The sequence below is a fragment of the Populus trichocarpa genome, chromosome 4 (genome assembly GCF_000002775.5).
Source record: "Populus trichocarpa isolate Nisqually-1 chromosome 4, P.trichocarpa_v4.1, whole genome shotgun sequence".
Taxonomy (NCBI): domain Eukaryota; kingdom Viridiplantae; phylum Streptophyta; class Magnoliopsida; order Malpighiales; family Salicaceae; genus Populus; species Populus trichocarpa.
In genome coordinates this window covers 18344703-18405698 of record NC_037288.2, presented here as the reverse complement: position 1 = coordinate 18405698, position 60996 = coordinate 18344703, and the positions used below count along the sequence as shown (strand labels likewise).

The window sequence follows — 60996 nt, the reverse complement described above, 5'->3', positions numbered from 1 at the left end:
TTTATAGCCCTTGAGGTCTCCTTCTTCATGGAAGGAAAAATAGTTCACATATCAGCAAAATATCTATCTTATTAAGATAAAATATCTCTGATTTCTCAGGATAAAATATCTCTAATTTACGGTCTCACCATGAAGCCCATGATACTTTTAAAGTTAAAAAGAGCACAAGCTCAGCGCGGCTCACTGACGTCTGAACTCAGCGCTTGGTTAAACTCATGAAAGATGATGAGTCTGACATCTTCTTAGTCCCACATACGTATAGGTTTAGAACTTGGATGAGCCCAAAGATGATAGGTCACAACCCCCTCTATAGTTATCCTTTTAAAGGGTTGTTCCAAATAAAAAACAAAACCGTTAATCCATCAACTTCTATCGCATTTTCCATCGATAAAATGAAATAGAATATTGCTAGATCTATTTTTGTCTTTTTAATCAAATATGTTTTTGTTTCCACTATTTTCATTTTTTTTTAATTTCAAGATACTAATTAGACGTTATTCATGAAGGCATATAAAATAGTTAAAATTATGATTATTATTTTTTTCCAAACTTCAAATAGCATGTTATGAACCATATGAATTGGAGATAGCATTCATTTAGTTTCTAAATCTTCACTTTTTGGGGTTTTAACGGTCCAAGTCTTTAGAAAGCATTAATTAAATATGTATTTGATAATGTGATTTCAAATGATTAAAAAATCACCAAAATGATGTTTTTGGCATTTCAAACCACACTGAAATACTTTCCCGGTCATATACCTAATTAGGCTACCTCTTGGTGTCAATCCAAGTAGGCTCTCCACTTGAAAACCAATGTTGTCCACAATCAGAGCAAAGCTAAGCACATGGAAAGGGAAGTTTTTTTGTATGGCTAGGAAGATATGTATGATAAAATCAATTCTAAGCTCTCTATCTCTATACTACATGTCTGTTTTTCCTATGCCAAAGGGCATTACTAAAGTCATCTCCTCTATCAACCACTATTTTCTTTGGAAGGGTACCTCAAATTCTCATGGTATCTGTAAATTGGCTTGGCACAAGGTAATCAAGAATAAATTCTTTGGCGGTCTCAGGTTGGGATCTCTTCATAACAAAAATTTGGCTCTACTTTTTAAATGGCTATGAAATCTTGATAAAAGAGTGGCAGGAGGTTGGCAAGATCTCATCCTTCGAAAATATCAACCTCATTTTACAAATGGTCTTCCTGTGTTTGCAGGTTCTTTATCTCCAACTTGGCGTGGCATGGTATCGGCGATCTCCTTAAATCAAAGCATAGTCATTCCTCTCCAATCCAATGTCGGGTTCAAGGTGGGTGATGGGAGAAATATCAAGTTCTGGACCGACTCTTGACTAGGCTTTGCAACCCCTCTCCAGCTCCTGTTTCCCAAACTTTATAACCTCTCCTTGCAACAATCAATAAGCCTTGCAGATGTATATAGCCCGACTGATACTTCGCTCAACCTGTCTTAAAGAAGATCTCTTCGGCCCCACGAGCTCTGCATGCAGGAGAGCTTAATTGCAGAGGTGAAGTGTGGTCCAATCTTCTCTGATGGTGAAGACATCAAGATATGAAAATTCCATAGCTCCGGCATCTACTCAGTTTACTTAAGTTGCCATTTTTTTGACAGATTCTCTGCTTCAGAGGATCATCCCTCCCCCGTTCTACTTTGGAAAAAGTATACCCCTCCAAAAGTGGATGTGTTCATATGGCTCCTTCTAAATGGTAGTCTCAGTACAAAAGGTTTGTTTAGCTAAGAGGAGAATCATTAATTATAAGGAAGCTCTTTGCCCTTTTGCTACAAGGAGATTGAGACAATAACATGGTCTCTCTGGGGTAGATTCTTGAATTGGTTTGGATGTTTAGGTTGTATACTTAAAGACCCAAATCATAACCTTCAGGAATGGTTCGGCATGGTCAAAGAAAATTTTCAGTATCGTGTCATTATCCTTCTCTGTAAAGGCTTGTATTGGTCAATCTGAATAACGCACAACCACCTAATATTCGAGTCCAAGGTATCAAATTGGGATGCGATTTTTGACCTCATCTTTTACCGTTTGGTCTTTTAGTTGAAGTTCTCAGTTAGAAATTTTAGCTATAGAAGCTTCGATCTTTTTAGAAATTCTAAATGTATCATGAACTGGATTAATTAGTTGGATTCCTCGTTTGTCTAATTTTTTATTTCAGGTTTTCCTTGTATTCTTCTTTATTTTTTAGGCCCCATTTAATTGATGGGACTGTTTTATATATAATTCTTTTAATTATTATAAAAAATAAAAAAAAAAAGTGTAGCTCACTTGAGCATGCTAATAAAGTTTGACAGTTGCAACCTTGAGCTCTGTATCAGGTTTTATTATTAGCAATTATTGAATCAAGTGCTTTAATCTCCACAGTTATGAGTAGTTTCAACTTTCAATGCTTAATATAATTACCCGTGCATGGTGGAGATTGTCGATTTCTTTTTCTTTTCCCTTTTGCTTTAGTCAAAGACAGCATCATTTAATGTAATTATAGTGGGGTTTGAATTGTTGTCGGGAGTGAACAGAAGAGCTGACACATTATTGTTAACTAAATTTCCTTTGAGCTTCCTTCGAATTGAGATTTGAGAGTTTAATAAGAAACAGAACTCCAACGGTTTCTTTGAATTCTGTGGAAAATGTATTAGGGAATGAAAGGGAGATTAAGAGCCTGTTTTTGCATTTAAAAAGAATTTTTTAAAAATATAAAGATTTTTTTTATTTTAAATTAAATTTATTTTTTATATTTTGATATGTTAATATAAAAAATAAAATTAAAAAAAAATTAAAAAGTTATTATTTTAATTTATTTCTAAATAAAACAAACCTTTTAAAACAATCACAAAATCTAACTACGAAAGACTCCTGTCGTTATATGTTGCATTTTATGCCGCTAGCAAAAGTGAAATGCATGAACCTATCATTTGTGATGGATCATTGGACTTGATTTGGCTTCTGTTTCACTTCAACAAGCGATAAAAGATTAGATGTATTTAATCGTACCTTTCTCAAAAAGAAAAGTAGCGGTACGATCATTAGCTAAAAATGTCAATGTTACGATCACTTTCATGATAATCAAGTGTTTGTTGAAATGTCCCTTTAACAACATCTCCAGTTGGAATTTTTAGATACATGTTACATTTGGACTGTTATATTCATAAAAATTCTTCTTGATTTTGAATCTTGGATACGACTTAATTTTCATTGTTTGTAAACTAAAATTATTTGCATATATGGCCTTCATTATCATCGAAGTTCATTGTATACGAGTATGCTGCTCTAGCCTCTTGGAATAATATTATTTTACTGCTGGGATGCTGCAGCCCACGGATCAAGGTAGGGGTTCTATATTGTTTGCATTTGATTGAATTTGCGTTCAATACTCAAATCGCATGACCATGAGATACTCTCCATGATCACTCCAAGACTCCATCATCACCCTTATCTTATCCTCCTGAAATGTATGTCGTCCATCACTCTCTTGCTTCAAGGCCGCCTTGTTATTCGTTTGAACTACTACCTAGCCTAGCTAGACACTTGTAACCCTTTAATCCACTACAAATCTACTTAGCGACTTCTTCAATGGAAAAGCCAAATTTTGCTTTCAGTTGTCACCTTCAAGCCCTTTACTCTATGAAAATAATGAGGATCGATTATTAATAAAATATGTATATGATTTGCAGAGAATTGGTTTGGTGCTCCATTGGAGATGATGGGGCCAGTCCTACCATTGTAATGAGGTTGTCGGTGAAAATGATAGTGCATGTATACATATTAGATGGTCTTGTATATATAGCCCCAGAAGATATCCATGAAGTCGTCAGCTGAACTATAAGCCTTACATTTTTCCCAGCTAAAAGCAACAGTTAAAGCTATCATACTTTTAGTGGGTCTTGGACAAAAGGAAATTAATAATAATAACAACAATAATCAAGCCTTGACTTGCATGAAACTCTTCCTCCACCTCAATGTTTGGAAAAGGAAAAAACTAAGCAATGCATGGATATTGCGTCTTTCTTGCCACTACTCTTCCTTCCCTGTCTCTGCTAATACACAACTAAACTATAAAGAGACATTTTTGGTGACCTGTATATATAGTCTTGAAAATTATCAATCTATCATTAACCCATTGGAGCTCATGTTTATGTAATCTCTAATATTAAGTAGTTTTTTCATTAAAAAAAAAACCAGTGGTTTTATCATAGCAGGACCATTAGAGAGGAGCACAGGCTGCCTACGGATAGCTGGTCCTCTCATCCTTTTCTTTTAATGCAGTGTTTGCCATCTTTTTATTTCAGCCACAAAACAAGCCTGACAATCACATTTGTACGCACAGTAGAATGAATATCTTCTGTTACACAAAATCCACATTGAATTTCCTCCTCAGAAAAAATATCGACCCCCTTTATTGCTGTTTGATACCCATTTTCTCCCACCTCTCTCTATAATGGGTCATATTTGACTGGACTTAAAAAATAATTGATAACTTGGGAAATCTTTTTTGCTCAAGCCCGATAGTTACTCGTGTATTATGCAATTACCTCAATTGGGAGAGATTGAGAAAATACTGAGGTATCGCAATTTTAGTGTGTACTTCTCACCTGAAGTATGTTTTTTCCTTGTAATAAATCCAAGCATCTGTCTCGCGTACCTGTGGTATCTATAGTTTACTAGTCTGAAGCTTTATTTTGATCTACAAATAGTGCATACATTCCCAAGATGAGCCCTACATAAAAACAGCACCTGTGTGCCTCTTCATGCTCTACCTACCTTCAGTTAATTCAGACCCTTTGTCCCTTTGCATTGTTGGTCAAAAAGTAAACACCAGTACCAACCAAAATAAAAGTATCCCATCATATTTGAAGTTAAAAAAAAAAAAAAAACGAATACGAATATATATATATATATACACTTAAACTAAATGGTGAATACCTTCCCTTATTCATTATAACATAACCCATCTATCCTGATGGAGACATAATTCACATGTACCCCCAATATCGATTGAACAGCGAAAATTGTCGCGTCTTTCAAATCAATTTTCAGGAAAAATGAGTTGGAGATTCAAATCTATGGGCACAAGTTCACAGTTGGCTGCTACATGTTTCTTCAGGATTTTGTCCCTGGTGTCCCACCCCACATTCAGAGCGAATTCCTGGAAGGAACCTTGTCTGTCAAATTCCAGTACTGCCTCCGTATTTTTCTTCTCCGAAAATCAAATGAGTTTGGTGTTACTTTCACTGCATGTATAGTATGAGAACGAAAATGATGGCATCCAGTTCATTAATTATGATAATGACTTTATTTCCTTTATTAATCATTTCCCCTCACACGCATATGTGTGTTTTCTCATATCAGTGTGTGGCAATTAATGTTTCCCTTTGGCATGCAATACTAATAATACACTAATGAATTTTCGAAGAGATAATAATCTGTATTTCAAGCATGATTGGTATCGGTTATTTTATAAAATATTAAAAAAAATTATCAAAATAATATACTTTTTTATTTTTTAAAATTTTTATTTAACATTAACATATAAAAACAATTTAAAAAACATTAAAAAAATTAATTTAAAACAAAAAATATTAAAAACTAAACTTTTTCTATTAAAACACAAAAATAAACATATTATTTGCCTTTATTACTAGACATGCTTTTTTACTCGTTCATTGTAAGCGTCTGCTCACTTAACTTGACAACATTCAATATTATTGTTCACTGTTAGAGAATAATATAAATTATATTTTGAAATTTCACTTAACAGTTTAAGTTATTAGGTTGAGATGGTTTTTTGACATGGTATCAAAACCTTCATGCCCAAAAAGTCACGAGTTTGAATCTCACTATTCTCAATTATTTGATAAAATTAAGTACAAGGTAGTGTGAGTCTGTACAAGTTTCAAGTTCAAATGGCTTTTATTTGAGGGGGTGTATTAGAGAATAATATAAATTTTATCTAAAAATTTAAATTATTAGATTGAGATGTTTCTTTCCAGTTAGTTTCTTCATGTATTACTTTTATAGCGTGTTTGGCAGTGTGGTTGCGGGTGCTTTTCAAATAGCTTTTCGTGCCGAAATGCATGCCAATGATGTTTTTTTATTTTTTAAAAATCATTTTTAATATCAGCACATCAAAACGATTCAAAAAGTACAAACTGCACTCAATTTTAGCAAAAAAAAAAAATCAAATTTGGACGAAACGCAGGCACAAACACAATACCAAACGTACTCTTAATTTTTTTATAATGTTTTCGTGGTTTTGAAATGACATTAATGCATGGCCGTGTTTATTATGACTTGACATCATTGCACAGTAATGTTGACTTTCCCTCTTTTTGTCATACCACTTTTGCTCAAGCTTCAATTCATGATGGATATGAGAATACATGCATAAATCCATCATTGATCTAAAAAAAGAGAACAATGAGTTATTGCTTTTCAAGCTTCAATTGAACAGGTTTTTGTTTTCATGTCTCTATAAGATGGGGACTTAGGACCAACGGTTGTTATTATGAAAATTAATGACAGCTTTAGTTAATTATTTGTGATAGCTTTATTTCAGGAGATGGAGTTTTGGTGCCTCAACTTGCAGCACGCTGATCTCCAAGTTTTGTTTTCTTGTTAAGTTATTTGTGTTTTTCTTTTGTTTTGGTCTTTGATAGCCCTATGAGGTGTTTAGTCGTTTCTTGGCATAAACTTTGTTGCTTGTAAGAGGGGAAAAACAAACAATGAGCTATAAGTATGTTGACATAATTTGCTCTTAGCTCTCAAACCATGTATGTTTGCCCAGAGCTTCGGTCCATGGCTATGAAATAAACGGCTGGAAAGCGCTAGCTTTGCATGTCACCATTGCCAAGGAAGATGCATTTGATATACAATGTATCATATATATGATGTATCGCGGCCATTACAAACATGATAGGACGTTATTGAATGCCATTAATAAGGCCTCTTCTGGTACAGCAAGAAGGTCCCGCAATGGATCAGAAGCCCTGCGACCCACAGTATGATGACATGTTGAAGATAAACATCACAGAGACTTAGAGAAGCGTGTGTTCATAAAATATGGAGAAATTCATTTGAAGCTGCCAACCCTTTGGATCCTACTCGTTTCCAAAAAAAATTTAAAAAAAAAAACTGGATCAACAGTACCTTGTCCAATTCTTTGTATGTGTTTGCTTTCGTCATTGTTAATGTTTGGATCGGCGTCGTTATTTATCATCAAGAATTGAGGTCATGTCTCGTCTATGAAATCGGTGAAGAACAAGGAGAACCACTCGCGTGGAGAATTGTTAATGTTGGGCTCCTCAATATATTTGAAGAGATACCATGAGAGTGGGTTTTGTCGGACCGTCTGCTATTCAGAACTCGTCATCTCATTTTCAACTTTTTTGCCTTACTCCATGATCGCTAGCTCCTCTTTTATTCAACAAACATTCCTCGCCATATATATATAGCCTGCGTACAAAACTGAAATCTCCTGATAAACCAACTAATTTAAATTAGATATAAGAAATTCTTGTTTCTCAAAGAAATATCTCAAACTACAATATTTTTAACAATAATAATAATTATCGCAACTGAAATCATGGAAAAATTAGAAAATAGATAAATGAATAAAGAGTCGTCATTTATTTTATTATAACTAGAAATTTTAACTGGTTTTTAAAAAAATTTAAATAAAAAATTAGTTATATTAAAAAAAAGACACATTACCCTAAAATATCATAACTAAGATAAGTTACTTCTAAATTATGCTAATGTACACATATGCTAATATACCCATCAAGGATCTTTCTGCTTGTTTCCCTAAACTCAACACGGGTTTTTTTAAGAAGTAATTTGGAATCAAAACCTAGTATGAAAGCTCAATTCTCACTTCTTGAAATAGGAGCATTGAACCCGAGAAGATGATGAATATTAAAATGGGCTTTAAAGCCAATTTTCTTCATTATGCTCCAAATTAGGCTAGTGAATTATCACTAACTCTTAATGGATCTTTTAGGGTCATGTTGACTCGGTCTAAATCGTTCAACAATAAAAAATAATTCTGATAAAAATCACAAATAAATAATTTTTAAAATTACATAAAAATAAAATAAAAATCTATTTCTAAATCCAAGTAATAGAATAAATAAAAGATAAATAAAAAAACAAAAAATAAATTTTCTAGTTTTTTTTTTTAAAAAATAATGTAGTCACCTCTAGGGTAACTCTGTTGGTAGGTCGATTTACTAAATGATGTAAAAGGTAAGTAAGAGGGTATTGCTCTAAAGCACCCTTGACTTACTAATATTATTCCTTGAAAACTAATTTTTATATTTTTATAAAAAAAAACAATTTAAAGCATTTTTATAAAAGAAAATTCTTAATTTATTAGAAAAAAAAAACATTTTATTTTTAAAAGGAGGATATTAGGAAATAAAAGAAAAAATTCACAAGATCCTTTAGTTTTCAATTCCAACAAGGGGGATTGAATTCTCCTTATCACTCTATGCACATGAAACTCCATAACAATTATAAATCCTCAAGGGTATCCACGCATCGAGCATGAATTTAATCCCCATATGCTCATTTATATTATTTTTTTATTGTCCATTGTTACAAAGTTTACAACAAAAAAATAAAGCATGCAAAAGAAAATAATTATATAAAAAAAAAACTACGATCAAAATTGACCTTCATATAGCTAAATAACATCAAAAACAAAATACTGAAATAGGTACTTGAAACATTATTGGTGTGTGTAATCCACACAACACTTGCAGGTAGCACTTGAAAAGCTTGGCTTGAAAGGAACATGCTTCTCACGTGCTTTATATAAGAAAAACCAAAACGAACATAGATAACGAGAGCAACAAAAATCTTCTCCCATAAGTTATTAGAAACTATCTAAATTTAATCATGATTTGTGGGTATATATTGAAGAATATATACCCAAAAATATTTTGAAAATATATGTATAATTATGTAATTGCCTAGAATAGTTTATTTGTTACCTAGTTTAGATATGATTGTATCATTATTATTAGCATCTAGTTATGGCAAAGATTGTAGAAGAGATTGTGGGCAAGATATGATTTCTTTGCTTCATGTACTCCATATATAGTTTGTACAATTCCAAAGTTTGAATACAAGACAATATTATTACTCCTAAATTTTTTTCATGGTATTTGAGTCTTAGTTTCTATGTCCCTAGTCTGCACTGTGATTTATTTCCTGACAATTTGTTTTGTTCTTGTCATGGAAAACCACTCAAAGAATATTATATATGTAGGCTTAAAAGTCCCTCTTTTAACAAATGGTTTTGATGATACCAACACCTTAGAAAGATTAAGTTCAATATTATTAAATGAATTCAATTATCTTCTTTGATCAAGAGTTGTTACTATTACCCTTGGTAGAAGATCTAAACTAGATTTTATAAACAGTTCTACTAGTCATCCAGATATGGATGATCTAGCATATGAAGTATGGTTGTTTAAAAACCAATTAGTTATGTCTTGAATCCTCAACTTAAATAAGCGGAATCTTGTTGAGATTTTTAGCTATTCGGAGTCTTCATTGGATCTTTGGAATGTCATTCGTAACATGTATGGCAATCAAAACAATTCTGGTAAGATATTTCAAATCCATCACGAGATCACAAGTCTACATCAGGATGAAAGACCTTTTGTTCAGCTATTGGATAGCCTGAAAAGCTTATGAAATAAACTGGAGATGTATCACCCACACATTGTTGATGTGGTTGTATTACGAAAAAAGAACTAATGAGGATCAAATTTTTCAGTTGTTGGCAAGTCTTAGCCTAGATTTTAAAGACCTACGAAGTCACATCCTGATGAATCCAGAACAATCATCTTAGCAATCAGTCTACGTTACCATTTAACGTGAAGAGACACAAGAAAGTAATGACTTGTGATGTTAATCGTAGAGTCCTTGATGCTCATGCTTATCAAGTCAAAATGATGTTGTGGGATACTAATCTCATACCTTCTGATCGAGGTCAATCCAGACCATTCTCTGATTCCAAGTCCTACAAAGGGAAATGGTCTAATTTAAAGTGTCAATGTTGTCATAATCTTGGACATCTAGTAAATCGTTGTTGGCTTCTTCATCTATAAATTAAGCCCCAAGTTTGCTAAGAATCAAAAGGGACATTAAAGACAAGTCAACAAACATAAGTCATACCTTGCTAATCATTCCACCGAGAGCTTTTCTGTTAATCCTACAGCGTTGATAACTAACTTTGCAAACTACCTACAAGACAGGCATGGTTAAGGAAAATTGCATGATGAAGCTACTAGTCAAGAACAGAAGTAGTCGGTTTCCATTCTCAGTCATTTTGTTGAATTCTTAGTTGAAGCATGCCCTAAAAATAACCAATGTATTCTGATTGCTTTTAAGACTGCATTACAACTTGTAAATTTGCATGATCTTTGATAGCTGATTATGGTGCCACGGATCATATATCAAACAAATTAAGTAACATTCATGATTTTGAACGATTCTTCACTCTCACTTTTGTATCAGTATCTGATGGGAAAGCATGAAAATATCAAAACAACCCCATGAACCTGTTAATTACACAAAATACTCGTGTGAAATTATCAAAATACCCCCCAAGACAAAGCTTATTTTTTGTCTTTTCTAAGGTTAAAAACGTGTTTTCATTGTAGATGGATCATGAAAAAACCGTAAACACCCCTGCCTAGCAGCTCAACAAAGTTTTGATCTCAAGAGCAAAAAAATATTTTTACGTTCAAGAAACTTGTGAAAAGTCAAGAAAGTCCTTAGTCAACATTTATAAATTTTGTTTACTCTAAGAGTAAAAGGATATTTTTACTGTATTAAAAAAAATTACTGTATAAAAAATAGAAAAAATCCATATACCCTCAAATAATTTTTTAATGACTAATGAGCTAATGAAAAAGACCAAAAAACCCAGCTTCTGACTTAAGTTTTTCCCACTCAAGGATAAATTAATAATTTTACTATAGCAATCCACGTTAGAGCTATAATGAAACTTCTAGGTCTTTTAACTTTTCTTTTAATATTTAATATTATTATTCTATTTTTTAGACATTTTTAGCGTTTCTTTTACATTAAAAGTAAAAAATATAAAAACGTATGTGTAATGGTAGTTTTATATTAAAAAATAATAATATTTTTTTAAAATGAAATCTAGCAAAAACAGGTCGTGATAAACTATTACAAATTATAAAGAATTAAACGACATTAACATCAAAACTATAAATACTGGGTTGTAATATTAAAAATTTAGAGCACGAAAGTATAATCAAATTGTATGTCCTGATTTAAAAAAATAAAAATAAAAATTTGATAGATGAAAGTTGATCCAAACACGTCCTTACCATGAAAAAAAATGTAGTTTTATATAATAATTTTCAAGAACCAAAATTAGGGGGGAGAAAAATTGAAGACTTGGAAATCTTAAAACGAAAGAAAACGCCTTGGTCCCAAAAGCAAGTTGTTCTAGCGACATCATTATCAAGGAGTGGAGGATATTCTCATTCCACTTTTAACCCAAAACATCCCGTGCAATTTCTGAGGCCAGGAGTAAAGACTGTACAAAAGATAAGGACAATATTGTCTTATTACGCCAAAAGTACGAACCTGTACTGGTGGTGCCTGTGCCTCCTTTTACATTAAATTTCTTTTTCTTTTTTAGTAAGGACATGATAATATCACCTCTCGCACATTAATTAAAATAACTGAAGGGGGGAATCTGAAAACGACACTCGAAATTTTGATGCGAGCTTTGTGGGGTGGTCAGATATTGCTTTGGGGGTAGCCTGAGTGTTACTGTTGCTGGGGCTGAGAAGCATGTGATTATTGCCCCACACATGGGCCCTTTGGAAAGCTAGTGGAGCATAAGATTTGGGCCCACTTGGCATGGCAGGCCCATGTTATCCTTACAGAGCAATGCTTTGCCGTCAGTACATTTATACACATGCACGTGATTACATGATCAGAGCTCAGTTTTTTCTTTTTCTTTTTCTTTTTCTTTTTTATTTATGACTTGCAAGCACAGAAAATTCAATCCTCGAAATACATTTCTCTAATCCAGATTTATATAACCTTTTTCAAAAGCTACTGGTCTGTGCTATATCTAACTGCAAGACATATCCCAGATTACCATGTCATCGAAGCTTTGCATACTTGAAAATGTTCTTGCCAGTTCAAAAGGAATGTTCCTCTGTGTTATCCAGTCATCTCCATGATGATCTCATTATATTTCTAATGCTAACAGTTTTCGCCATTGATTAACATTTTCAGTTTGGTTACCTTTGCCATGACTAACATCCATGTCCGTTCTAGGTTGTCATTGACACAATAGCACAAGGTTTTTGCATAATATCAGCCTTGCTTTTCGTGATCTCACCACCCTCTTAGTCCCTCGTGAATACAATCAATCAATCATTAAGGGTCTTCTTATGAATTTTTTGATTTTGAATATTTATTTTATGGTGATTGACGTAAACTGCAAGTCGTTTAAATATTCGATCTCTAACGATGATTCATACAAACTACCATTAAAAAATCTCATAAATCTTTTTAGAAAAAAAAATTGTTATATCTTTAAGTCATAACTCTTTTTTTGTGTTAATAGATCTAGAATTGTAATCACGTATATTAATTACATTGTAATCCTTAATTTGTAAAACTTATTTACAATCAAGTCACTCTTGATTAATCATCTCAATTCAATTTTTCACCAATGATTCTTATGTGTATGACTCAATAGGTTCTCTAATAAATTATTCTAAATATAAATCACAATCTTTTGATTGATATTTGTTTTATTTTTAAATAATTTATGATTCTGCTTTTAATTTTATCTATTAGATTTGGTTTTTATTTTTTTAATATATTATTTTACATTAAATTCAAATACTTAAAAATATTCTCCAACTCTTTTTTAATAACACGGTTAAATATCAATATCAAGAAATAATTCATTTTCTAATAATTCACTTCTCATCAAAAACACTTTCAAAAAAAACCACTGCCGGAGCCTAGACAAGAAAGGTCCTTCAAATCCATCGCGGGCATATGGCTAGCAAAGTTCAGACTATAAATAAAGAAACAGTCTGTCCGGATTCCTTGGGCTTATGGGCTCCATATATTCTAACCCTTCATCAAACTAATTCGACCCTCAAAAACTTTGCTATCTACCACGAGGCCTGAGCATAGAGCAATACTTGTTTGGTTTGACGCTGTGTTGTTTGTGGGGCTCCATGCATATGCACTCTGCCTAAATTAAGCTGGGCAAAACTTGATCACTCTGCCTAAATTTTTGACCACTTCGCTTAGACATGAAAAAAATAAAATAAATTATTGATTTTTTTAATGCTTCTTAAAACAAAGATGAAAAATGAAAATGATACCAAACAAGTCAATTTTTTTTTGTTTTTTTACAAAAGAGACTCGAATCCAGATCCTTCTAATAGGAATACATGAAAATTGGTTGTCATAAGCAATGTATCCTTCACACCCGAGTCAAGCTAGAAATATCCGGTATTTTTTAAAGTGTTTTTCTAGTTGAAAATATATTAAAATAATTTTTTTTATTTTTAAAAATATATTTTTAACATCAGTATATCAAAACGATCCAAAAATATATTAAAAAAATAATTTAAAACTAAATAAAAACTTAAAAACTCATAATACAACCATAACCGCAATCCTAAACACCTTTGAAAACCCTGAAATAAGCCCTGCCGTATGAAATATGGTCGACAACAAGCGTCAATAATTACATATTTCGTGTACACTTTCCTTTCCCCTTAAGCTAGGCATGGATTGCTTCCATACAGCCGTATTTGATCATGATGTCCAGAATAATTCTCTTCGTTAATACGATTCCCTTGCCTAATCTTTTTGTAGCAATATGATTGGTCTATCGTTTGACAAAACGGACCAAGATGAAGGTATGGAAGACTAGGGGGCTAGGCAACCCTTAACATCTAGTTCCATACTGGGACAGCGTCACCTGGACAGAGGTTAACATCAGCAGCTCTCTTTGTATAATAATACATCTTTCATAGCCCTCAAGCTCCATTGATGAACACTACAATTGGTCTGTGGAGAACCTTGTCATTTTCGTTAGTTTTGGTCTATCAAGAAGCATTTGCACGGCAATCATACTAAACTTTCAGACGGTTTTGGATATTACTTGCAAAGGCAAACTACTATCACCATAGTTTTCAGACCCGGGTTTCGGATTCCGGGTTTTGACCCGAGTTTAGTAAAAAAAAAAAACAAAAGTCAACGGGTTGCAACCAGGTCTTACCGGGTCAACTAGGTCACACCGGGTTTTTTTTATCCTATTTTTTCTTCAACCCGGACCAGTTCCAACCCCGAGTCACCTGGATCCAGGGTCGACCCGCCGGGCCATACCGGGTTTTAAAACTATGACTATCACTACTCTAATCATTCAACATCATTTCAATTTTAAAATAATTTAAATTCTCAACTTAAATTCAACTTAGCCATGGATTAATGTTGAAGGGGTTGTTTAAAAGTGTGGTAACAGTTGTTTTTTGGGGTGTTTTTGAGTTAGAAATGCATCAAAATAATATTTTTATTTTTTAAAATTTATTTTTGACATTAACATATCAAAACCTTCCTAAAACATAAAAAAAAATAATTCTAAACAAAAAAATAAATAAAATTTGACCAATCTTTATTTGTGTCGCCCTTCCAAATAAAGGCGAGGTTCCTAAGCAATTAGATTTGTGCTTAGTTGCGAAATACTAGTAAAAAATATAAAGGATTAGAACAGGCCACAAGTTCATTGAAGAAATCTCTCGAGTGGTTCGGTTCATTGGGATGTTTCTTACACAACGAGCCCAACGAACTTTTTTCTTTCCTTTCAAACCAGACCATGTCCTTTTTCTGATAATATTGAATCTATCATGTGTCTATTCGACCGATCAAATCATAGTTTCTCTAATTTGTATTGATGTTTTAAAAGCCATTTGGAACGCATTGTCTTTCACTAGATTTTAATTATTATTTTTTAGTTTTTTTATTGTTTTAATACATTAAAAAAAAATTTTATTAAAAAAAATTTTATTTTAATATATTTTAAAATAAAAAACACGTTTAAAAGCAACAGGATGATGTGGCCGATTTCATGCGTGTTTACATTTCCATGTAATAACGTTTTTATTTGAGAAACATCTAAATTTGGTGGATAAGTGGGCTTATGTTAAATCTAAAAGTAATTTCCGAAATTAAAATTTATAATAAATACATTAATCTAACTAGAAACGATTTGTTCATAATTCGGGAGATTTAGTTTGTAATAAATGAATACCATTAAAACCAACAAAGCAAAAGGAAATATGATGCGATGTTACATTAAATTGTGGCTGTGGGACGTTAAGCTTATGATGGAATTTGATGTGGAGGGGGCCAAATAACATGAATTGGTAGCCGGCCCCATATGACATGATGACAAAGTACCGGCGCCACCCTCTACTTTTGCCTTTTCATAAATACCCACCTTATCCTGACAAACATTCAGAAGCATATTCTAATCTTGTTGAAAACAATTACTTTTTAAAAAAGTTTTGAATTTTAAAAAAAAATTAAAATTATTTTTTTATATTTTTAAACCATTTTAATATCAAAAATAAATATAAAAATATAAAAAATATTATTTTAATATATTTTATATTAAAAAATATTTTTATAAAAATATTGTATGCTGCATTAACAAACAAATACTAAAACTAAAATTACCTTGCTAGGAGAGCATAATGAACATTTAGTAGATATTATGTATTCATTAATTATGGAATTGATCGAATACAAATTTTATCATATTCTTTTCAATAATTAGCCCAAAGAGTCATGATTTACACTTATATTAATAATAATTCTATAAAAAAAAATATGATTACAATAATAATTCTCCATCCCATTTTTGGTTCAACCCGGGATGACTCGGTTAATAAAAAAAACCAACCCTTCCTTGCCATCTCCGATAAATGGAAAAAAATAAAAAAAAACACACGCACACACCCTCACTGCCTCCCTCAAAATAATAGTTTAAAAAATTACCGATACTGTTAGTCTACTTGACTCATTGACTCACCGAGTCAACCCGAACCGCTAACCATGAAGCAACGGTCTTGATTCACCCAAAAGCTTAATATTTTTCCTCATGCCCACGTGGCAGCATCTCTTAAGATCCTCAAGATTAAAAAAACGACCCATTTTGCTGGGGTCCGATCTCGATACGACCCGGAGAATCTCTTCAAAGACAGCCTCGTCGCATGGGATAGCTAACGGCCCAGCGGTTTTGAAACCGTACACTTCCTCGGCTTCCACGAGCAAGTTTTTGAAAATGGGATGGTTAAGGTACGTCGCACGTACAACAAACCTCTTGCAGCTGGCTCCAACACAGACTGCCACGTGGCCCGCTGGGACATCAGATGGTGCAGCGGTGCGTGAACTCGTTGCTCCTCCAGTCACTCTTGCCTTCCTACGCCACCGTTTAAGCATTTGCTGGATTCTTACAATGTGCCGGATTTTGTTGCACTTGGACATATTTTCCCGGAAAGGGAGAGAAAGTGTGGGAAAGTGAGAGGAAGTGAGAGAGCGGGGAGCGCTAGAATAAAACGCAAGGTAAGGGTGGATAAAAGTGGTGCGGGTGTTTATAAGGATGTTGAGTTAGAGAAATGGGCTAGGTTTTGGAGATAATTACGAGATTGTGTGTGTTGTCGATACCATGTGAAGGGCAGACCACTAACATTAGATTACTTTACTCTCTTATTATTATTATTTTTATAATATGCTTTAGATTCTATATAAATGTGCTTTTTTTTTATTTGAGGATACCTTTCAGAAAGCGTACTTTATGGGTTCAAGTGAACGAATAAAACCCTAATTATTTCAGATTTTTATAAAAAATACATATCTGACTCAAACCTGAGATATAAAAGTGTATTTTAATAAATTTTAGGAAAAAGGATTAAAACCATGATGAGATACCGTGGATATATTTTGGGCCCATAATTGGTAAAAACTTGAGAAATGTATCTTTCTAGATAAAAGTGTGATGCTCCATGCCAACATCTAGGAGAAGACAAGGTATGAACATCTAGGTAGATGGTGGAAACCTAAAGTTAGCATAGAATTTCCAACCATACCTTCAATGCATTTAAATGGGGTTTTGAAAAATTTAAAGATTCCGAATTACATTTCTAAGGCATCCTCCATTTGACAAGAATTAATGTTGCTTTTGAATTTACACGTTTCATATACAAAGCATCGTTAGGTTTAAATCAAATTTTAGATCAAGACTTGAATCATTATCTTAGTTTATACTTTATTATATTTTTTTTATTGGATTCCTGAAAAAAAAAATTATACATCTAAATCCGATGGTGCCTTGTAAAAACACTTGAAAATTTGACCCATTACATAACTATTATTAGTGAGCATGAGAGATTTTTCAATAATTTGTTATTCCAGCTGATTTTTTTTTTTTTGAAAGACAGTTTGGGATCATTATTTATAACCGAGAGAGTTAATAATTTGAGCTTATTCTAAAAATTATTTTTTCAGTCACTTTAATTAATTAACATGAGGATTATCCCAGACGAGTTTTAATCTAATGAAATCATAAATGGCTATCCATGTATCATTTTGATATTATTAATATGGTATAACAAGCATTTTTTTTAATCCATTCAAATCAAATTTGCTTTAATTATTAATATCCGTGTATCATTTTGATATTATTAATAATGATAATAATAATAAATTTGTCTTACCCAAGCTTTTATAGTTTTTAATCCATTCAAATCAAATTTGTGGTTTTTCTTCAATAGTAATAATATTTTATTTCAAATTTATTAATTATAATAGTAATAATAATTTTAAATTTTACCATTCAAATCAAATTTATGGTTTTTCTTCAATAGTAATAATATTTTTTAAAAAATTTATTAATTATAATAATCATAACAATAACAATAACAATAATTTTTAATTTTACCCTTCAAATCAAATCTATGATTTTTTTTAATAGTAATAATATTTTTTTATAATTCTAGTAATAATATTAATAAAAAAAAATTATAATATTAATAATAATATTAAACATACATGACCCAAGTTCTTATAGTTTTTAATTTCACCCTTCAAATCAAATATATTATTTTTCTTCAATAGTAATAATTTTTTTTTCAAATCTATTATTATTGTTGTTGTTGTTGTTTTTATGGTTATTAGTATTATTCTTAATAATAATAATAATAAATTTTTAATTTTACCCTTTAAGAGACTTGGATCGGGCGGGGCGAGTGGGTCTGCAGACCCAAACACTTGTCTGCAGAGGCGAGTGGGTCTGCAGCCAGGTGCGCGGATCTAACCCTAGCGCCTAGGGCATGGTAGTCATGCCTGACCACAGCGTTTAGGGCCTGCAACCTTACCATGCCCCAGCAAAATTCGAACTGACTATTTTGTTCTCAATCATCATTTTAATGCCAAATGTATCCCGTGAAAAAGACAACCCCACCCCCCACTGCATGCCTAGCAAGTTTCTTTGACAAGGACAACTTTGTTATTACACTGCTCCAATCCACAGTAATTTGTGTCTTGGTAAACAGTTAGAATGGTATTGAGGTCTTTTAGTATATTGTATAATTTATTAAAGACTATTTTTTTTAAAATAATCTTACTTAAAGATATATTTACTTTCACTATCAGAAAACTGACAAAACCAAATGGAAGCACCGACAAAAAATTTTTGTTAGTATATTGCGGTGAGATTTACCGACCGAATTTTCCATCGCTAAATCCATCAGTAAACACCGACAGGAATGTTCCCACTGTATATACCAAGGGAATTACAGTGGGGAAAGAAGGAATAAAAAAGGTCAAACAGTTCGATGACGTGTAAGTTTTACAAGCGACGTTACCAACAGAATTAACCAGATGGTAAAATTCGGCCGTGAATATACTGACGAAAAACTTTCGTCGGTATATATCGACAACATTACAAAGGGTATTACAGTGGGATTCAAGAATACAAATTGTATGGTGACATGACATTTATACCGACAGAATTGTCAACGGAGTTACCATCGGAATAATTATGTCGGTCAATCTGTCGGTAATATTTAATTTATGACCTGACGCTTGACCCTTCCCTCCCTCTCCTCCATCTCTACTTCTTCTTTATGCATTTTTTTTCTGTAACAAACAGTCACCCCCTCTTCAATCTCAACACAATTCAATATCTTCCACGACAAATCCAGCCACTACAACACTTGATTTGTCAGCATTCGTGTTTTGATTCAAATTTTATCGAGGATTCTTCACCTTACGTACGTAAATCTACCATTTAAAAAAAAATTGAACACAATTTTAAAATGTTAATTTTTTTATGCATATATTTATAGTATTGCATTTTATTTAGGTGTTTACTTGTTTTATAATTTTTTCTCAAACAAACTTGTTGTATGGATTTATAATTTGTAAATATTAGAGTTTGTTTTTTTTTTTTGAAAGACAATTTAGGATCAATCACCATTTATAACCGAGAGAATTAATAATTTGAGCTTATTCTAAAAATTATTTTTGGAGTCACTTTAATTAATTAACAAGAGGATTATCCAAGACGAGTTTTAATCTAATGAATTCATATATGGCTATCCGTGTATCATTTTGCTGATATTAGTATGGTATAAAAGGCATCCAAATTAATTCGAGATTTATTGAAGACATTTTCTAGCTAACCCATACATGCAATTTTATCGAGATTACAACGCTATATTTATTTGGAGAAAAGCATTCATTCAATGTACAGAAGTTTTCAAAGATGGCTATTTACCTTTTTTCCGTGACATGTTAGGCAATATAAATTACCCTAGTTTTGTGCTTCTTGTTCCTTTTGAATTAGAATGACAAGATTTGATTAGATCCTTCTTGTCTTGGAATTGCAGAGCCCCATATGACCACAAGATCCTGCAGCCAGTTTGAAAAACTTGGAGCCCCAGATCTCTTCCATATCACGTCCTAAATTTATGCTTCATTTGAGCAGCAATCAAGGCACAAGTTGCAAGTCCATGCATGCCAATCATTATGGTAGTTTTTGAGCCAGTACGTGCTCTACTTTTTTCGGTGGAGGAGTTCTTTTTTTATTAGCTTTTCTTCCTGTTTGGAATAATATAAAATAGACGTAATACGAGAAGTTTACAGATTTGTTCTGTATAGAGCAATCAATATCTTTACAGTCGATATAGTGTTAATATATTATTCTATGTAGTCCTAATGGATGTAACTCAACTGATCAGGTTCTGTATTTGCTTTCTATAAATTATTAGTTTGAGTATCATAAATTTCAGAGTCACTAGAGACTTACATGGTTATTAATTTCAGAACTCATAAGATTAGTCGAGATACACACAAACTGGCTCGAAAACCAACATTAATAAAAAAAATATAATATTCTATGTTCATGTCAATCATTAAAAAAAAAAAACATGGATTAGCTTTTACGATATGCTCCTAGCTATTTAATGCTGAAGAATTGGTAATTGTTAAACTTATTATTCTTTGAATGCCGAAATGGCAAAAGATGAAGGTGAAAAGGGCATGCGTATATATTATACCACGTATCTAGCTGTGAGTGTCTATCACAACATAAATAAAGTGTACATATATACGTATTGTTTTTGCTGCAGTTAATTTCTTGTGCTCCCATGATCCCTTGTCTCCCAGTATCTTCTATACACAGCAATCCTGATTAAAATAGTATAGAGTCCAAGATTTGGGGGATATTTGTTGGGGCCTGCAGCTTATGAACTGATTAGATGTTGTCAGTCTGGGTCTCAATTAAGCGTGTAAAAAAAAAAAAACTCTAGTTCCAAGTAATTTTTTCTTGAATGCATCGGTCTATCTATAATTTATAAAATAACACAAGTCAGATTGTGTATTAAATGTGACCTCGCCCGACTCATGAACACCTCAAGTCTTAAGAATAGTTTTTTTTATTATTGTTATGGTAATCAGTAATATTCTAAAAAATCCAAGTAATCTTATATTGAGATTAATCATTTGGTTCTAACAATCTGATTTATTTTTTCTAAACAAGATAGTTGATAACTAGTGCTTGGTAAGCCCAGATAAATAGTAAAAGATACCTACAAAAAATTATAATGTGAGTACTTTCTAATACTTAAGTAAATATTATTTTAGAAGAAAAAAAATATAGTGATATTTTAAAAAAATAAACTCTAAAAATATATATGCTAACAAATATTAAAAACGAAGATTATGAATTCTTTACCTCAATAATTAAAGAATATATTCTCTAAATTAATATTTTAAGGGTAGTTCAAGAACATCATATCGAAGCCCATATCTTCATGTAGATTTATTTCTAAAAAAGTTAGTGTAATTTTCTGACAAAAAAGCTAAACAATAGTGCTGTGTTTACTGATAAACCGACAGGATATAAGATGACAAACTACAGGGATTGAAGAAACTGGATGGAGATACAGTTGATAAATGGAATATAATCGATGTTTATTGCTATTTTATACATGAGAATCAAAACAAAGCCACTTTTAAGTAACTTCAAGTTCAATTCATTAAAAAATTGCAGGAGGCAGAAATATAGCGCAATCAATACCTGTAGTGTTCTTCCACCTTCTAGCATTGCTTGGCGAGAGACAAGGCAGTGCACTTTGGTTTACATGAATGAATAAATAAATAAATAAATAAAATAGAACAAGACATGTATTTATTGTCTTACCCTGTCAGGTTTGAAGCTTTATTATTATTATTATTATTGGTTGGCTTTATTAGTGTTTTATTGCTAGAAGTGATTTTTTTATTAGCAATATGAACTATAGAAATATATTTTGGGTTGAATCTTAAAATAATGACAAGATTTGACGACTGGCATTTTTAAGCCACAATATCTTAAATATCCATCGCTTTGGATGGTCTCTGCACGCCTGGTGGTTAAGTGTCCCTTGCAGGAACTGAGGCAATAATATTTTTATTTTTTATTTTTTATTGAGTTGATGTAATTTTTAAATTTTCAAGATCCCACCTTTAATTTAACTTGAAAGTTTAAATTTTTAGATAAAATCTCAAGATATAATTTATATTATTTTCTAATATATCCTCTCAAATAAAAGCTTCTAAAACTTGAAATTTATACGGGCTTATAGTTCTTTATATTTAATTTTTATCAAATAAATAAAGATAATAAGATTCAACTTAATTATCAAAACTTTAATATTATATCAAAGAATTAAAATTTCAAAATTAAAATTTATATTATTTTATAATAAATGTATCTCATCAGCTTTTGATAGCTTTTATTTTGTAGTATTTTGCCTTCACGTGGCTGGTCCAAATGGAAGTAATGCAACTCAGCTTCGCAACATGTTAGTTGCTTGGAAAAATTTAAGAAACTCAAAATGTGATGCCACGTTACTGTTAGAAAAAAAAGAGTACTCTTTTCTTTTTTATTTCGTACTGGTCAGAAACGAATATTCTTTTGCTTGTATAAATTAGGCATTTGGTTATGAAAGTTGAGATTGGGACAGCAGCTTGTAGGTGAAAGTGTAATTATTTTGAGTACTTGGGAGTGCAAATTCTACTTGGATGTGTTTTAATCATTTGAAAAGGTATTACATTAATATTTTTTTGTAATTTTGATAATTTTAACATGTTAGTGTAAAAAAAAACAAATTATTTTAATATATTTTCAAAAAAATAAAAATACTTTTAAAAAATACATTGCATAACAATACCAAACACTTCTAGTAATTTTTTTAAATTATTATTTTTAAATCACAACTGCAAAAACTATCTAAATACCAAAAACATACTGAAACTTTAAAAATGATTCAAAATTATATTTAATGGTAGAGTCCAACAAGCTAACACTTAGCTGGTATAGATAGGTGGAAGTAGAGCTTTTGTTGGATTTTGTTTGATTTTTATAAAATAGAAAATGGGTGTGTGTGTATATATATATATATTAATGTTATGAAGAAAATATTAATTTTTTCATGTACATATACAATTTAAAGAGTTTCAGGACCAAAACTAATGATTTTTTTTCAAGCATTATTTAATAAACAAGGAATGTAGATATGTAATATAGAAATCAGACTAACTTGACAAGATAACCTAGTGACCTGTTAATTCAAAGTTAGCTGATTAAGTTCCATTTCAAAAAAAAAAAACATTATCGAAGTGGCAATGTTTTACTTGAAAAAATAAAATAACACTGTTGAAATAAAAAAAAAAAAATTAAGTTGACATGCCAACTTATAGGTTAATTCGATCAATTGATCAACTTATAACTGATCTAGTTCTTGTAACTATGAAAAGGAAAATACAATGATAACATTAATAGTCCAACTAGATAATCAAACTAGAGTATTTATAAACTCATTGTATTTTATAAGATTTAGAGATGGAACTGCACGAGGATGGGAGGAAGGTTTGCCACTAGTTTGATTGTACTTAGACAACTATTTCTATTACTAATTGATGATGTCCTAAAACATCCAAGTAGCTTGAGGTCAATGCTTAGGTTTTGGATAATCAGTCAATCTCTTAGTTCTGACAATCTGATTCATGCTCTCTAACTAAAGTGTCAGGTGTTTGGTGTTTGGTTAGCCAAGGTGGCAGGTGGCTAATACTTACAAAAGATTCTCTTTTATGTATTTAGGGACTCTTTGATGCTTAAGTGAATATGTTTTTGAGAGAAAATGCAATGATATTTTAGAGATATGCTTTGAAAATATATATGCAATAGAGAATGAAGATCGTGAACTCTTTACCTAGGTGATTCAGAAAGTATTTATAGCCCTTGTACATTGAACCTTCTTATTTTCACTAAAGGGTTCGAAAGTTTTTTCCTTTCGAATATACTAGTGGGGAAGGAGTCCCTTACATCAACATTAATTTTGATAGAAATGTATTCTTATATAGCATTAATGTTGATAGGAATATCATGTGCCTACAAAAGACTTTCATACATTATCTCGTACACAACATTAATGCTGATGGTAAGAACCCTTATAATTAGCATTAATGTTGATTGACATATATTCATCTCTTATGAGAATTTTACACAACTAGGGAGTAGGGAGATGATCATCTTAGAATCTCATCACTCAATGTTAACGGTTGACAAAGATAGCCTCATGACCCAACATGAGGTCAAAAGGAGTCATTAATTGTATGTTTAGACCTCGAATGATTCTAGACCCAAGTATGTTGGGCCTAGTGTCTTCCTAATCCCAAATGCATTTGAGCTCAGCGAGTAGCTGAGTCCAAGGTCATTGGGTTTGGAATATTTTCAAACCCACGTGCATCTAGGCCTAGTGTGTAATTGAGCCCAAAGAAGTTGAGTCTAACATCTTGTCCGACCCACGCGCTCAGGCCTAGCACCTAGTTGAGTCCAAGAAAGTCGAGCTAGCATCTTGCTTGACCCATATATGCTTGAGATCGTTTCCCTAGACTCATATGTGTTTGAGCTCAGCATATAATAGATTCCAAAGAGGTGAGCCTAGCGTCTTACCAGACCCATCTGTGATTGGATCCAGCGCTAAGCTGACCTAGGAAGGGTTGGGCCTGGGAACAAGCCAGACCCTCATTTCATGTGCTTGACTTATATTAAGTGTTTATGCATAATGGGTCATCCTTCTCTCGGGACTTCTATCAATGGGTCTTTTTGAGTAAATGAATCGATAATAAAATATGTTAATTCATCACTAACATTCAACTTTTAATTTGAGATGATCACAATCCAACAAATTATCATCTTAAAGCCGTGAAAGTTTGAGATATCATAGTGAAAGTTTGAAATATCGCAATGAAAGTGCTGAAAATTTGATCTCCTAGAAGATGGATGGTTTAGCAACGAGTGCTCCTCCATTCATCGGTGAATAAGTGACTGGTCAGGCCTAAAAAACTCTCAATACTTCCACTCTAAGGAGCAACATATTAGCACTTGGCAGTTGCTGGTTGAGGGCAACAAATGACTGTGTGTTTAGTAATGAATATCGCAGGGGAGAGTGTTTTTTAAAATTATTTTTTATTTTAAAATATTTTAAAATTATTATTTTATCATATTTTTTTAATTTTGTTATTAATACATTAAAACCATAAGAAAAAAACACACAAAAAAAATATCAATTTGATATTTTTCAAATAAAATATATCAAAAAACAGAAGCTAGCAAACCTGCTTGACACTCACAAATCAAAAGCTACTTTCTTTGCGAAGTATCAATTGTATGCTGCGGTAATCAGACAAAGATCAAACCATGCAAAACTCCTGATAGATATGCTGTCTTTCACCTTATGAGTTATAAGACTCAATTAATTCCCCGACACCGTACGAAGTTCAAGTTTTTATAAAGATAATTTACTAGGATAATTGTAAAATTACAAAAATCGAGCTATTAAATATAACAATAACTATTATTAATTCTTAAAAGCACTGAATAATTGTAAAAAAAAGAAAAAAACAATAAAACCTCAACTGCAATAACATTCGATTCCTGTCTCAGGACCAATCTCTCATGTGGGCCTGTGGGCCGACCTAAACTATGCGTTGCCTTGTGCCCGACTAGTACCCATAGCCCATGGTGCTTCTTCAACAAATGACTTGCCTTTGCTAATTAATTTGTTAGTTGCTAGCCAGCAACTGGCTAGTCTTGCCTCCAAAGGCCTATACCCATAGCCCATAGTACCTACCACTTAAAACGAACCGATATACCCAGGGTTCTTAATTCTGATCCGGTTGATATTTTATTTTTTTAATTACAACAATATATTTTAGTTTTGAAGTGTTTTAGCATATTATTTTGGAGTTTTTGAAATTATATATATATATATATAAATTAAAATTTAAAATAAATTAACTTGAAATTATACCATTCAAATTTTAAATATAAAAAAACAAATAGGAGTTGGGCAGATATGACTTGATCAACTTAACGGGTCCAAAATAACCTGGATGATTGATAAAAATATAATTTGACTCAAAAAAATTCAAGATGATATTTTTTAAAAAAGAATATTGAAATGACAACATATTGAATCAACTCGGGTCAACTTTTTAAATTTTGGATTTGGATTTGGGTCTTGAGATCAAAATAACCCCCAAATAAAACAAATCAAAACAAATTATAAAACTCAATTTCTAATAAACCCATTGTTGAATGATGAAATTGAAAAAAAAATTCAATATAAGAAAATGACACAATAAAATGACTTTTCTGAACAAAATAACAAATTTAAACAAAATTATAAAAATATCATCAGTACTCTAGTACTAATTGCTCTAAAATTTCAACCTAAGATATAATAATATGTTAGGATATTCTTCGTAAAATTTCAGTTTGATCTAAAAATTAAATTGAAAGATATAATAAATATCATAAAACTAGACAATATATTTTTTAAAATATTAAAAAAAAACATTATTTAGCCGGAACATAACCGAAACATTCCAATCATAATTTGAATAGAATTTTTGAAACAAACTAAGATTCAGAGAAAATATAATTTGTTTTAATTTCTAAGGTCTTGTTTTTTTTCACGTTTTAAAAATATTTTTAAAAAAATTTAATTTTTTTTTATTTTAAATTAATAAATTTTTAATATTTTTAAAATATTAGTATCAAAAATAATTTTTTTTAAATAATTTTTTTTATTTTAATATATTTTTAAATAAAAAATATTTTAAAAAATAAATATGGTATCCTCTCACCGACTTCCCGAAAAAATTTTAAAATGGAACGTAAGTGATAACTTTGTGATATCCTCTCAACGACTTCCCCAAAATGCCCTTGGACATGAACACTGGATATCCCAAAAAAGAAAAAGTAAGAACCCAAAAGACAGAATAAGAAATCATCAGCAAAATCACAGAGAGAAGAGCCACAATCCTCGACACAATGATCAATGTACACCGTCACCTTCTACACCAACCTCAGCCTCTCCTAACCTACCAATCCAATTTCCTACCAATCACAACCCTCTATTCCACTTCATTCCCAATTCGGTCACCAAAATCAACGGTCCCAATTCATCTTCAAAAGCCATTTATGTATGGGACAACTATAAAATGCATGGCAAATCCAAGGAGAGTGAAAATGGTAGCTAAACAAATACAAAGAGAGCTATCTGATATGCTTTTAACTGATAAAGTGTTACAGTATGCTGTTTTGCCTGAAGCTGCCTTAGGTGCTGATAAGTACCTGTCTTCTCTCACTACCATCAGTGATGTTGAAGTTTCTGCTGATTTGCAGGTAAATTTTTTGTTATTTTGTGTTTATGTGAAATGGGTTTCTGTTAATTTGTGTGTTGTGTGGTAAAGTTGAGGACTTCTTTGTTTTTTTTTTTTTTTTTTTGAGTTGGGTTGTTTCTGGTGGTAACAAATATCAGTTGCAAAGCTTGGTAGTTTTGAAATTATGGGTTAATGAGAGTTTCCCTTTGTGTATACAAGAATTTGTGAGTTTGAGTTGTAGAACTTAATGTGTTGCCAGGAGGGATGCTGAATGTTATTTACCTTTTCTGCTCTGGTTGTTTCCTTTCGTGAGATTTTTCAGGTGTACTGCTGTATTAGGTTTTGTTTATTCGGATGTAAGTTGTAGTTTTGTGTTCTTTTTTGTAGGTGGTTAAGGTTTACGTTTCTGTTTTTGGAGATGATAGAGGGAAGGAGGTTGCGATTGCTGGTTTGAAGTCGAAAGCTAAGTATGTGAGGAGTCAGTTGGGTAGGCGCATGAAGTTGCGGTTGACGCCTGAGATACGGTTTATAGAAGATGAAGGCTTGGAGAGAGGAAGCAGGGTAAGTGCTTGCGATATCTTGTTTTTCATTTTATCAATGTTACTTTATAGGGTCATAATTGTATAACAGGAATGTTATATAGTTTAGCAACTTCTCTCGGAAAAAAAAATCTCCACTGTCAGTAAAAGTCAACCCAGGTCCATGTTTGCACATGTAATTCATGAATGTTGATGCATTCATTCTGCTCTTGATTCTAATATTGTTCTGGTAAAGTGGAAAATGCTTTGTATTATCCTGATTGATCATGTGGAGTCTCATTCTGTCTTATCTATAATGTTGCTTTAAAGTTTAAATAAAGCTCTCAGAGTAGGCTAGGCAACATTAATGTGGAAAATACTCCTGTGACATTCAAGTGTGAACGTCTTTCAGTGTTTATTCTCTGTGTTCATGTTGCCTTTTCCTTAATAATACTGCAATGGTAATTGTGATAATGGATTCGTATCTATTTCTTTCTCCAATCAATTTGGTGAGAATGAACAGTTCTTGCTGCAGAAAGTTTTGTATTTATCCAGGCAATTTAAGAGTCAGAGCATGGTCTCTATGGATGAATTTTTACTTCTTCTGACGTGTTCTCATCAGATACTGATAGGTTGAATTAACCCTTTCAGGTGATTGCAATTTTAGATAGGATAAAAGCTGAGAAAGATAATGCAGAAAGTCAAGTTGACGAGCTCTCTGACTCTTCCAATTCAATCCAATATGATGAGGATTGGGAGGGTGATGATCCGGATGAAGACATTATATATGTCAAATAGTTGCTTCTGTAGATGAATGTATTTATTACAGTAATATCATTTAGGCAGCCAAGCTTGTCCCAGGTTAGTTTCCCACAGCTTGTGATTTCCTTATGAAGGATGATACTTTTAGCTGGGTACATTTTATTTATTGATTTTCAACTTAAAGCATAATGATTTTTGCTCACCAATGCTGAAATGGATACTTTTATAGGGATTAGATCTTTGTTTTTTTGGCAAATCAAGAGCAGACTTCCTTGAAACGTAAGACTCAATTTTAAGAATCTATTTCATTACTTCGAAGAATCACAAATGCCCGATGTGATTGGAATTTTGGAATGCCCTTTAGCTTTTGTGTCCAGTGATGACTGGATGGATGAACTTAGAACACAAGTGCAGTAATGTGGGTTTTGATAAATTAGCATCATCTAGGATAGTGAGCATAGTTGTAAATTGTAATGCATGTGTCAAATGTACATTTTCTGTTATGCATTTGTTCATGGCCTGGGAGTTGCATCAATCCATGATACTAAAGTCTACCCCAGCATATGATACCACATCTTGCATGCATAACGCTTTTGATTTCTGGTGCTTTTGCATCATTGATTTTGAACTGAGTCAAAGAGTTGGGCGATGTTTTTCTCCTGTGAAGTTGCCTGAGATTTTTTCATGCTGGACTCCTCTGCAATTTATTTGTATGATAAAGAATATGATTTACCTTTTGCACTTAATCTGATCATAGCTTCGCTAGAACTGATTCATGTTCATTCTTGCACACGTGATGTATGCCCTTGGTTGAAGTTTCTCCTCGATCCTGAGGCCCTCGCAATATTGCTGGGATTTAAGTTCCTTCTCTGTCGTACTTGTTAAGCCAATAGACATCTCTTACCAACTACTGTATCTAGAGCAAACCGTCCACTTTGATGTACTGATTGGTTTCTCCGGGTTGTGCGTACATTGGAAATAAAAACAAAATCCCCAGCTTCTGTTTTAGGTTACTCTTGCTGGTGATCTGAAAGATTTGTTAGCTTAGCTAATGTACTAGCAGTTGAACAGCATGATGCGAGTGCTCTTATAAATGAATCTTTGTGGGAGTAGCCAATAGGTAGCACTGCATGTGTTATCAACTCCCAAGTGAGAAAATCATCACAAGACAAGTCGATTTCTTGGTTGGTATGCGCAGATTTCTTGAGACTAGAGGGACCAGCCCCAGCAGGCTGGGCTGAGTTTTTGAATAAGAACAAGTCGATATGAATCACCAGGAGGAATCAGAGTGGCCCAAGAAACTGAAGAAGTTCGTCAGCTCTTCAAATGCCACCACTACTACGGTTCGTTATCATTGATTTGTCTTAAAACAAAGTGATTTGGAAAAATAAGTTTAGTTATCGTGTTGGCCTCGTGAGAATAAAATGATTTTGATTTCATCGATGTTTTCATTTGATGGCAAATTAAGGTTAAGTTGAAGTACATTTAACATCATTTATGAAAAGTGGCTTTCTAGTTTAAATTATATATTAAAACAAAAACAAGCTTAAATGACTTGAAATTATAAGCAGATTTGATAAAATGATTTACAGCAATTTTATTTTATTTTTGAAATAGTATAAATAGAATACATGGTTAAAAGTTAAGAATTTTACCTATTGATTAAATCAAATTTTAACTCAATAATGAATCATTCTGATCGATATAATTTGTTTTTCCGTTATGTTTGTGACTTCTTCCTTTATAGTTGAAGTTGATTTTGCATCGCATGATCAATTTGCTTATGGTCCTGGCGAATTCATTTGAAAGTTGAAACATGGACCAATGGTCCTGTCTATCAGATAAAAAAAAAAAGCACCAGTGGTCCTTTTCTACGCTGAAGACTTGCTGCTGGAGAGCACTCCTCGAATTATGGATTTGCTTCAAATTAACAAGACCAGTTATTTCACTGGCAAGCACCTGTAACTTCTCCTTTCGACGCGATACAAATTCCTATCAATGCCTAATGGGTCCCGGTGAAAAAATCTGACGAACAAAATGCGTTGCATTTCTGTTCCTCTCATAGCAGGAAAGATACTTCCAGGCCTGCCAGTGAGACCCCAGATCATCCGCTATGGGCACTGAACTTTGCACCACCCAAAACAAGTCCACCTCCAGCAAGAAAGCGTACAGTTAGCAATGTGGAGCGCAGTCTTGCCTGGTGCAAGAACAACTCGCCAGACAATTGTTCAGAAACAGAGGAATCAAAATCTTTTTTTCCTGACCAACTGAAAAGAAACTAATTAAATGAGAAAGGAGGGGCTTCAATGAGGTGGGGAAATCAAGTGATCATAATTGGGAAAACATCAAAGAGAAAAGGGGGCATTCTCTAAAAACTGAAACTTCAACTCCATTGATCAATATGACAGCTAAAGAATGGATCAAAACTTTTGTCAAAACAAAGAAAAAAAAGGGAACCGAGATACCCAAAGACACAGATCATTATTTTAATCAATGGATGATTCAATCTTCCAACATTTACCCATTGTTATGGAGCAGTACAAAACTATCGTGGCTGATCAAGAAAATAAATCTCACAAACTAAGTCATCAACTTGTGTAGAAAAAGATCTTAAAAGAAACAAAAGCAGTGCGCCAAGGTGCATAAAAGCTTTACACCAGGATGAAAGACTGGTACAGTGCCGTTGATATGCATTATTTCTTGCCAACTCAGTTAATCTCAACCCCAACATTCAACAAAATTCTTTCTTTTAATGATGAGCCTTTGCTTCAGCTTTCTTTTGTGACTTTGCCTTTGCCTGCATTTGAAATAATAAGACACTGGGTAAGCATTTATAGATCAAAATAAATCATGATACAGAGTCAGTGTGGCATGAAATGAATGTGCAAGTGTCACAAACACCACATCAAATATATTTACGGATGAAACCAATCATGATTCAGTGTGGTGTGAAATGAATGTGCTAGTGTCGCAAATACCACATCAAATATATTTACAGATGAAACCAATCATGATTCAGTGTGGTGTGAAATGAATGTGCTAGTGTCGCAAACACCACATCAAATATACATGAAAATGGCAAAGATTGAATGTCCTTGTGAAAGAGTTACTTAATATAAACCAACAACAATAAAATGATGAAAAACACAACAAGCTTAGAAGCATTTCACAAGAGAATCCTGTTCCAGCCTTTAGAAATATTACTGAGTTTGTCAAATGAGTTCATTTTCACAAATCCAAGACTATCTTATCTATCTAATTAACACATTTCCCATCAATTTCTCAAGCTAACTATCACTTCCCAATATTTTAGTAGATAATTCATGGTAAAGTAGTCATCTTGGCCAAGAAATAAACCCTTCTTAATCATCAGATTGTTGACTTTCTACACAAAAAAAGGTACCTGGAGATACTTTAGCTTCACACTCCCGTAGACGAGACCCAAAGAGAAAGCAGAAACACGAGCCACCTGAAAAAACCCAAAAAATAATTAAATGAAAATATTGACTACGAGAGATCAATTTTAAGATCGAGGTGATTTTGACTTTCGATTTTCTTGCATTTTCGAGGGAAACAAACAGAGTGGTGGGTGAGAAAGATTACCAAAGCGAGAGTGCTGGTACCAGAGTAAGGTCCAGGAGGCGGCGCCATTGGAGAAGAAGAGAGAGCCTACAACTGCAAATTAATGGAAACTTTCTTTCTTTTACAGAGCCCTAGATTTTGATTTCTTTTGGACTGATGTTAGACCTTTGTATTTTGTGATTGCTTTGTGAATGCCTCTTTAATCCAGTGCACTCTTCTGCAGTGGAGATAAGTACATTTCATAGCGCCAGTCGTTGGATGTAAGCTTATTGGAAGGTTGGGATTGCTGGACAACGGGCACTCAATTGGAGTGGTAAAATTGCAGGGGTTTTTTTTTATTAAAAACAACTCTAAAAGATATTAAAAATCCACGTGGCTTCTGAGACATTTTGCCGTGGGTTCAAGCAGTGAATCTCGACTATTATATTATTATAATTATAATTATTAACCCTTTTATTCACTTTACAATCTATAGTGAAAAAGCAATGCTTATAGGTTTTTTTTGTTTTTTTTTTAATTTTTTTTTATTTAGTTTGTTAATATTAAATTATTTTTTATTTATTTATCACACTTTCATAGTACAAATATCAGATTTGACGGGTTAACCTGGTTTGACAAGTTAACTCAGTTGATGTAGATTTTTTTTTAAATTAGTTTTTTCTTCCAATTTTATCTTTTAATATCGATTTGATTGAGACTTCATGATTTATTTTGTTTACTTTTCATTAGATTATCGTGATCTCATGAAATTTTTTTACTGTACCCCTCCTCTCAAAGCACCATTAATTAGAATAGTGTTTTTCTTTGTTTTTTTCTTTTTAATTAATTTTTTTTAATTTTATTATTTAATATTAAATTTTTATTTCTATTTAGTTATTATATTTTCATGACACGACCTTGCAGCCAGACCCCATTCAAGGTTCTTGAGTTTGGCGTTGCAGCCAGACCCACTTAAATTTGGCTTCTTCAAGTTTAATATTATTATTAATATTAAAAATATTATTATTTTTATTATAATGAATATTGCTAATATAATAATTAATAATTTTTAAAAAATATTATTAATATTGAAAAACAACCATAAATTTGATTTTAAAGGGTAAAATTACAAGCTATAAGAACTTGAGTCAGACATGTTTAATATTATTATTAATATTATAATTATTATTATTGTTATTATTATTAATATTATTAATATAATTATAATTTTTTTAAAAAAATATTATTACTATTAAAAAAACCGTAGATTTGATTTGAAGAGTAAAATTAAAAAAATAATATTGTTGTTGTTGTTGTTGTTGTTGTCATTGTCATCATCGTCGTTGTTGGTATTATTATTATTATTATTATTATTATTATTATTATTATTATTATTGTTCTTAATATTGTTATTATTTTTATAATTATTAAATTTTTAAAAAAATTACTATTGAAGAAAAACCATAAATTTGATTTGAAGAAATTAAAAACTATAAAAACTTGGGTCAGACAAGTTTAATATTATTATTATTATTATTATTATTATTATTATTATTATTAGGGGAACCATACCCTAGAAACTTGGGTCTGGCTGGGGCGCCAGACCCAAGTTTATAATCATCAGTATTATTCTTATTCTTATTATTATTGTTATCATTATTATTATCATTAATAATTTTTTAAAAAATATTATTAATATTGAAGAAAAACCATTAATTTGATTTCAATGGATAAAAAACTATAAGAACTTGGGTCAGTTTGTATTATAAATATTACTATTTGTATTATAATTAATATTATAAATATTACTCTTGAGTTAAGCGTTGTAGCCAAGTTCAAAGCTCTTTAGTCTAGCTTTGCAGATAGACTTAACGCTCTTAGATATTAGAGTTTTTTGATATTTTTTATGCAAAAAAAATTAGCTCGCGGCGTAGCGCGGGCCACCCCCCACTAGTAACAAAAACTAAAAGAGATAAGTGTATTACAACTTTTTTTTTCTGTTCACATAAATATATATTACTATAGATTTGAGCAGTATAATGATATAATTGTCCTTATCAAAGAAACTTAAGCATGCAATTTGGGTGAAATTATTTTTTTTTATGAGATACATTTGGCATTAAAATAATGATTGGGGACAATATAGCCTGTTCGGGTTTTTTAGGCTACACTATAGATACTGAAGGGAACAAATTTTTAAGTTTTGGGTTGGGGCTTCTTTTGTCTTTTAAAAAAATAAACAGTGAAGATACAGTCATGCCCCCGAGAAGGGAAAAAATATGCATGTGTTGAGGGGTTTCACCATCTTTTCCTTTTATTAAAACAGTTCAAATACAAAATTACCCTTGAGTTTCAACAAAAACAAAGATGCATGTAAGGGTATTTTCGTAGTTTGGCGCTTGGATATGGCGTGACTGCCAAACCCAAAGTGTTTGGATTTAACAATTAACCAAATCTACAATCACGTAGGTCTGACATGTTTGCTAGATATAAAATACCTGAACTTGATGAGTTGTCATGTCTAACTTGAATATTAAAACATTTACAAATCTAACTTAAAACTCTCATTATAATAACCATTAATATTATTACATCAATACTACGCGTGATATCCATCTAATCTCCTCTAAAATCTCGCATCTTTTCTTTGGATTCTCAAGTTTCTTTTGGATCTATGGCTTGGGATCAGTTTGTACATCAGTTTAAACTTGCTTGGAATATAATTGTGGTTATTTTTTAAAATATTTTTTATTTAGAAATATATTAAAATAATATTTTTTTATTTTTTAAAAATTATTTTTGATATCAACGCATTAAAATAATTTAAAAACATTAAAAAATATTAATTTAAAATAAAAAAATTTAATTTTTTTTTAAAATATTTTTAAATCGCAAAAACTATAAGTGTCGAAGCAACTTCCTCGGGGGTGGCTATTTGGCGCAAGATTGAGGTCTTTTGGTGGGCTTTTTTTTTTTTTTTTTAGTTTAACGTGGGTGTCCGGGCCAGCTTGCGCGCATCTCGACTAATCCCACGGGCCCTGAAGTTAACGACCATGTAAACCTCCAGTGACCATCATATAAGCAACCACAGGGCTTGAACCTGAGACCACAGAGAGAGCAAACCTCTTAATCCCAAACTCTTATTACTGGACCACCACCTAGATAATTTTTTTTTCTCGAATGGTTAGTGGTTGTGCAATGATTTTCCATTAAATACAAACCCCACTTGCCATGTCCTTGCTCAATTCCTATTAATTGAGAGAGACCAGGCTCTTATGGGAGATTTACTGCAGAGTTGGTTTCTGATCATATTTTTGGTTCGTTGTTGCCCCACCTTTGTTGCCTGTCCTCTGGTTTCAACTAGAGTTGCTAGATAAGCTAACTATTTCCTTTTGGTTTGGTTTCTTTGCAATTAGGTTGGTTTGGGATCTTCTGTGTCGGTCTTTTTCTGCTATCTGAGAGAGTTGTTTATGCTTGAGAGTCACTTATTAGTTCAGTGTGCATATTTTATTTTATTTTCATGGGAATTCAGGTGTTATTGGTGTTGTATACTATATAAACCTTTTCCTTTGAAATGATTTTCTATTAGGGTAACATAACTGGCTTCCAGGTTTGTATGTTATTCCATATCCTTCATATGTTGTTTTTGCCCTTCTTTTTTCCAGAAATTGTGCTGGTCCTTTTTTCGGCTTGGTGATGTCGCCGTTGCCTCAATTGTTGTGTCGTTGCTTTTTAGCCATCGAGTTATTTTTGGATTTCTAGAAATGGGTGCGCCTTTAAACTTGCCATTATTTCCCTATCCATTAATGTTCGCATTTAACAACGAATTAAAAGACCCTTCATTTTCCTTCTCCCTTCTCTTCACTTTAATCAGCAGGAGTACTCTCGGTGGGAACACCATGCGTTTTTTTCAAACTTGCCGCGGTATTATGCACATTACTCATTTATTTCCCTTGATTCTTTTATATGGTCTTCATTTCCCTCTGTGTTTTGCATTACCATCTTTCAAAAAAAATTGAACAGTGCTTTGCTTATTCTGTGTCATCCATGGACAATTTATTCGATGACTAGCTGTTTACAAAGGCTTCAACTTCATTAAAATTGATGCTCTGCTTTTCTACACATTTTCACTCTCTCACAGCTCATTACACTACTAATTATTTGCTTCCCACTTCCAACTTAACTTGGAATGCTCCTTGCAGCACTTCACAAGCACACGAACTCTCAGATGACTCTGCTCAGCATGAAGCACTTCACACAGCTGCTGACCCTTCAAAAAAAATTAGAAGAACAGTGGGTCATCCCACGTACAGGTGTCATTCCTAGCTTATATTCAAGGGGGGAATAGCAGCGACACGAGACTGAATATCAGTGGATTGTGATAGTAAGGCCACTCTGGCATTTATAATATCTTGTCGCTAATTTAAATTATCTGTAAAGAATTATACTTGTTGCTCGGTGGGAATTGTACTTTAAGGTAACCCGCGCAGCTCTTTCACCGTGAGGGCTTAGCCAACAACACGTATCTCCGGAGCCAAGAAGCCTCTACTGCAGGTCGGCAGTTGTACAGCATGCTATAGATTTGATAGCAAAACAGAAACAATCACAGCTAATTTGAAATAAATTGCCTAAAAGCCAACTTCTTTGGCAATAAAAGGGGGATGGAAAAAAGGTCTTAGCACCTCTTGGATTGCTGAGAAAACATGCCATTTGTTTCATAGTAGTTGCATTCATTCCTTGCTATGATCATGATGCTACGAAAAGATTGATCCAGCCTACTCCCTTGCTACTACCATCCTATTTTGTTAATATTGTGCAAGGTCACTGTGAAACACTATCAAGGTAGCTGCCTTTTGCACACCACTACAAACCCTACGTTTTCTTTCAATGATGATCTTCCATCCAAGCAACCATTTCTGCATTTGTTCTAATAAATTCCATTTGGCAGGGCAGTGTGCTTACATTGATTGCTAATGGTTATCACATTTTTAGTTTAAGGAAATATCGTTTTTCCTATGCTAGGGCAATTTTTAACAATTACAGGCATTCACAACACTGACTTTGCAAGAACTCCCAATGCCATGACATTTACCATTTCTATTATACAGGATGACTGATTTCATTGCAGCACGCATGTTGGATCAACTGCTAGGGCGATTACAGCTCTATACTCACTTTTGCATCAAAAGCTCCATTTCCATATGTTCGAGCATAAAGCTTTTGTTTGAAATTTTTTAATTTGCTTCACTTGGTGTTTTGCAATAACATGCAATCCTGCTACTTACCTCCATCCTCATAGCATGCACTTCAGCTATTCAAACTTGCTTTTATCTCTTTTTAATTGTCATCAGATCATAATATCCTTTATTAAACCCAACTAGTATATATAATAAAAATGGATATAGATGAGTAGTCACTCAGACAAAAAATATTATAATTGTATTTATTTGAAATAATATTTTTAATTTTCATCTCGGATTTTTTTATTTGTTTTTAATAGATTTTTTTCATCAGAAATTAAGTAAACATGTTTGTTATATACAAAAATTTCAAAAGAAAAGGACCATATTTGATTTAAATTTAAAATATTAAAATGAATTGCCATAAAACATTAGGTGAATTAAATAAGTCCCCTGTTTCTATACTAGATGATTTGGAAAAAAACTATTTTGGTATCTTTAAAAACAATTTCCAAAAAAGTGAAAAAAATAGAAATTACATGTTTTTTTTTTTTTGAAAAGTAATTTTCATTCCAAGTTAGCAAACGTGTTTTCTTTAATTTTTTTATTTATTAGAGAATTTTTTCGAAAAAGTAGAAAAATTTTCACAAGTAAAGGCAACTTATATCTTTCACGTTAAATTCGGAGAGATGCTACCATATCAACATGAAAGGTTTATGTATTCCTCAAAAAATAAATCCAAGGCCAAATTAATATATGACAGTTATATATTAAAGAAATTAATATATGATACCATCACCAATATATTTAAGGTGCAAAGCAACCATCTAGATGGTGGCCCAGTGGTAAGAGTTTGGGACCAAGAGGTTTACTCCCTCTGTGGTCTCAGATTCAAGCCCTGTGGTTGCTCATATGATGACCACTGGAGGCTTACATGGTCGTTAACTTCAGGGCCCGTGGGATTAGTCGAGGTGAGCGCAAGCTGGCCCGGACACCCACGTTAAACTAAAAAAAAAAAATGCAAAGCCAGAAAATAAAATTAAAAAAATTAAGATTTTAATTGTTTTTATTTGGACTACAACTATAAATATTATTAAAGAAAAACCTGGAAAAATAAAATTAAAAAAAATAATTTTTTTACAGGGGTCGGAAGCTTTGCCAACCCTCTTATCTCCCTTGTCAAAACCATGATTTATTTTTTATTATTATTATATATCATAATATCAAATATAAATCTAGAATTTAGTGAATTAGTTTAGCAAAAAGTACATTATGTTAAATGCACAGACAGAAAATCACACAATAGATGAAAGCTGGATGTTTAAGACGCAAGAAATTAACAATGAATCGTTCAATCTTCATTAGGCTCTTGCTCTGGTTTATATAGAAGTACCGAGCAGAGAAAACAAGGGGAAAAGCTTGACATGCTATACGCATGTGAGCTGGAATGGAAAAACAGAAACAAATTGAAAACCAATTACTAATAACAGAAATAGCTAACTAAACAAACTGTGACTGAAATACCCTTTCAAACCCTCCCTTAAGCCTAATTGTTGCAGCAACAATTAGCTTAAGTCTGCAAGATCACAAACCCCAAGTGAATTTCGAAGCCTCTGAAAATCTTTAGCCTTTAAGGGCTTAGTCATTATATCAGCCAATTGATCCCTACTTCCACAGTGCACCAAGTCGATCAGCCCTTCTTTAGTGAGATTTCTCAAGAAGTGATATCTCACATCTATGTGTTTACTACGTCCATGCATCACGGGATTTTTTGAAAGCTTAATTGTGGAACTATTGTCACACCATATGCGAGTGCAATATTCATCATTATACCTCAGCTCCTTTAATATCCTCTTTATCCATATGGCTTGACACGTACACATTGCCGCGGCCACAAATTCAGCTTCAGTTGTGGATAAAGTGACAATTGGTTGCTTCTTTGAACACCATGATACTGCACCAAAATTCAACAGGAAGACATAACCACTTGTACTCTTCCTATCCTCCACATCCCCAGCATAATCGCTGTCTGTATAGACCCGTAATTCACCATTCCCATCCTTTCTATAGTAGATACCATAGCTCACTGTCCCCTTCAAATACCGAAGTGCTCTCTTTATAGTCTGAAGATGTAAGTTAGTGGGTTTTGCCATATACCTGCTTACCAAACATGTGACAAACATCATGTCTGGTCGTGTGGCTGTGAGGTACATCAAACTCCCCCCTAACTGTTTGAAATATGTCTCATCTACTAGAGTTCCATCCTTATCTTTGCTGATTTTAACTCCCGGAATAATTGGACTGCTCACTTCATTACTTTCCAACATCCCAAATTTTGTTAGAATCTCCAATGCGTATTTTCGTTGACAAATGAAAATACCATCTTCCCTTTGCACCACCTCAATTCCAAGAAAGAAATGCATATTTCCCAAGTCAGACATGTCAAATTCTTTCAACATTGAACTTTTGAATTCAGCCAACATGTCATAGTCATCACCAGTGAAAATTAGATCATCAACATAAACACTAACAATCACAATCTTACCCCCTTTGCCTTGTTTTGTGAACAATGTTTGCTCACTTTCGCATTTCTGGAATCCTTCCTTAAGAAAGTATGCTTCAATCCGGTGAAACCAAGCTCGCGGAGCCTGTTTTAACCCATACAAGGCTTTGTGCAACTTGTAGACCATCTGCTCCTTTCCTCTCTTTATGTATCCCTTTGGTTGTTCAACGTAAACATTTTCGCATAACTCCCCATGAAGAAAAGCAGACTTCACATCAAATTGGCCTATTTTCCATCCCTTCTGCGCAGCCATGGATATAATCATCCTCACTGTATCCATTCTAGCTACTGGTGCGAATACTTCAGTATAGTCTATACCAGCCTTTTGCGAGTACCCTTTTGCCACCAGGCGCGCCTTGTGTTTTGCAATTTCCCCATCTTCATTATACTTGGTTTTATAAACCCATTTTACCCCAATCTTTTTGACATCAGCTGGTAAGTCTACTAGTGACCAAGTGTTATTTTTCTCAATGGACTGAATCTCATTGTCCATTGCCCGTACCCACTTCTCTTCTTTCACAGCTTCTTCATAGTAAACTGGATCCTCTGCTGCCATCTGCATGACATACACCTCATCTTCACTCAAACCTTCTCCATCCACATAATCTGTCATCCATGCTAGGGCATGACATGTTCTCCCTTCAGTCTCATCATTACCCCTTTCTATCACAGCAGTAACATCTTCATTTCCTTCTACCTCAACTTCAGCTGCAACTTCAGCTGTAACTTCATTTTCCCTCACACTTTGTTGGCCTTCACTGCTGCTGACTTCTTCACTTTCTTCCCCACTGTCAGTTTCAACAGCCCCTTTATTTTCTCCTTCTTGATGCTCACCCCATTCTAGGTCCAACAGAATCTGTTCCTGGAATTTTTCACCCCAATCCCACTCCTTCTCTTCTTCAAAAGATACATCCCTGCTCACTACCACCCTCTTTTCTATAAGATCATACAACCTATAGCCCTTGGTCTCTTCACTGTATCCAAGCAGAATACAAATGAAGCTTCGGTTGTCCAGTTTGCCCCTCTTTTCGTGTGGAATGTGGACATGTGCAACACATCCAAACACACGAAAATGTTCCACAGTAGGTTTCAACCCAGTCCATGCCTCCTGAGGTGTCACCTCTTTCACTGCTGCAGATGGACATCGGTTCAACACATAGCAGCTCCACATTACAGCTTCAGGCCAAAAACTCTTAGGCATCTTCTTGTCTGCCAACAAGCAACGGACCATGTTCATCATGGTTTGGTTCTTCCTTTCAGCCACGCCATTTTGTTGTGGCGTGTATGCAGCAGTTAACTGCCTTTTGATTCCATTTTGCTTACAGAAATCAATGAACTCCTTTGAATTAAACTCTCCCCCATTGTCTGTTCTTAAACACTTCAAAGGTAGTTCTTTCTCCTTTTCAACTAGCTTATGAAAAGCTTTGAATTGCTGAAATGCTTCACTCTTCTCTACTAACAAATATACCCATGACTTTCTGCTATAATCATCAATAAAACATAGCATATATCTCTTCCCCCCATTAGACCTTGGTGAGATAGGACCACAAATATCTGCATGAATTAACTCTAGTGGTTGTGATGCTCTCCATATGCTTTTCTTAGGGATTATATTCCTACGTTGTTTGCCTACAAAACATTCTGTACATGTCATACTTGCAACTTTAAAATGGGGAAATCCACGGACCATTCCCTTTTGTTGCAATAGCTGCAATCCCTTGGCACTTAGATGGCCAAATCTCTTGTGCCACAGACGAGGTAAGTCCATGGAATCTACTTGCAAACACCTAGGAACATTTAAAGCTCTCTGCGTCTCAGCCAACAGAATAAACATTCTGTTGGCACTCATCATGGTCTCAATTATAAGTCCCCTTTCAGGGTGATAAATTCTGCAAAATCCACCCTTAAACAAAATCGCTAAACCATTCTCTTGAAGTTGCCCAATGCTCAACAGATTATTAGAGAGTTCAGGAACATGATATACTTCATTCAAAACATGATTCACTCCATTTATAACCAATATCACATTTCCTTTTCCAATTACCCTCATTCGGTTGTTATTTCCCAACTTGACAGAATGCAGAAAACTAGTGTCTAAGTTGGTAAACATACCTTGTTCCCCACACATATGGTTTGAGCAGCCTGAGTCTAGAAACCAAACATCATTTCGGTTTCTCTTCTGCAACCCAGCATGTGCCATTAACAACCTCTCCTCTTCTGGATTCAATTCTGTGTACCTTGAACCTTTGTTCTCCTCATCAATTCTTCTCTGCAAATTGGCATGTTCTTGGTTCGATTCTGTATAACATGGGTCTTTGTTCCCCAAATCAGCATGTGCCATCAACAACATCTCATCCAGTTGATTCAATTCTGCATAATTGGCTTCTCTGTTCAAACTTGGACATTCATATTGGAAGTGTCCAAGTTTGTGGCATTTGAAGCATTCCACTGTTGCTTTATTGTAAACTTGAGGTCCTCTCCCACGGCCTCTTCCCCTGAAACTACTCCTCCCTCGGTTTCTACTCCCAAATCTATCATCATAAATTCTTAATGCCTGATCATCACCACTTCTGTGCCTTCTAAATTTCTGTTCGTGCACGAGCAATGAGCTTTGCAGCTCATCTACTGAAAGCTTGTTGATGTCGTTTGACTCTTCAATTGAGCAGACAATGTAATTGAAGTTTTCAGTTAGAGTACGCAGTATCTTTTCAACAATCTTCCCATTTGTCATGTCTTCTCCAAGATTCCTCATATCATTCGCCACCAACAGTACTCTCGAGAAGTAATCAGTCACTGCTTCCCCAGGCTTCATCTCTAATACTTCGAAATTTCTTCTAAGGATTTGGAGTTGTGCACGCTGAACCCTAGCATTCCCTTGATACTTGATTTTCATAGACTCCCAAATTTGCTTCGCAGTATCCTTCTGGGCAATTGTTTTCAAGATTGACTTGTCAATTGACTGGAACAAGTAATTCTTGGTCTTTAAATCCTTTAATTTCATCTCCTCCAAGGCTTTCTTCTGTACTGTCGTCAAAGCTTCTATCGGTGTTGTTTCCACCCATCCTGTCTCAATGACGCTCCAATATTCCTTTGATCGTAGCAGATTTTCCATGAGCATGCACCAATGCTCGTAATCTCCATCAAACTTTGGGATACAAGCTTGTGCGTAATTGTTTGAATCTGTTGCCATCTCTCCTCACTCGGTGTTTTGGGTTTTATGGTGTTTATGGGTTTTATGGTGTTTATGAAGGCTCTGATACCAATTTGTTAAATGCACAGACAGAAAATCACACAATAGATGAAAGCTGGATGTTTAAGACGCAAGAAATTAACAATGAATCGTTCAATCTTCATTAGGCTCTTGCTCTGGTTTATATAGAAGTACCGAGCAGAGAAAACAAGGGGAAAAGCTTGACATGCTATACGCATGTGAGCTGGAATGGAAAAACAGAAACAAATTGAAAACCAATTACTAATAACAGAAATAGCTAACTAAACAAACTGTGACTGAAATACCCTTTCACATTAGAGAGGGCAATTTCACAATACCTTCAAAAATTCATCGTTTCTTCTAAATCTTCAATCTTGATTATTTCATGGTACCTTCAAAGTTCGAAAAAGAAAAACCGGTAAAAGATTCGGTCATCTTCTACCGGTAGGAAGCATCGAACAGTAATTATGACAGATTTTATTACGAAAAAAGTCGGAAATTAATGAGAGTTACTGTGCATATGAAGTTGCCCACTTGAGCAAAATACAAGGAGGAGGTGAGTGGCAACCATCATGATATTTATAGTATATTTGATATCTAATCTTAATTTTGGTTGTAGGGATTGGTTTTTAAAATATTTTTTTTTATTTTAAAAAGATTATTTTTAATATCAACGTATCAAAATAATATAAAAATAAAAATAAAAAATTAAATTTTCTCAAAAATATTTTTGAAATGTAAAAAATAATAATTTTTGAATGAAATAAAATAAATTCTTTTGTAATATTATGAAGTCTCCTACCTTAGTGATATTATTTTGCAAACTGCTTTTTCTAAAAGTCATTATTATTATTATTATTATTTATTTTATTTTGCATGAGATGCACTCACAAGTCACAAGTATCACGCGGTTCGGGCACTAGAAATCCCCGAATAAGAGAGGATTTCTCCATAACTCCATGTAATTGGGAAAAGATGATTAAATTGCAATTTCCACCCTTTCTTTCTTTGTAGTTTCCAATAATAACCCTTTCTTTCTTTGTAGTGTCCAATAATAACCTTCTAGGAATCTAGGCGTGCGGTAACTACAAATAGGATATTTGACGTTTAACTTATTTTTTATTTTAAATTAATTTTTTATATTAAATTATTTTAATATACTATATAAGAAATAAATTTTAAAAAATAAAAAATATATTATTTTAATACTTTTCAAAATAAAAAATACTTAAAAGATACTCATATAAAACATCTTCCGTACCCTCCATCAAGTAAAAGTCTCTCAAAACCTAGTCAAATTGCAAGCTACTATTAAAGCTCCACAAACTTCTTCCTTCACTCTTCCGCTCAGCCTCTCTCTTTCTCTCTCGCCCACACGCACGCACGCACCATTCTTTTTTCTCCTCCTCCATCCATGGCAGACACCACTAGTTTCTCTGCTCTTTCAAAGCCTTCTTATTCCTTGAAACCTAACCCTCAAATACCCCAAAAGGCCCCTCTTTTTATCCTCCCCAAAACCCTTCAAAAACCTTCTCTTTTCCCTCAAAAACCTTGCCTTTCCCACAACACCCACATCACTCTTTCCTCTAAAAATCCAATCTCTGACCTTGTTTCCACAAATGAAAAGAGCCCAGATGATTTTTCTTCTTATTTTGACGATGATGACGATAAGCCTCGCGAAGAGTGTGGTGTTGTAGGTGTCTATGGTGACCCTGAAGCTTCGCGTCTTTGCTATTTAGCCCTTCATGCTTTGCAACATAGAGGTCAGGAAGGAGCTGGTATTGTTGCTGTTAATGAAAATAAGGTCTTGCAATCTGTTACTGGTGTTGGTTTAGTCTCTGAAGTGTTTAATGAGTCAAAACTTGACCAGTTACCTGGTGATTTAGCTATAGGTCATGTTAGATATTCGACTGCCGGGTCTTCAATGCTTAAAAATGTGCAACCTTTTGTTGCTGGTTACCGGTTTGGTTCTGTTGGGGTTGCCCATAATGGGAATTTAGTGAATTATAGGAAATTAAGGGCTACGCTAGAAGATAATGGTTCAATTTTTAACACTAGTTCTGATACTGAAGTTGTTCTGCATTTGATTGCTACATCAAAGGCTAGACCTTTCTTTATGAGGATTGTTGATGCTTGCGAGAAGCTAGAAGGGGCTTATTCTATGGTGTTTGTCACCGAGGATAAGTTGGTGGCTGTGAGGGACCCTTTTGGTTTTAGGCCTTTGGTGATGGGAAGGAGGAGTAACGGTGCTGTTGTGTTTGCTTCTGAGACTTGTGCTCTTGATTTGATTGAGGCCACATATGAGAGAGAGGTTTATCCTGGTGAGGTTTTAGTGGTGGATAAAGATGGGGTTCAATCACTTTGCTTAATGCCCCACCCTGAACCGAAACAGTGCATATTTGAGCATATTTATTTTTCTTTGCCTAATTCAGTAGTATTTGGTAGATCTGTTTATGAGTCAAGGCACGTTTTTGGGGAAATACTGGCTACCGAGGCTCCTGTTGACTGCGATGTGGTGATTGCAGTCCCAGATTCTGGGGTGGTGGCTGCACTTGGCTATGCCGCGAAAGCTGGTGTCCCTTTTCAGCAAGGGTTGATAAGGTCGCATTATGTAGGAAGGACTTTTATTGAGCCATCCCAGAAGATTAGGGACTTTGGTGTTAAGCTTAAGCTATCTCCAGTGAGGGGAGTCTTGGAGGGGAAGAGAGTTGTGGTAGTGGATGATTCAATTGTGAGAGGAACTACCTCGTCGAAAATTGTTAGGTTGCTTAAGGAGGCTGGGGCTAAGGAGGTCCATATGAGGATTGCTAGTCCACCAATTATAGCTTCTTGCTACTATGGAGTAGATACACCAAGTTCCGAGGAGTTGATATCTAACAGAATGAGCGTGGAGGAGATTAGGGAGTTTATTGGATGCGATTCGCTTGCATTTCTACCATTGGATAGCTTGAAGAAATTGTTAGGTGATGAGTCTCCGAGCTTTTGTTATGCTTGCTTCTCTGGGAATTACCCTGTGCAGCCAAAGGAGGTTAAGGTGAAAAGGGTCGGTGATTTTATGGATGATGGATTGAATGGAAGTCTCGAGTCCATTGATGGGAGCTGGGTGCAAGCACCCCTAAATCAGGAGGTGCATAAAGTTAGTGAAGTCGGGAAGTTGTCTTCTTTGCAGAATTGATGGATTTTGGGTCATGACAGCAGGATTTATTATTATTTATTATGTGATGTGGTCAGGTGGTAGATGACTTATCTAATGATCTCAGTACAATCTATGTGTGCTGCCTTGGATTAATAAAGGTTCCAAAAGTAGAAGCTACACAATTTTGTTTGGTATTCTAAATTTTGCAAGATTTAATCCTAAAAGTGCTTGGTTTTATTATTTTTTCTTAATGGTGTATCGGCATCGACAGGGCATTTGTATACAGGGATAGGTGCTCCATCAAAGTTCTATCTGTGGGAGTTTTCTAATCTTTAGTTCCCTGTTAACATTCCCTTTTTGGTTTATAAGAAATTCAGCATCTCACCGTGCATCAAATCACTCGAAATTTTACATGATTGGTTACATTTGCTTCGGATGAATGTGAGTGAATTAGTTCGGTCATATAATTGATGATGCTGAATGATTTTCTGTTTCTGCGTATGGCATTTATTTTCTAATGGAGAGCCTGAAATAACTAGTCATTGTTCGTGTTACATCCAACAGTAAAATAATTGGCAGCATTAAACCTTCTCATATGTGCCAAATAACTCGCAACAAAACCCTGTGTAAATCATGTAACTTTTATCTTTAAAATACACTGTTTCAGACATTATAGAAAAACAAATGATACAAAATTCAGATGAAGATAACCACCTCGTTCCTCTCAAAATACCACGTTAAAATTAACTCTCAAATTTGTGCTTGCGTTGCTACAAAGAAACTAGCACCACAGAGCCCTTGCGGGTGCAAAAGGCACTGAAATAAAGTGAGTTACTGACATGGAATACAGATTTGCTCGGTCTGATGCAAGTTAAATGACATGTATGATTTATGTTTTGGTGCACATGTAGAGCCATCTGGGATGACATCTAAAAGACCAACTGGTACGTATCTGCATGTGTAGCCCAGCCATTCCAACAAAAAATGCCTGGTTGTCTCCACTCCTGCAGTTGTTGAAACAAGGAATTGCTGTTACATTGGAACCTCTTTTGAATCACCCTTCGGAACAAAATTACTTGTTTGACACATATACCTTTGGTGTCAGAGCCCCAATGTTCTAGGCCAGAACGCACATAATCCTTTAGAATGTTCAACCGCTCTCCAGAACTGATGTCCCAGCGCCTCTGTTCTTTGATTTCAGTAAAATCCAAGGCTGAGAAACACAGTGAATATTATTCAGGCAACAAAGCTTGATTTTGAGGAAACAAGGACTTGATCCAATAACAATTACTTAAAATGTTGAAATCTACAAGTCATAGCTCCAGACTCCAGACCTTAATCAATGCACCTCTAGCTATCATGCATGAAGAAAGCTCGGGGCAGTCGGACTGTGCTTGTTCCAATCTACACGTGAAAAAACATCCCCATTTCCAAAAACTTGCAAATATTCCGGGGCCTTTCTAGCACATTGGTAAATGTAATCCCAATCAGCAAGATTGCTATAGTGTTGCTGACATGATCGGCCATGAATAGTCACAGCACCGGCTTCCCAGTTTCCAATATCCGCAATTAATGAGTCAACACGATTTTTTCCTTCGAAATAACCTGTTCGTACCTACATAATGAAAAGGCAGCATGAGCCATCAAAATTAAGCTTAGTCAGAGAAGCATGAGAGTAACACAGGCTGAGCGCTAGAAACACAAGCAGAAAAAACACAAGGACAACACGAGAATCTGCATTTCCCTAATGGTAAAATATGCTGAGCTATGAAGTTGCAGAACAACATAACAGCATCAGCAAGGGGTTGGCATGAATATTGATTATTGCCTTGACAGTTATAGGCTTTTCCAATGTACCAGAAGCAGCTTCTATAATGCTTTTCATCCGCATTGGTTTTGTAAGAAGAGATGACCCCGCACCCTTGCTGACAACAATATCGATCGGGCAACCCATTTTTATGTTAATGAAGTCCACTACATTCCTGGTCTATAAGCTCAACAGTACGTGCAACTGTATCTGGATAAGCTCCACATATTTGAACACCAAACAAATCCTCAAATGAATGACGTCTCAGCAGTGCCCATTCTGAACTTTGACCCTATATAATCAATAGGAAATTATGATAAAAAAAAATGTTCCAAGTCTTAAATTTAACCAAATCATCCACAACTAAGATAATTTTATTTCAAACATGAAATTTTATTAAGAGATATTCAATTTAATTAAGGCGGCTCATCTGAATTTAATTCATTTCACAATTAAAAGAGTTTTAAACAGTCTATAATCTTGAACATAGTATCTACCAAATTTAATGTGTTTGAGACTTCGGTAATTTTTGTTTTTAGATGTATTTCACTTAAAAATATATCAATTTGATGTTTTTTTAGTGTTTTTTAATAGTCTTGATTTGTTGATGTTAAAAATAAAACACACGCACACACACAATATATATATATATATATATATATATAATATTTTAATGTATTTTTAAGCGAAAATATTTTTAAAATACACTCTGCATCACAATATCAAACACACTTAAACTAGTTGGCTTCTTCTGTCCCTCTATTCTCTTGCATATTTCAAAACTAGAAACATAACATAGCAAGAACTAGCTATTTGACTCTCGCTTCACCACGTGTCGGATAAACTTTTTTTTCAACATAAAAAAATGAATATGATGGCATTTCATACATGTTCTTTTAACATAAAAAAATCTCAATCGTAAATTTAAAAGTTTATCATACATTTAATTAAATAAATTGAGAATTATTTGTGTAACCAAAATAAATTATAAAGCCTGATTTGTAACCAACATAAGTCAATTAATCAAATCTATGACCCGAGTCATGAACTCAATCGAGTTCAATAATTTTTTATTTAACTATATGATAAGAAAAATAGACGAACGTAAAATTAAAAACCACCTAAAATTGGATTATTTATTTGAGATTACGATGAACCTATAAATATCAAATCAAAACAAATTTCGCTGCCCAATTAAAAACCAACAAAATATTAAAGGATAGGATTGGAAAGAAATGAAGAAAAATCAATAAAGGTCAATTAAGAAGGATTAACTTGAAAAACAAAAACTATAAAAAAGGTATAAAAAAAGGCTCAGATGCGCTGACTTGTATAATTTTTTTTAACGCGGTAGACAACTTGTCGCCTTCCTCCTTAAAATAAAATAAAATAAAGACAAACAACATGTCACCTATATGATTCCATCCAATATAGTGCCAGGAAAATCATGGCTTATGTTTTTTATTATCTAGAAACCCATTTTGACCCAAAACACATTGATAAACTTGTATGTGACTTTAAACAATTAAAACATTCATCTAAAAATTCAAAATCAACTCAAAACTAAAAAAATATATAAGTCCATATCTGTCATCTCAAGTAAAGTTAAAGACAAGAAACACATAAGATAAATTTCTTTCATTAAATGAAACTTATTGACACATAAATATATCTTTTTTATGGTCAAAATTGATTTTAACTAATACATCCAGCCACTCTCTCTCATCTCTTAAACTGAGAATAAAAAAAAAATATAGAAAATAAAATTAAATAAAAAATAAATTTTAAAAAAGATTGATGGATCAAAAGTTTATAAATTAAAAAATATAAGGATAAAAGTGTATTTTTTAAATCAAATTTCAAAATAACCATCTATTTTCGTTCTTTTCATGCTTGTCCTCCTTTCAATCTTATCATTTGTGACAATAATTGAGCTTCAATTAGACCAAGGAAAAAAAAACACCACAATCAAATGATAAATAGTGTTTTTAGCTAAGTAAAACTCCCAAACCATTTAGGATCTATTTATTTTTTTCATTTTAAAAAAAAATTAATTTTTTTTATTTTATTTATTTATTTTAAATTAATATTTTTGATATTTTTAAATTATTTTAAAAAATATTTTTTAAAAAATATAAAATTATTATTTTAATACATTTTTAAATAAAAAACATTTTCTTGGTTGGGTTAAACACAAAATAACAAGTCTAAAGGCATACAAAAGCACAAGTAATTATAAAGGAATCAGCCATTCTTTACTGAAATAAACAAATAAGAGTTTTCAGTTCAACTCTTTAAACGTCTTAACAAAACATGTCACGTCTAAGAAATGTTCTCTTTATGGATTAAATATCTACCAGAAACAAGTAACAATCATAATCATGAATAACATATATATATATATATAAAGGCCTGTATATATATCACTTTAAACGAAATTCCGAGCTGGAGATATGCGATGCAGGTTGAATTTGTAACTACCAAACCATAGAGACGTCGCTTGGAGATGGAAAACAAATGAATGAATGCATTGTAAGTAGTAAATGTAAAGCACCGGAAGTTGATGAGACGATTAATAATCAACATAGCCATCTTTTTCTTCCCAGCCTATTGATTTGAATCTGGCTTTGGGGTAGTATTTCCATTTTGTTGAGGCTGTGGCTGGGAGGACTGCTGTTGCTGTTGCTGTTGCTGTTGCCGTTGCCGTTGATGCATGTTGAATTGGGAGGCTGATGACTGCTGCTGCAATTGATGCATGCCAAGTTGTGAAGGTCGTGGCTGCTGCAGGTACATCTGAGGGTTGATAGAAAGCTGCTGCTGAACCATGCTCTTGGATGGATCAGAGTCCCCACCCTGCTCCGCAGTCGCAATCTTCAACCGTCGGACCTCAGCAGTTAATGCCTCGTTTAAAGCTGTTACAGTTGAATACAATTACCAACAAATCTACCAAACATGCTGAAGGTCAAAGAATAAGTAAATAATCCATGAAATGAAGGCCTCCCATATTTTTTCCATCAACAAATCTACCAAAGAATATTAGCCATGTAATTCTTTCAAGTTTCAACAGGTTACGCTAACCAGTTGCACACTGTGACTATATGTTAGAAGAGGAGTTACATCATACACTAACAGATAAGACTTTCAACGAAAGTGATTGCTCACCTAACTACATGGACACAAGTTAATAATAGAGAAATGTCCATGGCAGCATGACCACGCAAACAAGAGAGCTAATCACCATGGACAAAACTTACTCACCATAAGGCTTAATTCTGGATACGCAAGTTCTTCATACAACAACGAACAGGAAATAACCAAGGATAGTACATTCACACAACAGGCACTGACGCTATTCGCACACTAACAGAACATATAAATGCAATGAGAAAATATGCAAAAAAAAATGGGGTGGGAGAATCCATACCATCTCGGAGTTGAGCTTGTTGCTCCATGGCTTGGATGCGAAATTTCAATTCATTGTTCTGGTTAGTAAGACCAACAGAATCTCTCTGGATATGTAGAAGAAAATAGTGAAAGATTATAGAAAAGATAACGCTACAATTACATGGAAACAAGTTTCAATATTTCACATCGCTACCTGTAAAAGAGTAAGCTGGGCAGACAATGTGGTAGCTTCTGTCTGCAAAGTCTGAACCTTGTGTTCCAGTTCTGAGATATATCTCATCTTCCTCTCCTTGGAACGGGCAGCTGATTGACGATTTGCCAAAATCCTGAAATTGGAAAACAAATGAGGAACATGAAACAATGAGGCAAAGGATTATAACATCATGTATCTGGTTAATTAGTGATCGATCCAAATTGAACGTACCTCTTTGCACGTTTTGGGTCAGCTAAAGCGATCTCAGCAAGTTTCTCATTCGCCATAATTTTCTTCAGCTCAGCACCACTAAATTCACCATTCCCAAAATCCAAGCTAAAGGCATTCCCATCTATTGAATCGGTGGGTGATAGCTGTCCTGGACGAGTTCCTGGGGAGGGTGGCAGCTTTGGTGATTCGTTACCAAAGTTCAATTTGCCCATGAAACTATCCATTGACACACTTCTGTAGTGTCTGGTGGTAGGAGCAATGTCACTCCCAGCACTCCTTTTGATCCCTTCCCTCTTCTCTGTTGAAGAACTCAATCCTGCTCTTGGCAGGTTGCCACCACTTTCATTCACGCTGCTTTCTGCCTCATTATCGCTGCTATCACCACCATTCGTCTTGGTCCCACTAGCTCTACTATCCAAATCCTCACGATTCTCATTACCATTCTTATCATCAGTACCCGAGGAGTTCAACACGTCAATGTTATCTAAATTCATGTAAGCAGAAAACAAATCATCCACGACTTCCCCTTCAGATTTCCTCTCACCCATCCCCTCCGCATTGCTGTCACCACCTCTCTCCCATTCCTTTTTCACCGATTGTGCTGGCTTAGCCATCCCTAAATTTTCTCTCCCAGACATCGACCGCTCCAACCCACTTGAACCCCTCGACGGAATAAGGGGCGGTGAACATTGCAACACATTAGCAAGTCCAAATGGAATATCACTGTTAGACCTTCTATGCGCTTTCCGTGGAGGCAAACTCTCAACAACCCGTGGAGCATTGCCCCTATTAAAAGGCGAGGGAGGCAATAACGAATGAGAACCACCATCCTTCTCCTCCATGAACACGTCAGTAGAAATAGGGTCCGAAACCGAAGGCGAAGAGGAATCCCGGAAAGGGGCCGGACTCAACGGGGGCAAGGAATCAAGGGAGAAAAACGATGATGGCTGCGACAAAGATCGCGAATGAGTAGGCCCCAGACTAAAACTCTGCGGACCCATTTGCTGGTTCACTGGCCTGGACACTGGGATCTGGGAATAAGGCGAAATGGGTGGGATCTGATTAGGATGGGAAGGCGGAAACCCTACTCTTTTGTTACTATCCCCACTAAAATTCTGAGAAAAATTCGTAAAATGCCTCGCCCGCATTTGGGTTGGGTTCAAACTCAACTGAGACACATCTATTTGGTTTATCAAAGAAAAGGGTTGCTTAGCCATGGTAGTAGATGATGATTGCGTTGTTCCAAAAGAAGATTGCAACCTTTGTATCATTTCACTATTTGCTTCCTCAGTATCACCCATTTCTCTTACCTCTAAACCGGCAATCAATATTTCACCAATGCCACTTCGAAAGCTTGATACTCTTAACAGACTTAAGCCCCAATTTCAAGATTAACCCACTTCACTTCCCACCAAAACTCGACGAAATCAACAGGCAAACCCTTAAAAATCTGCAAAAATAAGAGATAGGAACAAGAACAAATTAAATAGTAGAATACTGAAATAAAAAGAAATGAGAGCGCGCACAGAATTCTTACTTAAATAAGTAAAGAGCAGACTACCTCGTTAACTCAAAACGTTCATTTCCACAAAATGACACCAACCGGCGAGACTGCTAAATTAAATAAACAAATAAAATTCTCACAGATTTTCTTTATCTCACTTTGTTTTTCAAGGCGGAAATGGCAAAGAAAACAAGCATAGCAGAGGGCTCTGTGTGCGCGCCTCTCTCTAGAATTTGTTCTCTCTCAAAGAGAAACGAAAAGGGAGTGCGTGATTTCAGTGAGGGTTTTTTTTTATTATTATTTACGATGGCGAAGACTACGACCCCCCGGATTTTATTTTTTATGACGGTAGAGAGAGACGCGTGAAGTTAATAAGAGTTTGTAGTGAATTTGAATTTAGTGTGAATTTGAATTTCATTCCGACCTCATTTTTTATATCTTTGCTCCCTTTGTCACCGCAGCTTATTGTGCAATTAATTCGATTTGTTGGATTTATTTCCCCATTTAGGGAACTCTTCCTCCACGCGCTTCCCGTCTGTGTCCAATCCACGGAAGGTTCCTTTAAAAAAAAAAAAAACAATTTCACCCTTCTTTTTTATTTATCTAGATTAGATTCTTTTCATATAACTGGAATGATACGAGTAAATCTATTTAAAATATAATATATTTGATCCTTGATTATCTTTATTCTCTCTGAATTTTATTTGATTAGTTCTTATAATGTTATGGTTATTTTCCAATATTTGATTCATATATTTTTACGTCAAGGATTTACCTTCTATAATCTCCTTTTAATATCAAACTATTTCTTAATTAAATATCTCATCTGATTTTCTAAGATTTAAAATTATAAATCAACTTTTGAAAGGTGTAATTCAATTGATCAGATTCTAAATTTACTCTCTAGAAATTACTAGTTCGATTCGCACAAACCTTAAGGCTACTAGAGACTTATATGATTATTAATTTCAAGGTCCATGATATTAGTTAAGGTACACGCAAGTTAACCCGAACATCCATATTAATAATAAAAAAAACCGCAAATCACATAGATATTTCTTAAATGTACACGTTAAAGAAAAATGCAAATGACATTGCAATTTTTTTTTTTAACCCTCTCTTGTTCCTATTTAGATTTTAGTAGCATTTTTTTCATTTTTTAAAAACAATTGCAGCTAAAATTTAAATAAAAACAAGAGAGGGTAATAAAATAAAATAAAATAAAATAAGCTAAAATTTGGAGTGCTAGTTCTCTTTCCATGACCCGCTTCGTCCAGGATCGTGACACCCTCCTAACTTTGACAACCTTTTCATTTAAGTCTTGAATTTTTAATATTTTTAAATATATCCTCAAATTGAAGACTTACCAAAAAGATCGTTCATTATTATGAAACATTATTAATATATTTTATATCAACATCCTCGTAACTTTCTCCCTCCTTCTATCAATTTTATAAGAGTTTTTAATTACAGAGTAATTTATTTTCAAACCTACAATTTTTTTTCTCAAATTGAGAGGTTTGTTTTATGTTTCGTACAAGCTTGGTATGATGCAAAGACTTGCAATCTGAGAATGCTTAATTTTTTTCCATCAATTATTAAATCCCAAATCACATCCCATTAGGCCAGTGGTTGGCCTAGATAGTTAGCCATCATATCTTGGTTTTTTTTTGTTTTTTTAAAGAACGCTTCTTGTGATTGAAATGAAAAGGTGTTAATGTGAAATTGATTGTTTTTTTAAATATATTTTTATTTAGAAATATGTTGATATAATATTTTTTATTTAATTTTTTATAATAACATATCAAAACAATATGAAAATTTAAAATTTAAAATTTAAAATTTAAAATAAAAAAAATTAATTTTTTTAAAAAATATTTAAAACATAAAAACAAACAAGTTCTTAATTTTTCTCGTGACTTGCATAGAGAAAAGAAACCGCACTTGATCGTTGCAATAGCAATCCAAGATGTAGAGGGTGAGAGGTGTAGCCCAACTGGTCAGACCTCGGATTTGCTTCCTAGAGGTCACAAATTCGAGTGCCGCAAATCTCAGGGCCACTGGACGTTTACCTGGTCGTTAACTTCAGGGTCTCTGGGAGATTAGTCGAGGTGCACGTAAGCTGGTCCGGACATCCAAAGAAAAAAAAAAAAAAAAGAGCACAAGCACATCTAGCAAGGGATGTCGCATAATTAAATTGTATAATAAAATAAATCATCCTTGCACATGAAATATAAATCAATACAATACTCCAAATCTCAGCTCGGCGAGGACATGGGTAGTGCTTTGCATTTGGAAGGATAGCATTGCTTGCACGAGACATATTCAAATTAAGTTTGATATGATCTTTGTTGACTTGGTTTGCAGTGCCTTCCACCAGCCAGCCAGCCAGCCAACCAGCCAGCCAGAATAATAGATCCTGGCTAAGAGATTTACAAAGTTCCATGTCCGTGACCTGGTCCGAAGGCAGGTGCATGGACCCCAAGAGCTCACAGCACAATCCGATTTTCACAAATTATACAGTGATTTTGGAATGAATCTTGTATCCCTAGCCATCACGGGTTTTTTCTCAAATATATTAAATGTTCTCTTCATTAGGGTAAAAGATAGGTCATTGACATTCAAATCCATAATAATGAGTATTGCCTTTACTGTGCGGGGTATGGATCATAAATAAGATTGGTTAATATATTATCATAAACAATAAAGTGATCATTTGTTGCCTCATTATGAGTAATCAGTGCATTTATTTTCCTTCAAATTACAACAGCACACAGATTTCTTGTGTATCCAGCTCCTGCTTGCTTGCACAGGTGCACTGAACTTATGAACAAGAGCTTATTTGTAACCTCTTGGCAGTGCCACAAGTTGGCACATGACTATAGAGCACAGTTGCAGCTAGGAAACCGTTATACGGTGCGCCGGAACTGGCATTCAAGTGAACCGAACCATGAGGGACGTGTTAGTGAACGTGTCTTGTGGTCAATTGGTTGGTTATACGTGGCATTGATTTTATATTTTTTATAAATAAGGTTTTTATTTTTATTTTTAACATTCAATTATATTTTATTAATTAATATAGAGTAAAGATAAAGTTTGTGGAACAATAATATTATGTTATTTCATTTATAAAAGAAAACAATTGCTCTTATAAACTGAGGTACGAGGAATACATGTAACTAATATATAAATACGTGTCAGATAACATGTACATTAAACTGACCCATAAAATAATTTTATATGGAGATATCACTTATTTCTATTGAAAGGCTCACTAAAATTTCAGATAACCAAGTTGGCTTGAATATCATACTTTAACTTACAAAATGTTTATGCAGCTGCATTAATTGTTTTTATTTAATAAATATAAAATATTATATTGATTAAATATTTTTGTCTTAGATGGATAATAAAAGACTTTCTATTTAAGACATCAATGTTAATGCTCTTCTAGCAAATAATGATGTTTATCCTCTAGCGAATGGTGTTGTTGCTCCAACAAAGAGCAACCTTGTTTCAACCACTTCTACAAATGCTATTTGCAACAAAGGTAACAAGAAAATAAATGTGACCTCTAGAACTATATTTGAAGTTTAACATCATTTTGATATATAAAAGGGTTGCAATCCATTATTAAGGAGATCTGTATATAAGTATTATCAACAAGATTATACATATGCTTTAAAGACTCATGAAGCTAGTAATTTATAGACACGCTTAAATAGCTTGTGTAAAAAGTTTTCTAGTAGGTTTAAGTTTGATGACAAAAAACAAAAAACATTGACTTAAACTTTTAAAGTGGTTAAAGATGGAACTGAGGGTACTCTTAAAGCTGTTAATTTTAGTTAAGAAACTTGTAGAAAGACACTTACTAGGAAGGTTATTTATGATGAGTTTTCTTTTAGGATTGTAAAAGGTTTAGGATTTAAACAGTTTTCTCAAGCCATGTAACTCTATATAACCCAGATTTTGTATCCTCTCATGAATCACTATCACAAAGGATTGCTTGAACCTTTTATGCTCAAAAGAAGACAAAGTTAAAGAAAACCATTAAGAATAAGTGTATTATGTCTTCTCATTTTTCTTATTCTTTTATCCATTGAAACTCGTCGATAGTTTCACCAACGTTACAAGTTTTAAACTAAAAATCATAACCCTCATTTTGACTTCAACAATACCTTTAAATTTGTTTATAGAGATCATTCTCTCTTACATGACACATTTATTATCATCCCTACTATTTATTCATTTCTTTTATACCGAATCTCCATTACTCATCGAGACCTCATTACTTCAGTCTTATTTTTTTTGTTATTTATTTTTATTTATGGGGGTTTACAATATGTTTTACATATGTGTACAAAATATAAATTACATATGTGTCACAACTTATTGGGTGGATAGTGATTGGAACTTGCATAAAAGAATTTAAAACTTTTATCAAGTTTTTAATCACAAGGGTGAGACCATTGTGAAAACAATAAAGAGTTGCTTGACTGATTGGAGCATTGATAGAATTTTAACAATCACATTAAATAATGCAAGTTCTAATGACAATGTCATTAATTATTTAGAAATAAGGACTAAGGATTGGAAGTTTATAGTTCCAGATAATGAGTTTATCCATGTTAGGTGTTGTGCTTGCATTGTCAATTTTCTTGTCCGTGATGGGTTAAAGAAGTAGATGAGTTAATTATTATAATTAGAAACGCTATTAAAATTATAAGATCTTTTTCTAATAGGCTTATGTATTTTAAGAAATGTATGGAGAAATTGAAAGTTAAAAGTAAAATTAAGGTCCCAACTCATTAGAATTCCATTTATTTGATGTTACATAAAACTATAAAATTAAAGAAAGTGTTTGATAGATAAGTGTTTGATACATAAAGGACCTCCTAACAATATAGATTGGAAAAATACAAGAATTTTTATAAAGTTCTTGAGATTATTCCATGGGGTAACTTTGAGATTTTCAGGGTTTTTACATGTCATGAGCAATTATTTTTTTCATGAACTAGTCTCTATACAAACACAAATTTCAAAATTGTCCAAAAATAAATATTTCTTAACAAATGAAATGACATCCAATATGAAATGCAAGTTTGATGAATATTGGAGAAAGTTTGAGGATATAAATTCTTTTTTATTTGTAGTAATTAATTTAGATCCTCATTATAAGTTAAAATATATGAAGTCTTGTTTGTCTTAAGAGTATGAGTTGGCTGTCATGGTGAAAGATTTGATTAAAAAGGTGAAAGATACAATTGTGAGGGTTTTTTACTTTTATTTTAGCTAAGATAATAGAAAAGTGGCATAATATTTTATTATAAATAATCTTTCTCAATATTTGAACGATAATAAGGTGGAGGAAGATGCATATCAAGCTATAGCCTTCCAATTCAAGAAGCATTTAATGGAGGAGGATAATGAGAAGAGTAAAACTTAATTAGAGAAGTATTCAGCACATGAATGTGAAGATCAAAATGATACTTCTCTTGATTTTTTAACATGGTGGAAAGCTAACAGCTCCAAGTATCCAATACTCTCTATGGTTGCAAAAAATATCCTTAGTTATTCACATTTCAACAGTTATCTCAAATTAGCTTTTAGCATAAGGATCGTGTACTAGATTCCTTTAGAAGTTCATTGAATCCAACAACTATTGAAGCTCTCATTTGCTGTAAAAATTGGAGTTGCTCTTCTTTATAACCAAAAAAATATTTTACAAATAATAAATGATCTTGAAAAGTTTGAAAAACTAGAATTAGGTAAAGAGTTTACTAGTTTAGCTATTTTATTATCAATTTGAAAAACTTTTTAAGTTATAATTTACTAAGCTATTTTATTATATCTCTTTTATTTCAGCGTTTACTAATAAGGTTGGAGAGTAATCAGTAATTATTGACAATATAAGATAATGAGTAATTGTTAAAAAAAAAAAAAACCTTTTGTGTTTTCATTATTAAGTACTTGTTATAAAATTAAGTTTAAACAATTAGCTTTTTAACAACTTTCTTTTTGTGGTGATATGTGTCTTCTGGTACTTAAGCATCACTTTTATTATTATTTTTATATACTTTTAGGATTTAATTTCATGGATACTGTGGGCTCATTTAGCTTTTTGCAATTCAAGCAAGACCAATATCATTTAATAGAGATGATTATTTTCGATTTAGTTTGGTTTTTACCTAAAAACAACCAAACTGAAATTTTGTAAAAAACAAAACCCGAAACCGAACCAAAACCGGTTTCAACTGACCAGTTTCGGTTCGGTTTGATTATTTTAAGTTAAAGATTGAAACTCAACCGATCGGTTTCGGTTCGATTTGGTTATTTTATATTAAAAACTGAAAATTATATTGTTTTTTGGGTTTTTATGGACTTTCTAATGGGTTTTTTCGGTTTGGTTTTTTTGGTTTGGTTTGGTTTATTTCTTATCTTAATCAGTTCGGTTCGATTCAGTTTTTTTATTTCTGGCTTATGAAACCAAACCAATTTTTTTAAAAAAATATTCTTATTGATTTTTTTCATGGTTCAGTTTTTTCGGTTATTTTTTTGTTTTCTCAGTTTAATCGGTTTGTCGATTTTCTGCTCACCCCTATTATTTAATTCCCATGCATGTGAAACATTCCTTTTCTTTTAGTTATTTTGTTTATTTGGACTACTTGAGTGAACTCTTTTGTTAAACAAATATTTTTGCTTAATGAAAATGGTATGTTGGATGAATGCATTTTGTTAATTGTATGAAGTTCATAATGTTGACATTGAGTAGTGTGTTGTATTGTTAATTGTATGAAGTTTGTGAACAAATCTAATATCATTAAGATCCCATTAGAACCTTATGTGTATATGTTGGATGAATAAATTCAAATGTTTTGGATGTAAATTCTTGTGGGTTGATTTGTTGTTTATAAGAAGGACTTCTAGCCCAAATAATATCTTCATGTCGTGAAAATTGATTTAATATTTTTATATTTCAAATTATTTAATTTTGGACAACTTGATACTTCATATATTTTAGACAGCTTATATTTTAATATTTGAATATTTCAACAATTAAAACTTAAGTATCCATAAAAAAAATTAGCCCAACCTGATATATTCAACTTGTTCGGGGTGTAATATTTTTTAATAAATCAGATTTAAAAATTATAAAAATATTAAAAGTTGAGTTAAATACTATTATAGGTTTAAACTCAACCCAACTATATTCATGAACATCCCTGGTTAAAAAATCTAACTCTAACTTAGATTTTAAGAAAGCCAAGTCCTAAGTAAACTAAAATGAAGAAAAAAAAAAAAGAAGAAATCAAACCTAAGACGTGTAGAAAAGAGGTACTCTCACGCCGAATTTATAAGTGGGGGAAGGTAGCAATCAGATTTAATGGTGGGAGGGTAGTTGTTTTAATGGAGGAGAAGAAGAAGAAATGAGAGAGATGAAAGGAACAATTGAGTTTTAATTTATTTTAAAATTAATAATGAAAATCTAATCGGATATTTGACAAGTCATAAATAATGATTGAATTGCCGACAAAATATTATTTCAAACTGATATTTCAGCAGCGATTCCGGTGTGTTTTTTTTCTTTCTTTT

The 60996-nt window shown here is 33.3% G+C and overlaps 5 protein-coding genes and 1 pseudogene across 5 annotated transcripts; 2 read left to right on the top strand and 4 right to left on the bottom strand.

Annotated features, from left to right (window-relative positions):
• Positions 1-15887: 15887 nt before the first annotated feature.
• Positions 15888-16675, bottom strand: LOC7453609 (auxin-responsive protein SAUR50). The gene has a single exon (XM_002305435.4). It carries the CDS (start codon positions 16599-16601, stop codon positions 16164-16166), a length of 438 nt encoding a protein of 145 aa, XP_002305471.1. The 5' UTR covers positions 16602-16675; the 3' UTR covers positions 15888-16163.
• Positions 16676-26860: 10185 nt separating this feature from the next.
• LOC7477847 (probable ribosome-binding factor A, chloroplastic) lies at positions 26861-28814 on the top strand. The gene is made up of 3 exons (XM_024598569.2): positions 26861-27354; positions 27720-27893; positions 28502-28814. The coding sequence occupies exons 1-3, from the start codon at positions 27001-27003 to the stop codon at positions 28646-28648; spliced, it is 675 nt and encodes a 224-aa protein (XP_024454337.1). The 5' UTR covers positions 26861-27000; the 3' UTR covers positions 28649-28814.
• Positions 28815-31074: 2260 nt separating this feature from the next.
• On the bottom strand, positions 31075-32383 carry LOC18097890 (uncharacterized). Its single transcript, XM_006384471.3, has 3 exons — positions 32216-32383; positions 32016-32081; positions 31075-31409 (listed from the first exon to the last, which is right to left on the bottom strand). Exons 1-3 carry the CDS (start codon positions 32261-32263, stop codon positions 31362-31364), a joined length of 162 nt encoding a protein of 53 aa, XP_006384533.2. The 5' UTR covers positions 32264-32383; the 3' UTR covers positions 31075-31361.
• A 12031-nt stretch (positions 32384-44414) lies between these two features.
• LOC18097889 (amidophosphoribosyltransferase, chloroplastic) lies at positions 44415-46500 on the top strand. Its single transcript, XM_006384470.3, has one exon. It carries the CDS (start codon positions 44542-44544, stop codon positions 46300-46302), a length of 1761 nt encoding a protein of 586 aa, XP_006384532.2. The 5' UTR covers positions 44415-44541; the 3' UTR covers positions 46303-46500.
• A 286-nt stretch (positions 46501-46786) lies between these two features.
• LOC7477845 (tRNA-dihydrouridine(47) synthase [NAD(P)(+)]-like) lies at positions 46787-50662 on the bottom strand (annotated as a pseudogene).
• On the bottom strand, positions 50304-53735 carry LOC7453607 (bZIP transcription factor 29). The gene is made up of 5 exons (XM_002305432.4): positions 53461-53735; positions 51900-53349; positions 51669-51801; positions 51495-51579; positions 50304-50982 (listed from the first exon to the last, which is right to left on the bottom strand). The coding sequence occupies exons 2-5, from the start codon at positions 53198-53200 to the stop codon at positions 50678-50680; spliced, it is 1824 nt and encodes a 607-aa protein (XP_002305468.4). The 5' UTR covers positions 53201-53349; positions 53461-53735; the 3' UTR covers positions 50304-50677.
• Between the last annotated feature and the right edge of the window lie 7261 nt (positions 53736-60996).

Bases quoted from the DNA above. Each gene is read 5' to 3' on its own strand.
- LOC18097889 (XM_006384470.3), top strand. From the start codon at position 44,542: ATGGCAGACACCACTAGTTTCTCTGCTCTTTCAAAGCCTTCTTATTCC.
- LOC7453609 (XM_002305435.4), bottom strand. From the start codon at position 16,601: ATGTCCAAGTGCAACAAAATCCGGCACATTGTAAGAATCCAGCAAATG.
- LOC18097890 (XM_006384471.3), bottom strand. From the start codon at position 32,263: ATGGCGCCGCCTCCTGGACCTTACTCTGGTACCAGCACTCTCGCTTTG. The intron at 32,082-32,215 runs GTAATCTTTCTC...GGGTTTTTTCAG, and splicing joins GTACCAGCACTCTCGCTTTG to GTGGCTCGTGTTTCTGCTTT. The intron at 31,410-32,015 runs GTACCTTTTTTT...TTTCAAATGCAG, and splicing joins TGAAGCTAAAGTATCTCCAG to GCAAAGGCAAAGTCACAAAA.
- LOC7477847 (XM_024598569.2), top strand. From the start codon at position 27,001: ATGATCAATGTACACCGTCACCTTCTACACCAACCTCAGCCTCTCCTA. The intron at 27,355-27,719 runs GTAAATTTTTTG...TCTTTTTTGTAG, and splicing joins AAGTTTCTGCTGATTTGCAG to GTGGTTAAGGTTTACGTTTC. The intron at 27,894-28,501 runs GTAAGTGCTTGC...TAACCCTTTCAG, and splicing joins GCTTGGAGAGAGGAAGCAGG to GTGATTGCAATTTTAGATAG.
- LOC7453607 (XM_002305432.4), bottom strand. From the start codon at position 53,200: ATGGGTGATACTGAGGAAGCAAATAGTGAAATGATACAAAGGTTGCAA. The intron at 51,802-51,899 runs GTACGTTCAATT...TTCCAATTTCAG, and splicing joins GACCCAAAACGTGCAAAGAG to GATTTTGGCAAATCGTCAAT. The intron at 50,983-51,494 runs GTATGGATTCTC...CAACTGTAACAG, and splicing joins ACAAGCTCAACTCCGAGATG to CTTTAAACGAGGCATTAACT.